The sequence below is a fragment of the Populus nigra genome, chromosome 17 (assembly GCF_951802175.1).
Source record: "Populus nigra chromosome 17, ddPopNigr1.1, whole genome shotgun sequence".
NCBI classification, from domain to species: Eukaryota; Viridiplantae; Streptophyta; class Magnoliopsida; order Malpighiales; family Salicaceae; genus Populus; species Populus nigra.
In genome coordinates this window covers 1,948,212-2,017,343 of record NC_084868.1, presented here as the reverse complement: position 1 = coordinate 2,017,343, position 69,132 = coordinate 1,948,212, and the positions used below count along the sequence as shown (strand labels likewise).

General features: G+C 36.0%; 6 protein-coding genes, 1 long non-coding RNA gene and 1 pseudogene across 8 annotated transcripts in view; 6 read left to right on the top strand and 2 right to left on the bottom strand.

Annotated features, from left to right (window-relative positions):
• Positions 1-549: 549 nt before the first annotated feature.
• LOC133677195 (pyruvate decarboxylase 2) lies at positions 550-3,521 on the top strand. The gene is made up of 6 exons (XM_062099067.1): positions 550-1,344; positions 1,549-1,712; positions 1,825-2,475; positions 2,564-2,681; positions 2,893-3,081; positions 3,179-3,521. Exons 1-6 carry the CDS (start codon positions 820-822, stop codon positions 3,347-3,349), a joined length of 1,818 nt encoding a protein of 605 aa, XP_061955051.1. The 5' UTR covers positions 550-819; the 3' UTR covers positions 3,350-3,521.
• Positions 3,522-9,064: 5,543 nt separating this feature from the next.
• Positions 9,065-13,329, bottom strand: LOC133676536 (transcription factor bHLH140). The gene is made up of 6 exons (XM_062098213.1): positions 13,098-13,329; positions 12,871-12,995; positions 11,784-12,742; positions 10,566-11,241; positions 10,314-10,484; positions 9,065-9,725 (listed from the first exon to the last, which is right to left on the bottom strand). The coding sequence occupies exons 1-6, from the start codon at positions 13,141-13,143 to the stop codon at positions 9,402-9,404; spliced, it is 2,301 nt and encodes a 766-aa protein (XP_061954197.1). The 5' UTR covers positions 13,144-13,329; the 3' UTR covers positions 9,065-9,401.
• A 643-nt stretch (positions 13,330-13,972) lies between these two features.
• Positions 13,973-15,744, bottom strand: LOC133677103 (uncharacterized). Its single transcript, XR_009835692.1, has 3 exons — positions 15,590-15,744; positions 14,763-15,496; positions 13,973-14,613 (listed from the first exon to the last, which is right to left on the bottom strand). It is a non-coding gene; the product is annotated as an uncharacterized LOC133677103 (long non-coding RNA).
• A 785-nt stretch (positions 15,745-16,529) lies between these two features.
• On the top strand, positions 16,530-21,410 carry LOC133677042 (receptor like protein 22-like). Of its 2 annotated transcripts, XM_062098882.1 has the most exons (3): positions 16,530-16,858; positions 17,802-20,955; positions 21,065-21,410. In XM_062098882.1, the coding sequence occupies exons 1-2, from the start codon at positions 16,815-16,817 to the stop codon at positions 20,926-20,928; spliced, it is 3,171 nt and encodes a 1,056-aa protein (XP_061954866.1). In that variant the 5' UTR covers positions 16,530-16,814; the 3' UTR covers positions 20,929-20,955; positions 21,065-21,410. The 2 variants fall into 2 exon arrangements, with proteins under 2 accessions (XP_061954866.1, XP_061954865.1); XM_062098881.1 differs by lacking the exon at positions 16,530-16,858 and having other exon boundaries at positions 17,307-20,955.
• A 5,068-nt stretch (positions 21,411-26,478) lies between these two features.
• LOC133677509 (receptor-like protein 9DC3) lies at positions 26,479-38,399 on the top strand (annotated as a pseudogene).
• A 2,668-nt stretch (positions 38,400-41,067) lies between these two features.
• LOC133677024 (receptor like protein 22-like) lies at positions 41,068-44,431 on the top strand. The gene has a single exon (XM_062098846.1). The coding sequence runs from the start codon at positions 41,099-41,101 to the stop codon at positions 44,297-44,299; it is 3,201 nt and encodes a 1,066-aa protein (XP_061954830.1). The 5' UTR covers positions 41,068-41,098; the 3' UTR covers positions 44,300-44,431.
• A 16,778-nt stretch (positions 44,432-61,209) lies between these two features.
• Positions 61,210-65,114, top strand: LOC133676583 (receptor-like protein 7). Its single transcript, XM_062098273.1, has one exon. It carries the CDS (start codon positions 61,615-61,617, stop codon positions 65,017-65,019), a length of 3,405 nt encoding a protein of 1,134 aa, XP_061954257.1. The 5' UTR covers positions 61,210-61,614; the 3' UTR covers positions 65,020-65,114.
• Positions 65,115-66,843: 1,729 nt separating this feature from the next.
• The window catches only part of LOC133676670 (hexose carrier protein HEX6), a 2,310-nt gene continuing 21 nt past the window's right edge, over positions 66,844-69,132 (top strand). Inside the window, exons 1-3 of the mRNA XM_062098386.1 lie at positions 66,844-67,130; positions 67,573-67,895; positions 67,964-69,132. The exon at positions 67,964-69,132 is cut by the window's right edge and continues 21 nt beyond it. Of these exons, the coding sequence (XP_061954370.1) occupies positions 66,998-67,130; positions 67,573-67,895; positions 67,964-69,037 (1,530 nt within the window). The 5' untranslated portion in view covers positions 66,844-66,997 and the 3' untranslated portion in view covers positions 69,038-69,132. The remainder of the gene's footprint in view (positions 67,131-67,572; positions 67,896-67,963) is intronic.

Genomic DNA, 69,132 nt, shown 5'->3' with positions numbered 1-69,132 from the left:
AAATAAAATTAAAAAAATCATCTAATAGGTAGTCTAGTGGTAAGAGTTTAGGATCAAGAGGTTTGTTTTCTCTGTAATCTAAAGTTCGAGCCTTATAGTTACTGATATGAAAGTTACCGAAGGCTTATATTATCTTTAACTTAAGAGTTTGTGATGAGATTAATTAATATACATACAAGCTATTCTGAATATATATAATTTAACTATCGTTGACTTAAGGGTAAATTTGTTTTTTTATTGGCCATGTGTAAACATTAACATTAACGAATACACTGATAGGTTTGTATTTTTTTTTCTAGAAATTTCACAATACTCGCACTGAAAAGAGAAACAGGAGGAAAAAATACAAAAAAAAGGAGAGAATTTTTGTATTTTTCATGGGACTTAATATAATCTCTCAACATAAATATGAGTAGTTAATTATTTTTCCCATAAAATAATAGTAATTAATTATTTTTCTTGATCCTACTGTAGCCACAAACATAAACCACCTTTGAATTCACCCCTGAAATATCTCCCCAGAACCGCCCCTAGTAACCCTTCTCCCCTCTCCCAATATTCTCCTATAAAATCCTCCCCCCTCCCATCTCCTCTCCCATAATCAAACAAAAATAAAAAACCTCCCCTCAATTTCATACTAAATTAACCTCTTCAAAACCCTTTCCAGAACAAAAGCCATCCTTTGGATTTTTCAAATATTATTATTATTTTTTAATTTCATCTTCTTCTCTCTACACCTGGCTATTTATTTCTCTTCCATTTTCTCTTTTATTTCCACTAAATATATATATATATATATAAAGGACTCTTTCTTTCAACATGGACACCAAGATAGGATCTCTTGACACCTGCCGACCAACCAGCAACGACATGATCAACCCGGCCAACGGCGCCGTAGCGGCTATCCAAAGCTCGGTCTCACCCACCATAATCAACGCATCCGAGTCGACGCTGGGTCGTCACCTCGCCCGCCGACTCGTCCAAATCGGTGTCAATGACGTTTTCTCCGTCCCCGGTGACTTCAACCTCACCCTTCTCGACCACTTGATCGCTGAGCCCGAGCTCAACCTTGTTGGTTGCTGTAACGAGCTCAACGCGGGCTACGCTGCGGATGGATACGCCCGGTCGCGTGGCGTTGGCGCTTGTGTTGTCACGTTCACTGTTGGGGGACTCAGTGTGCTGAATGCTATTGCTGGTGCTTACAGTGAGAATTTGCCTGTCATATGCATTGTTGGTGGGCCCAACTCCAATGATTATGGAACTAACAGGATTCTGCACCACACCATTGGCTTGCCTGACTTTAGCCAGGAGCTTGCATGTTTCTCGACTGTTACTTGTTTTCAGGTGAAGATATTTTAAATAACGTTAAAAACTTTCAGAATATAGAAACGTTGTGGATCATGATCTTTAGAGTAGATTCACCTGTGGACCCTACAATTCCAGCGTTTATATATATATATATATATTATTTTTTTTCTTATCATATTGTTTTTGTGGGGATCTGGTGATTATTGATTAATGGTATATGGGGTTTGATTGTTTTCGTAGGCTGTGGTGAATAACTTGGAGGATGCACATGAGCTGATAGACACTGCTATTTCAACTGCTCTGAAAGAAAGCAAGCCTGTTTATATCAGTGTTAGCTGTAACCTGTCAGCAATCCCTCATCCAACTTTTAGCCGTGAGCCGGTTCCTTTCTCGCTCACCCCCAAGTAATTTCTTTGGATTCTTGATTGATCTTTGTTTATAATTAAGTCTTTTTAGTAATAGGGAACATTGGTGAGGATTGAATACTTAGGTGTTGTAATGATTTTTGTTTTACAGATTGAGTAACAAATTGGGTTTAGAGGCTGCAGTGGAAGCGGCTGCCGAGTTTTTGAACAAGGCAGTGAAACCAGTTTTGGTGGGTGGGCCTAAACTAAGATCCGCACATGCAGGCGAGGCATTTGTGGAGTTAGCTGATGCTTCTGGTTATGCGCTTGCTATTATGCCTTCGGCTAAAGGGCTTGTGCCAGAGCATCATCCACATTTCATTGGGACTTATTGGGGTGCAGTGAGCACTGCATTCTGTGCTGAGATTGTGGAGTCTGCAGATGCTTACTTGTTTGCTGGACCAATTTTCAATGATTATAGTTCTGTTGGGTATTCTCTCCTTCTCAAGAAGGAGAAGGCGATTATTGTGCAGCCTGATCGTGTGGTGATTGCAAATGGACCTGCATTTGGGTGTATTCTGATGAAGGATTTTTTAAGTGCCCTTGCTAAGAGGCTCAAGTGCAACACTACTGCTTATGATAACTACCACAGGATTTTTGTTCCCGAGGGACAACCTTTGAGGGGTGCTCCCAAAGAACCTTTGAGGGTTAATGTTCTGTTCGAACATATACAGAAGATGCTGTCTAGTGAAACTGCTGTGATTGCTGAGACTGGGGACTCATGGTTTAACTGCCAGAAGCTGAAATTACCTAGGGGATGCGGGTAAGCAGTTGAGAATTTGATATGTGATGTTATAGTAATTAAATTTGAGTCCATAAATTTAATGGTGTATGTGAATTTGGATTTGTAGGTACGAGTTCCAAATGCAATATGGATCAATTGGTTGGTCAGTTGGTGCAACTCTTGGGTATGCTCAGGCTGTGCCAGAGAAACGTGTGATTTCTTTCATTGGAGATGGTAGCTTTCAGGTAGACAACCATAAATACTACCCAGAACTCTTTTTTTTTAAACTCCTTTGCTAACATTTCAGATTTTGACACATCCAAATCCTCATCCTTTCGTGAAATTATTATTTGTAGCTTGTCAAATTTATTGTTGGTTATGAATTATGTATGTTTTTTTCTTCTCCCGGAGTATGATATTCAATACATTGCTTATTGCTCCTTTAATTTCTTATAGGTGACTGCTCAAGACGTGTCAACAATGCTTCGATGTGGACAGAAGACCATCATCTTCCTCATAAACAATGGTGGATACACCATTGAAGTCGAGATCCATGATGGTCCTTACAATGTGATTAAGAACTGGAACTACACTGGCTTGGTTGATGCCATCCACAATGGTGAAGGCAAGTGCTGGACAGCCAAGGTGAGCTTGTGAACTAAGTTCATTTGCTTCAATGCATAAATGTTTTAGTAGTAAAAAACAAGCATCCGACGCCGTTTTGCTGAATTTGCCCTTTCAGGTATTCTGCGAGGAAGATCTGGTTGAAGCAATTGAGACTGCAACAGGATCAAAGAAGGATAGCTTGTGCTTCATTGAGGTTATTGCTCACAAGGATGATACTAGTAAAGAACTTTTGGAATGGGGTTCTAGGGTCTCCGCTGCCAATAGCCGTCCTCCAAACCCTCAGTAGACTTTTGCCACAATGGCAATATGTGATGATGCTATGCTTCTTAGTTACACGTTGTCGGGTTTTTGGTTTATTGTTTCCTAGTACTGGAGTTTGTGATCTTGATCTGCACTCCGATTTCCTTGTATCCAAAGCTCATTTCCCTTTAATTTCATCTTTCTGATAAGTTTGATTTCGTTATCGTCTTTCTCGTCTCTTTGTGACTGCCTTGACACCTTAAAGAGAGAACAATAGGCATGAAATGACATAACTGAACATGTCCCGCACTTACCTTTAAGAAACTGTAGAGTGTGGCCATATACATTGTCCGCTGCTGCTGCAAAATCCTCCCTAATGCAGGTGATGGTGTTACTTGCTAGGTCCAAAGACCAATCCCTTGATTGTCACCAGTGGCGGGTCTCCCTAGAGACGTGCCAAGGAGCAATCAGCGCAGCAGAGGTGGAGCTATTCGAAAGGGACTCTTCTTTTAAGATGGATTGAAACTTGAAAGGGGCTTCTGAGAGTATATCACATGTATTTATTCTTGACAGGCCATTGAATTTTCTTTCATATTAAAAAGTTAAAGATGACGACAGGTTCTTTTGCAATTTTGTTAGTAAACTTGGTCAATGTTATATCAACTGTACTAGTGAAATATCTAGGGCAAACATGCGTTCTTTTGATAGCCACCTTGGCTGCAAGCAGGGGCGGACATAGGGCAAGCTTTGGGGGAGCTTGACACCCCCGAATTTTCGAATTTTTTTAATTTTAATCTTTGATTTTTCAAAATTTTTTGTAACAGTTATGCATTTAGCCTCTCCAAATATAAAATACTTGATCTCTACTAATTTTATAGTTTTTATGACGAAACCCTAGTTAAAATTTTATAGTTCCACCCTTGGCTGCAAGTGCTGCAAAAATCTAATGCAAGGTGTGGAAGGGACCTAAGAAAGGTTCATTATTCCAATTCTTTTGACTGCTCGGGGAAGACTTGTGAAAGAGATGGCGGTCCTAGGCAAATTGTGAGTATCTGAATTCTGAGGTGAGAGTGCCATTCAATCCGAGGAATGCAAAATATCCCCCCGACAATTTGCCTGGTGACGGTGATAATCTGGTCCCCCTGGGGGGCAGTTGAAAACTACTTGGAAAGTGATAGCTGAAAGCTTGTTCTGTTCGAACTTCAGATTGCCACTGCGATTTAAATTTTGGGTATTCAGAGTATGGATTCATCTGTTTTTTATTAGATAAAAACTTGGGATTTTATCTGCACACATGAAAGCTGGTAGGGGACACCATCTGGCTGGAAAAAGGATAGAAGAAAATGCTCGTGTTTTTTTCCGATCTTCCGAAACCGATGGGTAACTGGAAAGTAATTGATTTTTTTAATGGGTACAAGGATTTTTAGATGTTTAAAAAAATATTTATAAATATGATAGTGATTATGGTTTAAAATATTTTTTATTTAAAAATGTACTAAAATAATATATTTTTATTTTTAAAAATTATTTTTGACATCAACACATTAAATTGTTCTAAAAATATAAAAAAATAATTTTAAACAAAATTTAAAATTTTAAATTTTTTAGAAATACGATTTGAACCGTGTTCCCAATATCCTAAATTAATATTTTTATAGAGAAAATACAATAAACATGAAAAAAAAAACATTATAGCTAATCCTTTGGCAATGGCTGTTTTTCCAACTCCACTTTCACCACGAAGGATGGGGTTTTTTTCTGTTCTACGGCAAAGTAAGTGAACAATTCTTTCAATTTCAGAGCGTCGCCCAATAACCGGATCAATGCGTCCTTCACTTGCGCGGGCAGTAAGATCCACACAGAATTGGGCCAATGCAGTTTGCCTCAAAGATGATTTAATCTTAATATGGGATTAGAAAGCAAATAATCTTGTTTAAGTGCATATATGATCAAAATCTTGGGCACGAATTAAGGTGGAATTGTTACCAGGCAACCCTTTCTTTAGATTGTGTACAACCACAAAATATAGTGCAAACGCATTTTGATATCTAGTTGTGTTGGAATCCTTTCTTTTTCTGATGGCAATAACCAGAAGTAGTTTAGAACATGGAAGCAACGGACTACTACAATTTTGATTGTAATAAATATATAAAAAAATATTAAATTTTAAGAACAAGGTTTTTATTTTTATTTTGATATGTAAATAAGGTTGTTTGTTTTTATTTTAATATGTAATTTGTAAGAGAAAATAGTGTTATGTATGCATGTTGAGAATAAAAAAATTATAAATCATTTAAGTGGATAGCTCAATAAGTATTTATAATTTATGAATTTTGTTCTCTTGCTTGAATAAGAAGACTAAAAGGTCATTTCATCCTAATAACATTAATGAGAGATAAATACTCCTTATTAGGGGTGACTAAAAAATCAGAAAAATCAATTTAACCGAAAAAATCAAATAATAAAAAAAACCGATTAGAATATTTAGAAAAACTTTCGGTTCAGTTCGGTTTCAATTTTATAATGCTTAAACTGAGCAACCCAAATTGATCCGAACCAGTTCAAATTAAAAAAAAATTCTATAAATACCCCTCATAGACATGCCACACAACCCACACAACACCTCCTCAATTCTCACAGCTCCCATAACACTCACAACTCACAAGTACACACCTAATTAATTCTTCATAGCAGTCACAATTAATTCTTTGTTCTTCAACCACCCCCACCCAAACTCCCACACGCCACACCTAACCTTCCAATCTTCATTCTTCAATCTTCAATCATCTCCAGATCTATCATCCCAACAACACCCCTACACCTCAGCAACAATAAGATTTCTTCAATTTACAGGTGACTAGTGGAGGCAACAAGGGTGGGGGCTGGACTTAATTCTGTGATTTGGGTTGTTAGCAGTTGCTGATTTTTTTTTTATGAAAGGAAAATAGGTAAAGAAAGTGGCAATGAGCACTATGCAGTGTTTATTGTGGTGGTGATGTTTTGTGTTTGAGAGTATGATTTTCGTTGATGTAGGTTTCTGGGTTTGTAATAGTGAGGAGTGATTGATTAATATGAGAGAACGTAATGTGTTTTTGTGATTATATAGGAGGCCATTTGCTTGAGAAAAGGCTGGTATGGATTCAACACTGTCGTGGGGGCTGCTGGTTATGAAGATGAGTTTGATTTTGTGGCTTTTGGATGTTAAAAAATAATATAGGTTTTTTTGGTTTTTGACATAGAAAACCAAATCGAACCGAACCGAACCGAAACCGGTCGGTTGGAATCGGGTTTAGTTCGGTTTTGATTTTTTTTTAATTTCAGTTTAGTTGTTTTTATAGGTAAAAACTGAACCGAACAGAAAATGATCACCCCTACTCCTTACACATATATTAATAAGGGATAAATATCTCTTAGACAAACATTAATGAGAAACAAATATCATTGACACATGCACTAAAGAGATATAAATGTGGTAGGTCATGATAAATTCTTGTATACCTAGAGATGTAGATGGAATATAAACTTACTGAGTAAATCACTTATACTATATGCAATAAGCCAAGGAATACCTAACTCCCTAAAGGTATAATGCTTAAAGTCTCTTGGCACTTTGGATCTAGGCTAAAAAGCTTGGGTTCAATAAAAAAATCTTAAAAGATTAGATGTTAGGCTCAAACCACAAGTCTAGACCCAAACAATGCCTGAGATTGGACCCAATCCGTAATGCATGGACCCAAAAGGTGCTAGGGCACATGCTAATGCCCGAGGCTAGACACAGGCTACAACACCTAGACTCAAAGGGGTGTCAGGTTGATTAATCGATTGGCCTAGCGCTAGGTCTAGGCAGGGCACCTAAGCCTAGAGGGTGTTAAATTGGGTGATTTGGTGTTAGGCTCAGGTGCGAGGCTTATATCCAAGTGCCGACATATACATATAAGAAAGGCTATACATGTATAAAAGGCGTAGGCCAAGTGGCCCAGGGCTGGTCCCAGGCTTTGCGCAAAACCATGCTAGGTCACTGACCTGGCACTAGGCTCGTTTCAAGATCTCCTTTAGGATCGACATGTTGTCAGAAAAAATGGGTTCGGGGATAATAAAGAAATTATCTAAAAAATAATGATAAATCATAATCCATCACATTATATCATGTTGTCTAAGAGTCCGTTTGTATCTAAGGCAACGTTTGCGTTTCTTCTAAACGCACTAATAATGGTGTTTGGTTACCGATTGAAAGTAATATATAAATGGTAGGCCCCACCATTTATTTGAGGCAGGACCTCGATTATGAAAAAACAGTTTTTTACTGCTTTTTGCAAGTTCAACCACAGGTTGAACTTTCTTATATGGCCGGCAAAGTGAATGAATTAATTCACTTTGCACTATCCACTTCACAAAAATGAACAGTGCAGAGTAAAGTGTTGCTGACATTGGTAATGGATAATTTTTCCTTTTTTTATTTTAATTTCTAAAATATTTTTATTAACCATGTTATTTAAGAAAAAAAAACTCTAATTTTCTCTAGTTCTCGGAGATTGAGGCAGTGATCATGGATAAATTATATACTGCATTATTGGGTTACGATTGTTTGTAAAAGGTTTTTCATTTTTTTTTAAAATTCTATGAAATATAAAATAAAAAAACATGTTTATTAATTGGGAATGAAAATTATTTTTTCAATTCTTAAATTTTTTTTACAAATTCAAGAGCACTAAAATAGTTTTTTTTTTTAAGAATTCTTTGCTATAAAAATAAAATTCGTGTTTGAAAGTCCTGTATTTTCCATTTTATTTTATTTATTTAATAAATATTTTTTTTAGTTATTTTATAATTTCAATTTAAAAAATATTCTTAACTAAACACATTAAATTAATTTTTGTTTAACCTGGATTTTAACCATAATTTTAACCAAATATATATAAATACAAAACCAACCCCAACTAAAAATATTTTTTATAAAATAATTTTTTTAAAACTAAAATTATAAAAGCTATCATAATACCAAACACATTAAAAAAAAAAATTGACGAAACACCATGATGGACGCTAGAGATTCAAAGTTTATGGAGGCAGTGATGGATAATAAATTCATCCACCCTACAGTACAACACAGAATATAGGTTTTCAATTGACGAGATTGTGATCTTGACTCATGCACCTCCATAAATTCTCATTTTTCGTCGAGCAAGATTGTAACCATAGTCCATTGGGGATATATCTTGCAAGTTGCTTTGAAAATTTATAGCATGGGGTTATATTTACTTTTACTTGTGTTTCCTAGTGTAGATTCTTGACATGACCTGGGAAACAGGAGAGCTTAAAACTATCATTTGCGAGCAGGTAAAGAGACGGTCTAGAAAACACAGGTTGAAAAGATGACATACAGCAAAGGTTACTCTTTCTGGTTATTATCATAAAAATTAGGCCGAAGATTCGATACATTGAAAATACTCCAGTCTTCCCTGAAACTCCCTTACCTTGAAGTGGCAAAGTAAAACTATAGGTAGCTAGCTGCTTCTGCTGCTCGCTTAGTGCTAGAATTTCCAAATCATTTCCTTCGAAGAAGTCAAAATTGACATTCTAATCCACAAGCAGAGTTGTGTTCAGGGTCATCTGCTATGCAAAGCGTTCAAGAATACAAAGGATCGTGTCTTGACCACAATCTCAACGAAGCTGTATCATGCTCTGCTAAATTGACAATCCGCTCGAGTAAAACGTTAAAACCTTGTTGGTAAGAGCAAAGGTGGCAAAGGCAAATGCAGCAGACACCAAATATAGATATAGATTGAGGGAAAAAAAAGAGAGAAAAGGTTAGCATCCATCTCTGAGTTTCCCAAATTCCCCAGTTAAAATTAACAATAAGGATTTAAAGCTGATTGTGTTGCTTTAGAGAGTAAAGACTGCCGTCCCAATCATAAACTTCTACGGCACTGTACAGCTCCATGATGGAAAACACAAACTTCGAAGAAAGCTGTATTTGGTCCCCTATAGCAAAAAGAGTTTCATGTCCTCTTGTAAGTCATCTTTTGCGCCAGATATGGGAAGTTGAAGCACACCAAAATTTTTGTTGATGCATGATCTATGGATACCTAGGTATTACTTCAATTATGTTTTGGTGCAAGCACTAAACGGCCATTCTCAAGAAGGGCATGGGGAAAGGGGGCTTGACAAATGCTAATATGTGATTTCAGCCTGGGTATATTAGGGTGTGCACTTCTACATCGGTGGCATCGCAACTCCATTGACAACCGGCAATCTTCATCTTTTATTGTTGCTTTCCCGTGATTCTTGATTTCTTCAATCACATCCACTGAATCTCGAAAAAAGGCAGTATTAAAAGAGTTCCAGTGCTTCTTGTTCTTGAGATGATTGGAATTGAAATCCTGGCTAATCACATGCAAGTGTAGTTGTCTCATTGAAGGGACCTGCAAGGAGAGACAGTTCAAGCACGTTAAAAAAATCCCCCTCCTTTTGTAGTTTACAGTTTCAATATCTAAAGCAGTAATGGAATTGGGTAGAAAATGAGAATTAGAGTTGAAAAAAAACATAAATAAGGTGAAAATATTTCGCAAGAATATGAAAGATATAAAACAGCCCCAGATTCAGAATGATGTTTCATCTCTTAATTGTTGCCACATACAGCTCTGTTATTATGTAGTTTTGTCACACTTTTTTTTATGAATAACATCATCTCTTTTTCCACAATCACATCCTCAGTTCCAACCTCTATTCCTATGTCAAATTATTGTACCTGGCTCCTGTAAATAGAGATAACATCAGCTAACTACCCCATTTGGTCCGAGTTTTATTGCCACTCTGCAACTTATGGCCCTCAATATAAAAATTCTGTCAGACCGTAAGAAAACCCATCAACTTTTCCGAGACAATTTCAGTCTGGCTCTGAGAGTTGCCTTATCTGACTCAATAAAGTCTATGACTGTATAAGCAGAGACCACGGCAGAAAAAGAACAAAGTTAACAAACAACTTCTGAGCTGAAGCATTCATTGCATACCGAGTGGTATCCAAGGCGGAAGACCATTGATGAATCATCATGCAAGAATTTTTCAGCCCATTTCAAACCCACAGCATGCATTGTCATTAACAACTGAAGGTGTTCTTGATGCACATCTGCAAGACAATCAAGACCTTCATGTCGTGCCAGAACTAGGAGATGCTTGCATGCCTGAGAAAATTAATGGCAATTTTACTAAATAATCATTCACCTTAAAAGAATAGAGAAAGGAGCTAACATTAAAAGGCTTACCTTCGGATAAAGGTCATTTAGCACAACAACATCATCTAAAACCTCCAGCAACTTGTCCTTGTGCTTCTCAGGATGCATGGCGATGTGGTAAAGAGCTTGTGCCCATGAGCCCCAACTCTTTGATGTCGGTACTTCTAACTTACTTTTGTCTCCAGTTACCTTTCCATATGTGGAACTAGGAGCAGAAATATCAGCTACAGTTTCATCGTGAGTCCCCTTGCATTTTTTGCTTCTCTCATATACACAGTCATCATCTCTCTTAATCTTTTGATCACTGTTTGTTAAATGATTCCTGGGACCATGAGAGGGATCTTTCAAATCTGAAGGTGACCATTCAAGTTTTTCACTGATTCTCCTTGGTAATTTTGAACGGGATCTCACAATAGACAGAAATCCAGTAAAAAGTGATGTGTAAGCTTCACGCAGAATGCTGCAACCTTTAGTGTAGTCATTATTCAGAGAATTAGGTCTTTGTGGGTTCATATTTGGCCCAAGAACATGGATGACATGGGATACCCCTTCCCTAGTATACAATGGAGAATCTGAAGGGAGAGGAACAACCACAGCATGTCCAGGGAGAAGAGATTTTGCTCGTTCCTTAGTTGCAGTCTCTAGGGAAGGACCTGCTGCAGCGAAAATTGCAGCATTCACACCTCCACCTCCAGGTTTCAATCGCCTGCAGGGGATTATCTTGTTGATATTATTCATGTGCAAATAAATAACATGATCATGCTAATAGTTACACAGACATGCACACACACAGAGAGAAGAACCAGCTACGCGTCATCAGAGCAAATAAAATCTGGAATCTGAGAAAAACATATTTAAATGAAAAGTTAATAAATCAGTGGGGACTGGGGAGATTGGTGCTTAAGCGTCACATACATGCATCTCAGAAGGTGAACAACTTAGAACCAAAAATTAAAAAAGTTTCATTGCAGTATACCCATGGACGAAAAATAAGATGACGTGTTTGGAGATAGAAGTGCCTATTAAAGCCATGTTCCACATATGAATAAGAGTGTAGTCCAAAAATATAACACATGGCTCACAGCAATTCCCAGCTTTAACATTTCAAGGCTCTATTCAACACCCCATTTGAATCTCTATTTCAACCTTTTATTGTAGCTTTTGAAGCCTCTACAATCTATTATTTCTTAAACATTCAACATCCAAGAACCACATAACAGCACAGCATAACTAGATGACAAAGCTTACCAGTTGGCAGCATTAGCTATCGCATTGCAGCGTAAACCTCCTTGCGAATAAAGTCGAGTTATATCTCCCACAAACGTGAAGAACTTTTTTGAGTCAATGTTCCTTTTTGCAGCTTTAGCCCTAACCAAAGACAGAATCTTTGATCCATGACTCAGGTCCACAAGAACAAGCCTGGCATTTTCAAGCTTATTCACAAATTCTTCAACTTTCTCAACAATGATATCTGATGCTTTCTCATTGTTGAACTGGAAATCAGCTGTCGAAATAGATGGAAATGCTAGAGTGGTAATGTCACCCACAGATACATCAGCGTCAACAGAGCCTTTGGCCAAGTCTTCACTCTCTTTTACCTCCTTACTAGCAGCACCTAGTAATAAAGACTCTTTAGTTGTTCCTTTGCAGCAGGTATTGTTTGCGTTACTAGCCTGAGGACAGGCAGAATCCTGCACTCTATCTGAACATGATCCTAAACTGGAAGGAGCCTCGACTTTCTTCAAGAACTTCATTATACCAAGTTGGATTTTTGCATCTGGATTCTTCTGGCCAAAACAACCATTTGAAAGGGTATCCAAAGGACCAAGTGCAGTATATGCCTTAATTGTAGCCTTGACATCATTCTCATTATGACAAAACACAATTCGAGCAAACCCTTCATTAAGCTTAGGCAACTCTTTCTTTTGCAACATTCTATTCACAACGGCAGCAGCTTTCCCACCTTGCAAATTTCCCTCATGTCCAGTCCTTTTTACAGATCGCGAAATACAAAGCTGAGCAGGAAGATCAAGCACAACAGCATGAACATCTACTTGTGCGCCACAATCTAACTTCACAAAATCCGAGCGTTGTTCTTTATCCAAATTGCATCTGTCAATAAACACACTTTTGCCTTCTTTCAACGCAGCCGCTGCTCTCTTTAGACACTGCGGCTTAGTTCCAGCTTTACCATTATTAATAGTGTCCTTCAACAAAAACCCGAAACCCCAAATTGACTAATTATCAATTTAACATCCAAAATTAACGAACTTGAAACCAAACCAAACCCATTTAGGCATATTAACAAACAAGTGTGTGATATTAGAAAAGAAACCTGACAAATGCGAGTCCAAGGTCTTAAAGAGGAACCCATTACGTGTTCACAGAAAGTTGACTTGCCACTTCCTGGTGCACCTACTAAAATCACCATCACTGGCTTTCCTTTCTGCTGTTCTTCACCTTTTTAAGCCAAGAAAACGCACAAAAATGTTTGAATTGGGGAACATAACTCAAAGCCCTTGCGAATAAAGTGAACACATGTTTGACGAAACGTTACATTACCTTTGTTGTCGATGTCCATATCCATTTTTTGATGATCAACCGCCATCAGGACGACTTGACCTCCTCTTGTGTTACAGCACCAGAATCGGAGTAGTATTCTTGTTGTTTAGGAAGTAAAAAAAGTGAGCTTGAACGTTTCTGTACGAGCTACAGTGCTTTTTAGAATGTTTGGATTTGGTCTTTAGCTGCCTTAGTTCTGAACAGGGTTAGTGCGATCCGAGCAGGGGTAAGATGCCTGCTTTTGGTTCTTAAAAGCTGTTTTACCCGGCACATGATATGGACTGGTAGCGGATTAATTTTTATTTTGGCAGTTTAATCCTATTGTATTTTTTTATTCAAAATAATGTTTTTAAATGATTGATCTGTTCATTCAGATAGCAAGTAAAACCGTTGAGTTTAATTTCTAGCATGATTCAAAAATAAACTTGACTCATTTAGGTTAAATCTTAGATGAATTTGTCCGGGTTTAATAAAAAACTATATTTTTAATTTAATTTTTAAAGGTATTTTTAGATCTTGAAGTAATTTCATGAAATATTAGAGTATTCGTTGGATTGGAAAGGAAAAATGAGGAAAGTAAAATAAATAAATAAATGAAAGTTAATTTATGTAAAAGTTCGATAAAATTATTAGCACATTGCCTATGGAAAAGCTCTCTTGGTAGCAACATGATAAAGAGTGTTTAACAATCCATGAATTATTGGTTAAAATGTATATAATCGATGAATAAATTATACAGTGTAAATTAGTCATTAAAAAAATTGAAGATTTAAGCAACCTTTTTATTAATTAAAATCAGGTCTTCATTCGATTCTTAACCTGTTAAAAACACACGAGAGACATGTTTAAGAAGAGAAAGAATGGATTAGAATTGATTTGTTTAAGAACTAATTGCATTCAATAATTTATTCAAAGATTGATTACATTTCAATCAATAGTTTAGGGGACCATGTTTATAAACATATTCTCGTATGAAAAAAAAAAAAATTTATATTGAAAGGAAATGGCTAGCCGACCATTTTTATATAATTTTTATAATCAACCTTTGTACCCTTCATCTCTAAACCCACAGATCTTCGTACCATCCACTCCCAGAAGATCTACCTAGCCGAGGAAATAAGCACTTGCTAGACCTCTTAAAGAACCTGGTTAATTGACTGCGCTGAAGAAATGGAAGAAGACACTTTTTTACCAAGGGCAGCTTGTTACTCCTCCTGCCACACATCTTGTAGATGCCAGCATCAAATCCAGGAGGAGGGGGTCAGGTAGAATCTTGGATATAAAATTCAGAAAATGATTGTTATTGATGAAACATCTGGGACTGCAATTCGAAGCCTCATTAGCTATGAGCAATGCAGAACTGGTTGCAGTCCTGCAATCACTTCATATGCCGTACTCCTAGACATCCTCATTAACACTAACGAGGACTTGGTTAATCTGATGCATATCTGTTGCTTCTGTTCTACAATCAGCAACGAAGCATACATGGTCCTCTTTGGCAGGAAAAATACTGAATCTAAGCACAGCAATACAGTTTTTCAGTTACATAAGCACTATCACATTAAAAAAACTACAGCCTACAGTTCGACGCAACAAATGCTAACTGCTTATAATCATACATAATGCAAGTAACAAATGTAAAATCAAGCAATGCTAGCCACTAACCATTTACAAAGCTGAAGATCAGCCTGAGCCTCTGACTAAATAGTGCGAAACATCCCGTTACTTATCAAATCCAGATCAATAATAACCCAATAATCACACCAAAACTTCCACAACCCATCCATTTGCATCGCAGCAAATCAGCTTGCGCACGGCAACAATAACACACAAAATCCCATTACCTAATCATCCCGTGTATGGGTTGTGGAAGCTCTCAACTTGATTACTTATCAACTTGATATCCAAATAATCACACCAAGATTTCATAATCTCTCAGCACAAATCACAATAAAACGCAAAATCAAACCAGGATTGTATAGTCAAACCAAATGACCCAAACCGTGATGTCATAACCATATCGAAACAACGTGGTTCACTACTATCTAACCCGCAAACAAAACCCAACAAAAAAAGAGAAGAAAATAATGATAATCACAAGCAGATAATCTTATCAATCTAAATCCAATTCCATTTAAACAGATAAAATCCCAAAGGAAATTATCAAGGAAAGAAACCAAACCCATCTACATTCAAAGAAAACAAATAAATATATCCATAGATAAAACCCATCATTTGATTAATCAAAACACAAGGGGGAACTACATAATCCACCGTTTGATTTAAAACACACTAGAAGAAAAGAAGAAGAAAGTAATCGGAAATGAGAAAATCTACTTAGATCTCTGCCTCATCTTTCTACGCTTCCTCTTCAATCTCCTCATACGCTTCTTCTTCCACTGAAAAACGAAAAACCCAAAACTCAACGATACCAATTAAAAGCAATCAAGTGCACAATGTTTTAGATTAGGTTGCAGAGATTTTGAGGTTACCTTGGCTCTCATGGTGATGGCGGTGGGGACTGTTAAGCTTTTTGAAGCCCCCAAGAGAAGGAGAAGGAAGACTGATTGCCGTATTGGGCATGGTTTCAAATGTATTTATAGCCAAGCCCTAGTGCGGGCCGAGATGGCTCGGCGTGGTTTCATATTCAAGACCAAGAGGCCCAGTTCTAGTTAATTAAATAAAACCCTAAAAAATAAATCTAAGAGGGAAGTGCAAAATCTAGGCCTCTGAGGGGTAGGAACTTGCATTGATTCGAATAATGGCTTTGATTATGACATTATGTGATGTCTACGTCGTAGAATAAGAAAGACCGATAACAACCATCTAGGTGGTGGCCTAGTGGTAAGAGCTTGGGACTAAGGGGTTTGCTTCCTCTTAGGTCTCAGGTTCAAACCCTATGGCTGCTCATATGATGGCCACTGGAGGCTTACATGGTCGTTAACTTCAGGACCCGTGGGATTAGTCGAGGTGCGCGCAAGCTGGCCCGGACACCCACGATAATCAAAAAAAAAAAAAAAAAAAAAAAAAGAAAGACCGATAACTTTCTACCGTTGACTCCCTAATCACTAATAAATCACGTCAACGCGGTTAAATGTTATTTACAAAGGTTAAGATCGTTAAAATTACGGGCTGGCTTTAAAACTATATAATTTTAGGAATATTTAACTTACAAAATCAAATCAAAAACTTGAAAAATAATAAAATTAGACTTGATTGGTGCAAAAAAACAAATAAACTCACACAATTTTCTGAGTTTAATAGAATTATAAATACTCCTCTTGTTAACTTATTTTTCTTCCAAATTAAAAAAAAAACCCTAGCTGAGGTATGTCTTTTTGTCTATTTTCACCTGCTTCAGTATTAGATGCATATCCTTGTCATCTGTTCTCTTGATGAGACATTCAGCAAGTCTCTTTCATTATTAATTTTACCTCCACTTCCTTAGCTGCAAGTTTGCAACCAAAAACCACGGCAAGACCTTTGAATGTCAAATCAGCTACAGCACTTGTGACGATGATCCCTGGGCTGCCATTGCTGCTCCTCCGCCTACTACTAGGGCCAACCCGCTGGTAGCTGGTAGAGGCCGAGGTAAACCTGCTGCTCCAAAATTAGGCGCACAAAGGATAAACCGGACGTCCTCATCCGGGATGTAATTCAGGGACAGAGAACTCGGAGAAGCAAGGATGAAAAATGTAGTTCTGTAAAAAGATTCTTATGGCGACTGGTTTTGAAATTACAATGGAACAGATCCTGTTGACGTGAGTTATATCTTCTGCTGCTCTAGGCCACAATGTTTGATTTGAAATATCATTCTTTTCTGCATCATATTCTTTCTTTTTTGTCTCCTTTTAATATAACTGTTATCTGCTAGAATAATTTGCAATTTATGTCATGTAGCTGGTAAACAGTTTCTGCCACAGCTTCTTTTTGTTCGTAGCATGTTTATTTTTATATTTTAAAAATATTTTTGAAAAAAATATTATTATTTATTATTTATTTTAAATTTATATTTTTTGTGTTTTCAGATAATCTTAATATACTAATTTTAAAAATAAATTTTAAAAAATAAATAAAAATATTATTTTAATATATTTTCTAGTAAAAAAACAATTTAAAAACAATTATTATCATACTCTTAAACAATTCTTTATCAACATTACAAGGTTTGTATGGTTAGTTAATGAGTTTTTTTTATATATAATTAGTTAAATTTTATTACAAATCAATTTTACTATACGAATTTATATTATAAAAAAATATATTTTTGATAATCTTGACGTAGATGTATAGCACTCTAATACACGGTAAAAAGAAATAGAAAGGCAATTAGGATCCTCCCATTGACTCTCTAGGCTCCAATAGTCAAAGCAAATAGGACCCTCCACCATTACTATCGTTGATGTTAAACTTGCAAGAGGCTTGATGAAATGATTTGGAATTTTAAAAAAACACCGCGTTCCTGGAAACTGCCAGAATTGAAACCATACTCGCCTTAACTCTTCCCCTGTCAAAAAAAGAATGCATTGAAAAGTCTTCAAGTCAAGCGAAAATCACATCCAAACAGATTCATTTACTGCATGTTTTAAAGTACGGTACCACGCAAAAGAGAGCACCTTCATCCATGCAAACAATCCACTTGACAATGAAAATTCCTCTCTTTACTTTCTTTTTCTTCATGCCCCTTCTAACGATGCCCTCCAGCATCAACACAGGTCTGGCTTCTGGCAGATGCCGGAAAGATCAGCAATCCTTGTTGCTCCAATTAAAGAACAGTCTCGAGTTTGATCAATCTGTATCTACAAAACTAGTGAAGTGGAATTCAACCCCAGATTGCTGCGAGTGGCCAGGCATAACTTGTGACGAGGGTAGTGGTCGTGTTATCAGCCTGGACTTGAGCTTCGAATCAATCACTGGTGGACTTGACGATTCAAGCGGGCTTTTCAGTCTTCAATTTCTTCAGAGTCTAAACTTGTCTTTCAACATCTTCAGCACAGCTCTGCCAGTCGGGTTTGCCAACCTCACGGATTTGATTTCTCTGAATTTGTCCAGTGCTGGCTTTACAGGCCAGATTCCAAATGATATCTCAAAGCTGACAAAGTTGGTTAGTCTTGATTTGTCTACCGTTTCCTTCCTTGCAGGTCCTGCACTGAAACTCGAGAAGCCTAATTTTGCAACATTGGTTCAAAATCTCACACACCTAACAGAGCTCCTTCTTGATGGTGTTAATATATCAGCACACGGCAATGACTGGTGCAAGGCCTTATCATCTTCACTGCCTAATCTAAAAGTGCTGAGCATGTCCAACTGCTATCTCTCAGGCCCTCTTGATGCTTCCCTTGCAAAGCTACAGTCTCTTTCAATAATTCGTTTGAGCGGTAATAATTTGTCTGCTCCAGTTCCAGAATTCCTTGCAAATTACTCGAAATTGACTGCCTTGCAGCTTGTCTCTTGCCAGTTGAACGGAATGTTTCCACAAGCTATATTCCAGGTACCAACACTAGAGATCCTTGACTTATCATACAACAAATTCCTTCAGGGTTCTTTTCCGGAGTTCCACCAGAATCTCTCTCTTCGGACCCTCCTGCTCAGTAACACAATTTTTTCGGGAACATTACCACAGTCCATTGGCGAACTCCAGAAATTATCCAGAATAGAGCTAGCGGGTAACAACTTCACGGGACCAATTCCAAATTCAATGGCTAATCTCACCCAGCTGTTTTATCTGGACTTGTCATCCAACATGTTCACAGGCACACTCCCATCATTCCGAAAGTCCAAGAATCTCACCTATGTAGATGTCATTCACAATCAACTAACAGGTGAGATTCCATCCAGTCACTGGGAAGGCCTTCGAAACCTCACCTATGTTGATTTAGGGTACAATGCATTCAACGGGAGCATCCCCTCATCGTTGTTTGCAATCCCGCCGCTGCAGGAGATACAGCTTTCCAACAACAGATTCGGGGGACAGATTCCTGAGTTTCCAAACGTGTCTTCCTCTCTTTTGGTTTTCCTGGATTTGAGCAGCAACAAGTTAGAAGGTCCTATTCCCAGTTCTGTTTTTGGTCTTGCAAAACTCCGTGTCCTTGAACTTTCATCCAATAAGCTCAATGGCACGGTGGAATTACATTGGATTCAGAAACTTCCCAGTCTCACCACACTTGGCCTCTCGTACAACAACTTGACAGTTTATGCAAATGGCGGCAATTCCAACATGTCTTCCCTTCCCCAAATCAAGAAACTAAGATTGGCTTCTTGCGACCTGGGAATGTTTCCAGATCTAAGGAACCAATCAAAACTCTTCCATTTAGATCTTTCAGACAACCAAATTACTGGGCCGGTACCTGGTTGGGTTTCAGAACTTAGTCTTCTTCAATATCTGAATCTTTCACGCAATCTCCTGGTTGATCTAGAAGGACCTTTGTCTCTTCCTGGTCTTAGCATCTTAGACCTGCATCATAACCAGCTCCGAGGGAGCATTCCAGTTCCTTCATCATTTATTACCTATGTGGATTACTCGAGCAATAATTTCTCTTCCTTCATCCCCCCTAACATCGGTAATTACTTCAACTGGACTTTTTTCTTCTCCCTTTCAAATAATCGCCTTATCGGAGCAATACCGCAATCGATATGCAGTTCCGAATGGCTACAAGTTCTTGACTTGTCCAACAACAGTTTGAGTGGAGCAATACCATCCTGTTTAATTGAAAAGATTAAGACTCTTCGCGTTCTAAATTTAAGGAGAAACAACTTCGATGGCTTTATTCCTGATAAATTTCAAAGAGGCTGTGAATTGAAGACTCTGGACCTGAGTGGAAACAACTTGCAAGGGCAGGTTCCAAAAAATCTGGCCAATTGCACTATGTTAGAGGTCTTAGACCTTGGGAACAATCAAATCAATGACAGCTTCCCGTGTCTTCTTAAGAACATATCGAGTTTTCGTGTCCTTGTTCTGCGAAACAACAAGTTCAACGGGCTTATTGGATGTCCACAAATTGAAGGCACTTGGCCAAGGCTTCAGATCGTCGACCTAGCTTTCAACCATTTCATAGGAAAACTACCTGATATTTTCTTGAAAACGCGGGAAGGAATGATGGAAGGTGGAAACAGAACCCTTGAGCTCATAAAATATGATCCCCTGAAGCTGACGGATGGACTGTATTATCAAGATTCAATAACAGTCACATTAAAGGGTCTCCAGTTGGAGCTGGTGAAGATATTAACCGTATTTATTTACATTGACTTGTCGAGCAACAATTTTGAAGGTGAAATACCAGAATCCATAGGACAATTAACTGGACTCCATGTTCTCAACTTGTCTTACAATGATCTCACCGGCCAAATTCCATCATCTGTCGGAAACTTGTCGCAGATGGAGTCCTTGGATCTCTCATTCAACCACCTCTCCGGAGTAATTCCTCAGCAGCTTGCAAGCCTGTCATTCCTTTCAGTCCTGAATCTCTCATATAACAGGCTAGTGGGAAGGATCCCAACAGGCGCTCAAATCCAGACGTTCTCACCCGAGTCCTTTGAAGGTAACCAAGGATTATGTGGTTCGCCTTTGAGTGACAATTGCAGCCATGAGTATCCGCCTATAGTTACCACTCATTCAAATTCTGGTATAGAGATTGACTGGAACATCTTAAGTGCCGAATTAGGGTATATCTTCGGGTTGGGAATTATTATTCTACCTCTTATGTTTTGCAAGAGATGGAGAACATGGTACTACACACATGTTAATCGTGTAGTTTTCAGAATCTTCCCTCAACTGGATAAAAGAAACAAGAATCTTGGCAGAAGAGCTCAAAGAAGTAGAAGAAGGCAGTAACATTGGTGAAGAAGATCAATGCGCGTGGTGAGAGCATTTGCAATTAATGTTTTGTTTTGTTTTCAGTTTGTAGACATTTGCGATAAGAAGTTTAGTTTCAACTTTATTTTTTATTCTCTTTGTCTACCAATTGTAGGTCGTCAATTATTCGTCCAATGGAGCTCGCAGTTATTGGATAAAGGAGCATCCATGGAAGGCCATCGAGCATCAGCTGCCTATCAGATTTGAAGAAATGCGACATTTTCTTTCGTTTGGAGACCATCGAGCATCAGCTGCCTATCAGATGTGAAGAAATGCGACATTTTCTTTCGTTTGCTTCGTTTTTGTGACTGTGTAATAATGTGGACAGTATCTGAGATATCGTGTTGTAGCCTAGGCCTGCTTTAGATACCTGCATGCTGTCAGGGCATCAGATTTCTCTGCATTTTTCAGCTGAAGCCTGGAAGTTCCATTATTTTCTGGGGAGAATCTTGCAGAATTAATCAAGCGTCTTAGTTGTTTCTTTTTATAACAATATGGAATCTGAGGAAACCAATTTTATTGTTGAGCTCCATTGTGATGTCTAAACTTTGAATTTCGAAAGACTTTTTTATGCAAATTTTAAACAGGGCCACTCGGCCAGAGATTCGATAGGATGCCGGTGTGCTGTTTGAAAACAGCCTTAAAACCAGGTGTAAAACCATGGCTCCTGCATTACGAAAATATATTAAATCGGAGTTTTTTTCCTTGTTTAGAAGCAGCTGAGAGAAATACCAAATCTGACGGCCGGGGCCATTCTAATTAGCAAGAGTTCTCGTGAACAGTGCAAGGAATTTTATCAGCCTAAACCTAATTGTCGAGAGCTCGTAAGAAATAAAACTTTGGCTCAGTAGTAGAGATGGAGAACTAAGAAAATAAACATGTATAAAATTTATCGTATGAAAGGAAATTAGCAAAGGGAAAAGGAGTGTCTATGAAGGAGGAAGTAGATGAGACCCTGACATGAGACCATTGATAATCTTTTTTTCTTTTTTTCTTTTTTTTTCATGTAGGAGTTTTAAATTGTCTCATGGATTGTAGTAAAGGCACTGAGGAAATAAAGGCAAGGAAGGATGAATCAAGATTAAGGTGGAAGCTGAAGATAGTAAAACAAAGAAAAAATACGAGAATTTTAATTAGTGAAAAAGGTTGTCAATGTAAATTCAAAGTTTATGAGTTTTATTTTCTCTAAAATAACAATGATAAATTCTGCTACTTGAGAGGTTTACAAAGTCTTAAATAGGATAGAAACTCTACATTAACTAGGAAACAAAAATAAGAATCCGAGATTACAAAGGAAGTATAAAATCAAAAAATAACAAGGAAAATTAAAAAAACTGCCAAAACCGGAGCCCTGAGGTGAGATTTTCAAAATCTAAAGATTTGACGATCGAAAAACAGTTTATGGAAAATCCTATAAAAATATAAACGCAATCCAATGGTCGGATAAAAAGTTATGGTTTTTTTGAGCTGTTATTCTGGTCTGGCACGATCAAACCTCCTCTTGGGCTTAAAAATATCTCATTGGTCCATAAATATATATGTTAGGCCATCCACGCAATCTGTCTGGGGCAGATCTTCATCTAGTTATAGCAGACCCACATTTAAATGCTTAAAATCACATATCATCGCAAGTCTAATTACATCAAATTAGTTGCGCAGAGGACAGAGCATGCAAATCAAGATTGAGAATAACTAGACTATAAGAATTCTTTATTTTTTGTTGTGCTTTAAATTTATATTATCAAATTTTTATTGCATGTTGGTGTTTTGACCAAAAAATGGACACCCATAAACCTTTAAGTGATGGTATGATAAAACTTTATAAAATAAAATTTTATTGGCAATTTTTTTTATAGATTTTTTATTGGTGAATGATTAATCAAATAGGTAGAGGTTTTTGTATCATTCGTATTATGACTTTGTTCTTCTTTTGATTCTGATGGGTCATGGTCTCTTAAAACCTCCCCCATTTAAAAGCCAACACACAAAAGTCACAACCCAAAATGAAGTTATGTCTTTCTCGGCGTCCAACTTCATGTTGAGCCATGGCATGCCCACGCCTAACTCTAAGTTGGGTAGGGGCACATTCATGAGCAGCTCTAAGTTGGGCCGTGACGCATCCGCGCTCAGCCCACGTTGGGCTAGGACCCATCCGTGCTTGACTCCACGATGGGCTATGATGCGCCCGTCCCTGACCATTCTTGGGTGCAGTCGCAAGCTGACCCAATTCCTCTTGGGTTCAGCATGTGAGTTGAATCCAACTCCTTTTTAGATTCAGCGTATAGCTAAAAAGGTAACTTTACACTGAGCCTCCTATACCTCGGGCCCGAGATAGTAATTATGATACCTATCACATCTCATTAAATACAAACAAGCGGTCCATGCTTATATTAATTAGATGTGATGGCACGAGCAGTAGAATAATATTATTTTACTATTACGAGATTACATCTCTACCCCTCCTACGTTGTATGAAGCAGGTCAAGCTAGGTAATATAAAAGGAAGTGGGAGTATACAGGAAAAAAGGTTCGAAACCTTATACTCTAAGACATAAACACAATCCTTCTTCTTCTTCTCCAACTTCTATATTTTCTTCTCCTTATTCCTTTCTATCTTCATAAAAGCTCATTAATACCTTCATTAATGTCTTTTGCCACATAAAAATACCTCGTATTGACTTAATCTTCGGAGGGTCCCCCATTAACACCCTTAGGGGTCTCTAAAGGATTTTATGCAGGTATTTATTCAAGAAGATATTTACACCCCCTAAAGAAATCCATTAAAAAAGAAGCTATTGCAGTCTGGGAGTGAAGGTCATAGAACACACTGTGAATGATGTACAAGGATCTCTAGGAATAATTCATTCCAGAATATTCCTTGTGATTTTTGTATCCTCATTAGTTGGCGTCATCTGTGGAAACCTTACAAAAAGCTAATTACTTCTCTAGTAAGAAACTAAGCTTTAGCGTACGGTTCCATCTATTACACCAATATGGCAGATCCATACACACTAGGGCATATCATGGATGCCAACATTGTTGCTGGTACATCCGCCCAACCTCAGATTGAGAAGATGACTGAGCAGATACGTTTGCTCTCTGAAGAGGTTATCATATTGAGAGGACAACTCACGGTTCATCCTCAATCAGCTCATGATGTCCCAGCACACAACTTACCACCTCAGCCATAGAGGACCCCTATCACCTGAAGACGCCTCAATTATGCAGAGGGGTATGGGTAGAATGAGGAGGCACTCCCTAAACATCATTCTTGTAGTCCAACTCGAGAATGTTCACATCGTCCTACGATACCAATATGAAGTGAACATTCTCGTAGAGTCGAAACTAGCCACCGTAGGAGAGAAAAAAGTCGTCACTACCACCGTTCCATGCTAGATTCCTCCAGCTCATTTGGTCCACATTGAGAACGATCTGGAGGAAGAGCAGAAGAGGGCCAGCGGTGTCCCCCTTCTGTTTACCAGTATCAAGTGGAAAGCTCCCCGCTGTCCAAGAGAGTTCTGGAAGCTAAGGTGCCTAAAGAGTATTTATTCACAAAGATGAACCTGGATAAATATGATGGACTTACAGACCCTCGGGAACATATCCAGAATGTGAGGGGGAGCCTTAAGCTGGTCATCCATGACAATGATGTGAGGTCGTGGTATAACAACCTGAAGCCAGGGTCTGCCCTGAGCTTCCAGGACTTGTGTGCTAAACTAGTTGCACGTTTCAGCACCAACATTTCCATGAAGAAGAGCTCCACAAAGCTATTCAGAGTTACCCAAGGTGAGAAGGAGTCCACCCGAGCATATTTGAGGAGATTTAATGAAGAAATGCTTCAAGTGGAAGACCTGCTGGAGCCCATAGCCTGTGAGGCTTTGATCAAAGGGGTCAGAAGTGAAGAGTTGTGGAAACAGCTCCACCCGTTACAGGACAGAACTCTCTTGAGGGTGAATCGGATGATTGAGAGCCACATAAGAGTGGATGAAGCCCTAGCTGCTCGTAGAAGCTCCTCTCAGATTCATAGAGAAGAGGTTAGAGTTGAACCCCCCAACAGAAACCGTTTCCCTATCAGACAACAGGATGTTATGAAGAAAGGGCTCTCCAGGGAACATCCTAGTAGGCCCGAAAGGGTTGACACTCTCGTAAACACCAGTTACACAGAGATGGTAAGAAAATGAAATAACATTAAAAACCTTTCAACCCAACTCTTTGTCGATGTTAGTTTAAAATTAAACTGTGTAGAAATTGCCCTAACGTGATCTAGTCGACTTGGTCGGTCCAAAAGTAACCTTGCTAACCAGTAAAAAAAAAATAAGGATGAGATTGAGAAAAAAATAAGATGAAATTAACAAGAAAAACCTCTAGATTCAATTTCTTGCCTAACCCGGATTTAAAATTAAATCGCGTAAAAGATTGTCTTGATATGATCTCGTCGACTTAAATGGTTTAAAAGTAACTCAAAAGGCTGTTAAAAAAGCCTGAGGATAAAATTGAGGGAAAATGGACAAAATTGAGAAAAAAAAGGGGGGGAATGAAAAGAAAAGAGAAAGGAATGAATTGAAAAAAATAAAAAAAGGAAGATTTTTGTTTATGGAACTTTTATATATGAGTCTAAAAAACACATTTTTTTTAGATTTGAAATTCAAGACCAAAAGGCCCCATCCAAGCTCATTTGTATTTTTTTTTCAATAGTAGACATAAGGATAAATTTACTATCTTTAAGTTCATAAAGGTTTTGTTTTTGTGTGTGTGTTACCGGATATCAAAACTAATGCGTTATGAGTTTTGATTTTGAGATCTATGAAAGTGAAATTTACTAAAATGTGTCCGTGATTGGAATAGAATCTCATTGATTTAGAATTTTAAAAAAAATCTTCAGTGTAACAAGTTTGACTTTAATAACTTCAATTTACTTTACTATTACTATTATTATGTAGAGTAAGAGAGCTACTTTTATTATATAGTCCAAGGCTTACCATATTTTTCCGGGGGGGGGGGTTTAAAAACATCTTGAGATACACAATAAAAGTAACAATTCCTTCCTTATTATATTGCAAAGCATTGGTACTTGAATTTAATAAAAAGAAAACTATTGAATATAAAAATCTTAGACCAAACTTATACTTGTAACCAGGTTTTAGGTTTTGACCGGGTCACCGGATCGCTCGGGTCAATTTTTTTTTTTTAATCAAAACGACGTCATTTTAATAAATAAAAAAAAGTGAATAGGTTGCAACCGAGTTTTTGAACGGGTCTTGGCGGGTCATCCAGGTCACACCAGGTTTTTCCTTCCCCTGTTTTTTTTCAATCCAGCCCGGTTCCAGCCCCGGGTCGGCCAGGTTCCGGGTCGACCCACCGAGTCGGGTTTCAGAACTATGGCAATAAGTGTTTGAGAATTTATTAATTTTTTTTAAAATATTTTTTATTTAGAAATATATTAAAATAATTTATACATTTAAAATTTATAAATTTTTTTTACTGAAAATTCCTCTTTATTTTGTTTTTTTTTTCATGCCCCTTCTGATGATGCCCTCCAGCATCACCACAGGTCTGGTTTCTGGCGGACGCCAGAGCGATCAACAATCTTTGTTGCTCTAATTAAAGAAAACTCTCGTATTCAATGAATCTATGTCCACCAAACTGGTGACATGGAATCCCAGCTCGGATTGCTGCGAGTGGAGAGGTATAAGCTGCAATATTGGTGGGCTTGATTGTGTTATAGGCAAGGTTATTAAAAACGTGTTTTGACTTATAAAATCGTACGATTTTATGAGTCAAAATACAAAAACGTGTTAAATTGGATTAAAAACTTGAAAATCAGTAAAATCGGTTAAATCCGGTCAAACTCGTATAAAATCAGTCTGACTCGTTAAAATCGCTCAAACCAGACCGATTTCACGATTTTACATTAAAATTAAAACAACTGCACTCCCCTTTCCCCATGAGTCCCCACTCCACCGCCTGACACCCCACCCTTCCCCTTTTCCCCTTCCCAAATCGCCAGTCCCTTTCCCCAAATCGCCAGTCAGATTAAGAAATCAGCTGCCATGTAATCCTCTGCAACTTGCCACATACATTCTTGTATCTTAACTCTTAAGGCAATCTATGATTTGCCTTGCAGTCCTTTATTTCCTTTAAGGTACGATTATTATGTTTTTCTCTTTGCTCGTTTTAGAATGAGGAAAGTGTTTAGCCTTCTTTCATTGCTAGCTGACTTTGATGTCTTGATTTTTACTGGCTATGTTTGAAATAGACAAAACTTGTCAGCCATTTTTCTTATTGCAAAGTAATGCTTTTGTTCTCTTCTTTTGATGTTTTTGGAAGGATTTCAAAACGGCTTGTGTTTGTTTGATTTTAGAGTTGGAAATCGATTGTACAAAGAATTAGTTTAGTAAACTTCGATACTCTCAATCGACCTTTTTTTTCTTTTTTGAGTTTTAGTTGTGCTATTTGACTGCATTTAATATTTATATTTGATGGTTGTAGCTTGTGTTGCCTTTTATCTTATATGTGATGATGATGATCATTATCATCATATTGTGTTTTACTGAGGTTTTAAATGGTTCTTCAGGTGTTGGGTTTGGTCCTGGTATTCCTGGTTTACAGTTTGGCATTGGATTGGGTGCTGGATGTGAGATTGGTTATGGTGTGGGGAGGGGTGTAGCTCATGATGAGAAGCAGAGATACTCTAATGCTGGCAAGCATTTTCGTGGTCTTGTAAATCTTCCAACTTGGTAAGTATATAATCACGTTTCTCTCTGTTTAGCTTTTTCAACTGCACTGAACTTGTTTAGATGGATCGTGTTTTATCTTGATGTGTTAAGCAGAACATTCACTAACCTGCTGCAGCGGTATAAGTAGAAAGCACTTTGAGAACTTGCCAATTTCTTTTGCTTTAGTTTTTTTTATAGCCTTTTCTACTCTAGCAGGGGAGCCTTGTTCAGACAACCAATTAAGCTTGCATTTACTGAAATTAATCATCAAGAATGGATAGCAGGTTATTTTTGTTGATTTTTTGTTGCGATTGATTATTTGAAGCATGAATTTTTATTTTTTTAATGTATTTTAAAATTCTTTATGATTTTACGATTTTAAAATTTGTTTTTACGATTCAAGTTTATTTTGTATTTTCCGTACTGTGTCAAAAAAATATTTTTAACAACCTTGGTTATAGGCCTCGACTTGAGCAATGAATCAATCCCTAGTGGACTTGACGCTTCAAGCGGGCTTTTCAGTTTTCAATTTCTTCAGAGTCTATACTTGTCTTTCAACAGCTTCAGCACTGCTAGCCGGTAAGGTCCAAATTTAATAACTATATTTCATACATAATAAAAAAATAAAAAAATAAGTAATCCTAGAGAATTATATAAAAAAAATTGAGAATAAAAATGAAGAAATAAATATTTTATTTTCATTTAATATTCATGGGCTTTTTTTATTTTTTATATTAGGTTCATATATAATAATTTACAAAATAATTGTTAATATTATCATGAAAAGCTATAATTTTATTTAAAAACCATGAGAAAATTAGATAATATTTCAAATATCATTTAATTATTTTATTTATAGTCACTTTATTCAAAATTAGTAAAAAAAAACAAATAAAAGGCAATATAAAAAAAAAAAGATGAGGTGCCTAAGCGTGGGAGGATGGACCAGAGTGCTTGGCCTAAAAAAAAAAAACCCCAAGGCATGCATAGTCCTGCAAAGTTAGGCGCGCACAACTTTTTATTTCTTGTAAAGGGATAAACGACATATTAACCACCTTAAAAGAAATTGTAAATAAGAAAGACAATGTTTCCTCTGATTGTTCAAATTCCAGGCACCTTTAATGGCTTAAAAGTAAAGGTTTAAGTTTTATGATTTTAAAAAGTTAATTTTCAATTTGTTATTGCCTATAAACACTTAAAAAACATTTTAAGAACTTCATTAAATTTATTTTAACATCATAGCAAACATTGTTTTTCTTATTTTAAAAGTCCAGGGAATGCATGGGCCTATAAGGTCAGGCGTGGCGTGCACAACTTTTTTTTTTCTTGTAAAGAGATGGACGACATGTTAACTACTTTACAAAAAATTAAATGAGAAAGACAATGTTTCCTCTGATGGTTCAAATTCTAGGCAACTTTGATGACTTAAAAGTAAAGTTCTAAGTTTTAGAACTCAAAAACTCAATTCCCAATTTGTTATTGCCTGTAAAAACATCATTAAACTTATTTTAACTCCATAACATTCTTTAATCTGTATAAAAACTCAAAATTAAACTATATAAAAAAAAATTCAAGATCTAATCTATTTTTTTTTAAGATAAAAATTTAAACCACCTCGATGAAACTTCTCTTTGTTAGAAGAACCCATTGACACCACAATTTGTCTTTTTCTGGGTCAAAATATGCATGACCAATCATTTTTTGTATAATCTTATTTTCTAACAATTTTCTCTCATCTCTCTCAACAATAAAGAATTGAAACATGAAAAAAAAATTAAAATTTAATAATGAAACTTGAGATTTTAAAACTTCATATACCAAATGTAAATTAAAAATTTAGAGAGTAAATTAAAGTTTTCTACGCCTTTTGAATAATGAGTTTTGTTTTTTTGTTTTTATCCTGATTCTTTCAATTGTATTTTTTTACTATAACCTCAAGTTTACTTTTGTAAAAATAATCTTTTATTGAGCATTAGAATTTTATCATACATTTCATAGACGTGAAAGAATGCAAAGAGAAGGAAATCTCAAATAATAAAACATTGCCAACATGCCATACGAGGTTGAAATTACCAAAAAAATAATGTTTGATGACCAAATAAAGATAATTAACCATTCATAGTGAATCGTATCTATGGTCATAATATCCTGCATAAAAATAGCATATTCCTGGAATTCTAATATACTAATTATTTTACATGTGTAGCAGGTCGTATAATTTTGTTTTCAACAAAAAAAAATATACACAAGGTTTTCTAAAGCGTTGTTTGACATTAAAAAGTCTTAATTGTAAATTAAAAAGTCTATACAAATATTTAATTAAAAAAATTGAAAATCATCTATATTAATAAATGTAAAAAAGAAATCATTAATGATAATTAAAGACTAAATTGAAAAGGTTCAAAGATAAATGCATATCAAAATATTTGATCTCACAACACAAATCATTTATCCAGTTATGTTTAATGATTTTGTTTATTGAAATTAATTTTTAATTTAATCAAATAATAATAGAAACAGACACAAATGAAATTGATTGAATAAAATCAAAGTAAAAAAATATTTTATAAGGTTGTACATATTAGAAAAAAATATTATCAGTTTATGTGAAAATCAAGTAAAAATACATATGATATTTAACTAAAAAATAAATTAAAATGTTAAGAGATAGATATGAATATAGATATTTGATATTGAAACACGAGACATGAACTTGATTGTATTTAATAAAATAATTTTTTAGAATCAATGTTTTGTATAATAAAACAATAATAATAATAAAAAACATATAGAAAAGTGACTCAAAAACATTAAAGAGAAATGTTTTTTTAAGAAGAGCTCCACATAAAAAATGTCTCCTCAAATCAGAAAAAGTTTTTGAAAGCGTATTCATAAACCAAGTAAAAAGTTCAATAAAATTATTAGCACATTGCCTATGGAAAAGTTCTCTTGATAACAACATGATAAAGAGTGATTAACAATCCATGAATTATTGGTTAAAATGTATATAATCGATGAATAAATTATATAGTGTAAACTAGTCATTAAAGAAGCTGAAGATTTAAGCAACCTTTTTATTAATTAAAATCAGGTCTTCATTCGATTCTTAACCGGTTAAAAAAACACGAGAGACATGTTTAAGAAGAGAAAGAATGGATTATAATTGATTTGTTTAAGAACTAATTGCATTCAATAATTTATTCAAGGATTAATTACATTTCAATCAATAGTTCAGGGGACCATGTTTATAAACATATTCTCGTATGAAAAAAAAAATATAATTTTTATATTGAAAGGAAATGGCTACATCATTATTTTTTTAAGAACTAATTACATAATTTTTTTTATTGATCTCTTGAATTCTAACGTTGAAATCAATATTCAGAAAAATAAATAAATTGTTTAAATGTATCAGAATTATATGAAAAGAAGTGTGCTCTTAAGATTTTTTATTTGTTAAGACCTCTTAGAAAATTGACTCGTTAGATTGCCTCAATTAAGATTTGATGAACATTATCAAAATATAATTTACTCGATCAATCATGGAAGTTGATTAATATATTAATATTTAATCATATTCACTTTTAAATAAGAAAGGGATCAACAATGATAAAACTCACATAAAAAATTACTTCCTAAAAAATGAGTTAATCTTATTTTTATTAAATGCCTAATATTTATACTGTACATAAAATGCAAACAAACAAAATATTAAATATTAAATTATTTTAAAATTCATGATTGAATCTTTGTTGGTTGTCGTAGTATATCCTTCTTGATTATAATCTCAGATAGCCTCTTGGAATAAAAGATTTACAAAACTCTATATGGTACCAATACTCTACCAGTATGAAGATTAAAAAAAAAAATCAATAACCAAAAGAATTAATGTTTTATTTATTAAATGCCTAAGACATTGAGACCTTGTTTATTTGTTTGAAAATAGTTTGTGGTTGGCTATATTATTAAAAATAAATTGAAAAATAATATATTATTTTTAAAAAATTTATTAAGAAAATAAAAATTAAATTTAACAGATAAAAAATTAAAGGATAATGAAACTAATTTTTTTATAAATTATTTTAAATAAAATAAATAAAAATAAAAAAAATAAAAAAAACTTTTTATAATCAAAAGAATTAATAAATTTTTTAATTAAATGCCTGCGACATCAAATTCTACTTAAGTCACATATAAGTAATGCTGTTTTATTTTATTAAATAAAAGGACTCATAAATAATATAATGCTAATAATTAATACGACTCTCATACTAAGAAGTCAGTGAGGTACAAAATAAAACTTTTTTCCATATTCATAATATTTATTAATGTTACAAATATATTTTATTTGAATAAGGACTCGTTTAAACATAAAAAAATAAATAAAATGTGCTGCTGTGATCACTTTCACTAACAACATTACTTTTTACCTTTTATTTCTATAATTTTAGATGCAGTGTATGCATTACACAATAAATTATTAATGATGTCCGTACAACCTCTTTTTTTTTTTAACTTCAACATTTAATATAACTTCTCACGGGTTTGATTTCACTGAATTTGTCCAACGCTGGCTTTACAGGCCAGATTCCAAATGATTTCTCAAAGCTGACAAAGTTGGTCAGTCTTGATTTGTCTGCCATTTACATCCCTGGAGGTCCTGCACTGAAACTCGAGAAGCCTAATTTTGCAACATTGGTTCAAAATCTCACACACCTAACAGAGCTCCTTCTTGATGGTGTTAATATATCAGCACACGGCAATGACTGGTGCAAGGCCTTATCATCTTCACTGCCTAATCTAAAAGTGCTGAGCATGTCCGACTGCTATCTTTCAGGTCCTCTTGATGCTTCCCTTGCAAAGCTTCAGTCTCTTTCAATAATTCGTTTGAGCGGTAATAATTTGTCTGCTCCAGTTCCAGAATTCCTCGCAAATTACTCCAAATTGACTGCCTTGCAGCTTAGCTCTTGCCAGTTGAACGGAATATTTCCACAAGCTATATTCGAGGTACCAACACTAGAGATCCTTGACTTGTCATACAACGAATTCCTTCAGGGTTCTTTTCCGGAGTTCCATCAGAATCTCTCTCTTCAGACCCTCCTGCTTAGCAACACAAATTTTTCGGGAACATTACCACAGTCCATTGGCGAACTCCAGAAATTATCCAGAATAGAGCTAGCGGCAGCGGGTAACAATTTCACTGGACCAATTCCAAATTCAATGGCTAATCTCACCCAGCTGTTTTATCTGGACTTGTCATCTAACATGTTCACAGGCACACTCCCATCATTCCGAAAGTCCAAGAATCTCACCTATGTAGTGTAGGGGAATTCCGGCACCCCATGCGCAGACCGGTGATGTATTGATAGTTGCTCATAGAAGGTTTAAGCACACTGACACAATATTTAACGTGGTTCGGCAAAACCGCCTACATCCACGGGAGAGTCAATATTATTAGAGATAGATAGAGAAAGGGTTACAACACACATGGAGGAGGAGGCTCACTTCACTCAAACTCAGCTCCCATTGCTCTCACACACTGCTATACAAGGCAGCAGGGCTGCTGCCCTTGGCAGCTACTCCCTCTTTCTCTCCTCACGTATCTCTCTCTTGTTCTCTTCAATCCTCTCTACTTTGCTCTCTCTCTCAATGCCCTTTTATAGGCAACAATTGTGTCTTCTCAACAATGGCTGCACATGGGTTGATACATTTGTCAATGGTGGGTGCAATTACCATTGACAAATGGTAACCCTACTCCTTAGGGTAGGTTGCCCAATAATGGCAAATCCTAACAATCACCCCCTTTGACATTTATATAGGCAATTGTCCTCTTGCTTCTTCAGCACAGGCTTGCATCTTGCAGCTCTTCCAAGCTTACCATTCTGAGAGCATCTGTGGCCGAGTTTACAGGTACTCGCCAAACCTTTCAATCACCAGAGTCGCCAAAGCACACCTTTTCTCACACAAAAGGATCACTACAACTATATGGTCTGCCACATCACATCTGAAGAGTGTTAACGCTTGTCTCTGGGATACACTGCATTCCCCTTCGAGCGTATCAACCATGCTCGGTCCGGAATTATTCATCAAGCCTTACACCAAGGCTTACAACACCCCCTCAAACGGAAATTTCTTTTTCCAAGTGCGACAGTCATTATCTGAGTATCTCAGTATGATCACGAGCTCACCACTTTTCCAAGAGTCTACTCATCCAGGAGTTGCGCCTGCCCTCTGTTCCACCCTAGGAACCACGCCTTACTTCTCTGTGAGTCTCTCGCTCTTAGTCGTAAGAGTCTAGGTAGCTCTCTACCTTTAACCATGGGGGCAACCCATTAAAGGTTGATCCATATCTGTCTTCATACTCTGAGTATTACAATGCCATTACCGAGCTCACCACCTTGACAAAAGTCAACTCGTTCCCGGAACCTGCGCATGCCCTCTGCTCTTTCATAGCAGCCGCGTCTTAATGCTCCACAAGTCACACACTTATTGTCCAAGACAAATGTCTTCTAGCTCATTGATCTTTAGCATGGGGGCAATATCCATGAAAGTCAATTCTGCATTTGTCTCCATACTCATCATAGCCACTTCATTAGCTATACACCTGTCCACTCATGTCTAGCCATCACATTGGCTCTGGGGCGTTCTGAACTGGGCTTACATCGTGGCCCACACACCTTCTCCTTAGGTGTCTCCGCTCGTCGTCATGCGGCGGTTTGAACTGGGGCTCCTCTCATGGCCCTCACACCTTCTCTAAGGTGTCTTCGCCTGTTGTCACGAGGCGGTCTGAACTGGGGCTTCTATCACGGCCCTCACACACCTTTCATCTAAAGTGTCTTCACCTTTCATAGGTGGTCGCATCCTTCTTCAGCTGAGATGCTTCAAAGTAGCTCCAAAAAATTCTCTACCACCATGTGCACTATGGGAGAGATAACTGCCACTAATCATATAGAAAGAGAAACTTGCGGTATACTCCTCGCAATCCTCCACCTCGATTTCTATGTTTGGAGCTTCTGTGCTTTTCTGCTTGACAGCTCTACCTACACCAACTCTCTTTGGTGTCTTCGCCTTTCATCATAGGCTGTTGCCTTATATCACGGGCGTTTGCACCCCCTCAATTAGGTGCCTTTGCAACAACTCTCTTTCCATCCTTGCATGCATTGGAAAGGTCTTCGCCTGTTGTCGTCATTAAGAGCATAAGAGACTTCCTGTTGTACAAACTTTAACAGTCTCTGCTCTGAGCTTCATCTGGGAACACTTCTTCTCCTTGCACCTGTTGTCTCATTATAGTACCTCGTTGGATCCTACGGGTACTCCTGCACAATCTCCGTGTGCCCTCGTGCAATTTCTGTTCTCCAGATTTTCCCCTATTCCTTGCTTATGTTTGACAGCAGCTCATCCTGTCACAACACCTATCCAAGTCAAAATAGGGTGCCAATCTTTATCCCTTGCTGTATTTCTCTTCCATTATCAGGGTCTTCATCAATTCTCCCCTCGAGAAATCACAGTCACCGAATCTAACTTCTTTGGAGAAATCACAACTTCATCAGATCCTTGAACATACGGAACCCAACTGTTCCCTTGTGCCGTCGTCTTGCTAGTCTTCAACCGTTTCATTACAAACTGCTATATATACGAAAATAGTACCATATGGATAATCCTTCCACTAAGCAAGTTCCCAGGAAAGATTGGAGGGGTCACACTGGTCCCGTTTAAAACCCAACCTCCTAGACAGAACTTCTTAGGCCATATCTATCCATCGTACTGTCTTTCCGTATATACAACCATTTGCTAGCTATGTTGCGGCTTTCCTTTACAAGTGATCTGGAATATACTAGTGTAATACATCAGTTCTCAACATCTGGCGAGACTACCAGTGCTTAGATTCGTCATGATTGGTCTTCGTCAATTTCCACTCTTCACCTCAAATTATCCACATGATCGGGTGTCTAGAGTGTCCCAATTTTGCCTTTCCTCAAGGCAATTAAAATTCTCTCCACTTAGCAGTTTAGCACATGTAATTGGGTAAACATGTGCACCTTCTTCTTCTTCTCTTCAACGACCACCATGATGACCTTCAGATGCCTCCTGATCGGGCAATCTCTCTTTAATAATTCACCACCACCACTTTCGGTCTCAAATCTCAATGATCGGACCGTACCATTGCATCCGGAACGATCAAATTAGCTGGAAACAAGTTTGAAATCGTCCAAATCGCATTTCAGACGGCTAAGATTTGATCAAAACAATTCTGGCCTGATCAACGGCTCAGATTCAATCTCAGATCCGGTTGCATGTAGAATCTGCTACACTGGATCCTGTCCCTCGGCTCGCGGCTCGACTCGGCTTCAATTCAGCTCAGCTCAGCTCGGCTCGCGGCTGGTGACGTGGCAGGTGGGTCCCACTTTGCTGACGTGGCTGCTGACTGGTTGCTGACATGACATGCTGACTGTGCATGATGATGTCATAATTACATCATGATGACGTCATCCTTATCCGGGTCTAGCACGTGGGTCGGGTCGCCTGGTATTCGGGTCGGGTCGGCTCATCCGGGTGAAGAAGACGCGTGTGACGCGTGTGACGCGTGGCGCGCGTCTGTGCGCGTGGGCAGTGTCCTCGCCGGCGCATGACGGCACGTGCGGCGGATTCCGACATCCGATTTCGACGCGGTTTTCAACAGTGGCTTCGTCTCTTCCTCCTCTACACAGTGGTATGGTCAAAACACAGTTTTGACAACTTTTATTTTTGAGCAAAAATCAAACACCCCTTTAAACCATGTGCTCTGATACCAATTGATGGGGAATTCCGGCACCCCATGCGCGGCCCGGTGATGTACTGATAGTTGCTCATAGGAGGTTTAAGCACACTGACACAATATTTAACGTGGTTCGGCAAAACCGCCTACATCCACGGGAGAGTCAATAGTATTAGAGATAGATAGAGAAAGGGTTACAACACACATGGAGAAGGAGGCTCACTTCACTCAAACTCAGCTCCCATTGCTCTCACACACTGCTGTACAAGGCAGCAGGGCTGCTGCCCTTGGCAGCTACTCCCTCTTTCTCTCCTCACGTATCTCTCTCTTGTTCTCTTCAATCCTCTCTACTTTGCTCTCTCTCTCAATGTCCTTTTATAGGCAACAATTGTGTCTTCTCAACAATGGCTGCACATGGGTTGATACATTTGTCAATGGTGGGTGCAACTACCATTGACAAATGGTAACCCTACTCCTTAGGGCCGGTACCTCGTTGGATTTCAGCACTTAGTCTTCTTCAATATCTGAATCTTTCACGCAATCTTCTGGTTGATCTAGAAAGACCTTTATCTCTTCCTGGTCTTAGTATCTTAGACCTGCATCATAACCAGCTCCAAGGGAGCATTCCAGTTCCTCCATCATTTATTACCTACGTGGATTACTCAAGCAATAATTTTTCTTCCTTCATCCCCCTTAACATCGGTAATTACTTAAACTTTACCCTTTTCTTCTCCCTTTCAAATAATCGCCTTACCGGAGCAATACCGCAATCAATATGCAATACCGAATGGCTACAAGTTCTTGACTTGTCTAAGAACAGTTTGAGTGGACCAATACCATCCTGTTTAATTGAGAGGATTACGACTCTTCATGTTCTAAATTTAAGGAGAAACAACTTCGATGGCTTTATTCCTGATAAATTTCAAAGAAGCTGTGAATTGAAGACTCTAGATCTGAGTGGAAACAACTTGCAAGGGCAGGTTCCAAAATCTCTGGCCAATTGCACTATGTTAGAGGTCTTAGACCTTGGGAACAATCAAATCATTGACAGCTTCCCGTGTCTTCATGAGAACATATCGAGTTTTCGTGTCCTTGTTCTGCGAAACAACACGTTCTCCGGGCTTATTGGATGTCCACACATCAAAGGCACTTGGCCAAGGCTTCAGATTGTCGACGTAGCTTACAACAATTTCAGAGGAAATCTACCTGATATTTTATTGAAAACGTGGGAAGGAATGATGGAAGGTGGAAACAGAAACCTTGAGCACTTAAAATATGATCCCCTGAAGCTGACGGATGGACTGTATTATCAAGATTCAATAACGGTCACATTAAAGGGTCTCCAGTTGGAGCTGGTGAAGATATTAACTGTCTTTACCTCTGCTGACTTTTCAAGCAACAACTTTGAAGGGCCAATACCACATATCATAGGACAATTCAATGCCCTCTATGCTCTCAACTTGTCACATAATGTACTCACAGGCCAAATTCCATCATCTTTAGGCAACCTGCCACAGCTCGAGTCCTTAGACCTCTCATCTAACCAATTGTCTGGACAATTCCCACAACGGCTAGCAAGCCTGTCATTCCTTTCGGTTCTGAATCTCTCATATAACAGGCTAGTGGGACAGATCCCAACAGGCGCTCAAATGCAGACGTTCTCACCCGATTACTTTGAAGGTAACCCTGGATTATGCGGGCCTCCCTTAATTTTAGCATGCTCCAATCCATTAATTTCAGCATGCTACAATACCAATAGATCAAATTCTGGTATAGAGATTGACTGGAACTTCTTAAGTGTTGAATTCGTATATATCTTCGGGCTGGGAATTGTTATTCTACCTCTTATGTTCTGCAAGAGATGGAGAACATGGTACTACACACATGTTAATCGTGTAATTTTCAGAATCTTCCCTCAACTAGATAAAAGAAGTAAGAATCTTGGCAGAAGAGCTCAAAGAAACAGAAGAAGGCAGTAACATTGGTGAAGAAGATCAATGCGCGTGGTGATAGCATTTGCAATTGATATTTCCTATGGCTTCTATTTTATATCCTGCTATATGTTTTGTTCTGTTTTCAGTTTGTCGACATTTGCAATAAGAAGTGTAGTTACAACTTTATTTTTTATTCTCTTTGTCCACCAATTGTATGTCATCAATCATTCGTCCAAGGGACCTCGCAGTTATTGGATAAATGCGACAGTTTCTTTTGTTTGCTTCGTTTCTGTGACTCTGTAATAAAATGTTGTAGCCTAGGCCTGCTTTAGATATCTGCACGCTGTCAGGGCATCAGATTTCTCTGCATTCCTCAGCTGATGAGTGTCAGCTTTAGCAGCTGTATTTCAATTATTGGTTAGCTTTCGATATTTCTGGGTATAATTGGATTGCTTTACTTTGGTGAGAGTGAGTTTCACAGTTTTGCAAGCTAAATGTTGATTGTGGTGCTACGTACAGGTATTCGTTGAGTGACTTTACTTGAGTAAGATGATGGAAATAGTTTAATTGGTAACACTTTTAAACCCATAACGTATCTGAACGTTTTGAATTTCGACCGAGATACGATAGGTTGCTGGTTTGCTGTTGAAAAACAGCCTTAAAACCATAGCCCCTGCATTACGAAAATATATTAAATCAGAGTTCTTTTGCCTTGTTTAGAAGAAGCAGCTGATAGAAATACAAAATCCTACGGTTATGAACATTGTAATTTGCTAGTTTTTAATATTTTGCATAGTGGTCTACATGCAAATGTTTTTTCAGTATTAAATAAATTGATTTCCTCCCACAAAAACAACAATAAAAATACTCTTTATTTCAAAAATACAATTTTATTTTAATTTACATATGGCAAAACTTCTCAAAAATAAATTATACTTGCATACTTTATCATATAAAAAAATCACAAAAAATAATCTATTTATTTTACATGTATTTTAGATTTAATAACTATTTTTTTTTTGAAAAGTAGGATCATGTTCGGATAGGAGGTACATGAATTTATTTAAAAGGTTGTTATAGAGTTGAAGAAGGAAAAAAAAAGGCTAGTTGACTGGTGCTTCAGTGAAGAGAGTGCAAGAAGACCCATCATAACTAAGTCTCCCTTTTTCTCAAGTTTTATGATCAATGAATATAACACAAAATATTTAGATGATTGAGAATTATTTGATATTGTTACTAAAAACAATTTAGTGGGTCAACTTTGAAACTTCCTGACTTGATTCTTTACCTAGTATGTTTTTAAAATTAAATCGAGTGGAAGTGCTTCAATATAACCCAATCAATTTTGTTAGTTCGAAGAGAACCTGATTGAATAGTAAAAAAAATTATGAGGATGAAATTGAGAAAAAAAAATTGACATTAAAAAACCTCCCAACCCAACATTTTGCCGATGTTAATTTAAAATTAAATTGTGTGGAAGTTGCTCCAACGTGATCCAATCGACTTGGTCGATCCAAAGGTGACCTTGCTTACTAGTAAAAAAAATTGAGGATGAGATTTAGAAAAAATAGGATGAAATTAACAGAAAAAACCTTTAAATTTAATTTTTTATCTAGCCCGAATTTAAAATTAAATTATATAAAATATTATTTTAATATGATCTAATTAACTTGAGTAGTTTAAAAGCAACTTGAAAGATTGTTAAAAAAACTCTAAGGATAAAATTGAAACTGAAAAAAAAAAGGTGGGGAATCAAAAAAAAAGAAGAATGAATAGAGAGAAAAAAAAAAAGCAAAAGAGAAGCTTTTTGTTTATGGACCTTCACTTTATATATATGAGTCTAAGAAACTCATTTTTTTAAGATTTCAAATTCAAGATCAAAAAGCCCAATCCAAGCTCATTTGTATTTTTTTCAATAGTAGACATAAGGATAAATTTACTATCTTTAAGTTCATAAAGGTTTTTTATTTTTATTTTTTTTTACCGGATATCAAAACTAATGCGTTATGAGTTTTGATTTTGAGATCTATGAAAGTGAAATTTACTAAAACGTGTCCGTGATTGGAATGGAATCTCATTGATTTAGAATTAAAAAAATAAAAAATCTTCAGTGTAACAAGTTTGACTTTAATAACTTCAATTTACTTTACTATTATTATGTAAAGTAAGAGAGCTACTTTTATTATATAGTCCAAGGCTTGCCATATTTTTCTGGGAAAAAAAATAAAAAGAAAATTATTGAATATAAAACTCTTAGACCAGACTTATATGCGTAAATTTATTGAGAAAAAAAGAACATGTTATTTAGTGAACATTTTAATTAAAAGCCGGGACATAAAAAATATATTTAATTAGTGTTTTTTTTTGTTTTCATTAGCATCCCTGAACTACAGTTAGTTTTTGAACCAATAAAAATATTTTTTATTTGGAATTAAATATATTAAAATAATATATTTTTTATTTTTTAAAATTTATTTTTTACATTAATACATCTAATAATAAGGAAGCATTAAAATCTAACTGAAGTGCAAAATCAACTGGTCTGAGGGCTAGAAACTTGCATTGATTCGAATAGTGGTTTTGATTATATGATGTCTCCAGTAGCTCAAGTCAATGCGTTTAAATGTCATCTACAATAAAAAGTCTTTATTAACATCGATGATAATTATGTAGGTACATAACTATCATCGATGTTAAAGACTTGATGAGCTGCAATTGATTTGTGTCAAACAATCCACTCGACAATGAAAATTCCTCTCTGTACTTTGTTTTTCTTCATGCCCCTTCTAACGATGCTCTCCTGCATCAACATAGGTCTGGTTTCTGGCAGATGCCACAGCGATCAGCAATCTTTGTTGCTCCAATTAAAGAACACTCTCGTATTCAATGAATCTATGTCCACCAAACTGGTGACATGGAATCCCAGTACGGATTGCTGCGAGTGGATAGGTATAAGCTGCGATATAGGTGGGCTTGATCGTGTTATCGGCCTCGACTTGAGCAATGAATCAATCACTGGTGGACTTGACGATTCAAGCGGGCTTTTCAGTCTTCAATTTCTTCAGAGTCTAAGCTTGTCTTTCAACCGCTTCAGCACAGCTCTGCCAGTCGGGTTTGCCAACCTCACGGATTTGATTTCACTGAATTTGTCCAACGCTGGCTTTACAGGCCAGATTCCAATTGAAATCTCAAAGCTGACAAGGTTGGTCAGTCTTGATTTGTCTGACTTTTCCTTCCTTGGAGGTCCTGCACTGAAACTCGAGAAGCCTAATTTTGCAACATTGGTTCAAAATCTCACACACCTAACAGAGCTCCTTCTTGATGGTGTTAATATATCAGCACACGGAAATGACTGGTGCAAGGCCTTATCATCTTCACTGCCTAATCTAAAAGTGCTGAGCATGTCCGACTGCTATCTTTCAGGTCCTCTTGATGCTTCCCTTGCAAAGCTTCAGTCTCTTTCAATAATTCGTTTGAGCGGTAATAATTTGTCTGCTCCAGTTCCAGAATTCCTCGCAAATTACTCCAAATTGACTGCCTTGCAGCTCAGCTCTTGCCAGTTGAACGGAATATTTCCACAAGCTATATTCCAAGTACCAACACTAGAGATCCTTGACTTGTCATACAACGAATTCCTTCAGGGTTCTTTTCCGGAGTTCCATCAGAATCTCTCTCTTCAGACCCTCCTGCTTAGCAACACAAATTTTTCGGGAACATTACCCCAGTCCATTGGTGAACTCCAGAAATTATCCAGAATAGAGCTAGCGGCAGCGGGTAACAATTTCACTGGACGAATTCCAAATTCAATGGCTAATCTCACCCAGCTGTTTTATCTGGACTTGTCATCCAACAAGTTCACAGGCACACTCCCATCGTTCCGAAAGTCCAAGAATCTCACCTATGTAGATGTCTCTCGCAATCAACTAGAAGGTGAGATTCCATCCAGTCACTGGGAAGGCCTTCGAAGCCTCACCTATGTTGATTTAGGGTACAATGCATTCAGCGGGAGCATCCCCTCATCGTTGTTTGCAATCCCGTCACTGCAGAAGATACAGCTTTCCAACAACCGATTTGGGGGACATATTCCTGAGTTTCCAAACGTGTCTTCCTCTCTTTTGGATACCCTGGATTTGAGCAGCAACAAATTAGAAGGTCCTATTCCCAGTTCTGTTTTTAGTCTTGCAAAACTCAATGTCCTTGAACTTTCATCCAATAAGCTCAATGGCACGGTGGAATTACACTGGATTCAGAAACTTCCCAGTCTCACTACACTTGCCCTGTCATACAACAACTTGACAGTGAACGCAAGTGGTGGCAATTCCAACATGTCTTCCTTTCCCCAAATCAATAAACTTAGATTGGCTTCTTGCGACCTTGGAATGTTTCCAGATCTAAGGAACCAATCAAAACTCTTCCATTTAGACCTTTCAGACAACCAAATTACTGGGCCAGTACCTGGTTGGGTTTCAGCACTTGGTCATCTTCAATATCTGAATCTTTCACGCAATCTTCTGGTTAATCTAGAAAGACCTTTGTCTCTTCCTGGTCTTAGCATCTTAGACCTGCACCTTAACCAGCTCCAAGGGAGCATTCCAGTTCCTCCATCATTTATTACCTATGTGGATTACTCAAGCAATAATTTTTCTTCCTCCATCCCCCCCAACATCGGTAATTACTTCAACTTTACCCTTTTCTTCTCCCTTTCAAATAATCACCTTACCGGAGCAATACCACAATCAATATGCAATTCCGATTGGCTACAAGTTCTTGACTTGTCTAACAACAGTTTGAGTAGAGCAATACCATCCTGTTTAATTGAGAAGATTAAGACTCTTCGTGTTCTAAATTTAAGGAGAAACAACTTCGATGGAATTATTCCTGATAAATTTCCAAGAAGCTGTGAATTGAAGACTCTGGATCTGAGTGGAAACAACTTGCAAGGGCAGGTTCCAAAATCTCTGGCAAATTGCACAATGTTAGAGGTCTTAGACCTTGGGAACAATCAAATCAATGACAGCTTCCCGTGTCTTCTTAAGAACATATCGAGTTTTCGTGTCCTTGTTCTGCGAAACAACACGTTCTCCGGGCTTATTGAATGTCCACAAATCGAAGGCACTTGGTCAAGGCTTCAGATCGTCGACCTAGCTTTCAACCATTTCAGAGGAAATCTACCAAATATTTGCTTGAAAACGTGGGAAGGAATGATGGAAGTTGGAAACAGAAGCCTTGAGCACATAAGATATGATCCCCTGAAGCTGACGAATGGACTGTATTATCAAGATTCAATAACAGTCACACTCAAGGGTCTCGAGCTGGAGCTGGTGAAGATATTAACTGTCTTTACCTCTGCTGACTTTTCAAGCAACAACTTTGAAGGGCCAATACCAGATGCCATAGGACAGTTCAATGCCCTCTATGTTCTCAACTTGTCACATAATGTACTCACAGGCCAAATTCCATCATCTTTAGGCAACCTGTCACAGCTCGAGTCCTTAGACCTCTCATCTAACCAATTGTCTGGACAAATCCCACAACAGCTAACAAGCCTGACATTCCTTTCAGTCCTGAATCTCTCATATAACAGGCTAGTGGGACGGATCCCAACAGGCAATCAATTCCAGACGTTCTCATCCGATTCCTTTGAAGGTAACCAAGGATTATGCGGGCCTCCATTAATTTTAGCATGCTCCAATCCATCAATTTCAGCAAGCTACAATACCAATGGGTCAAATTCTGGTATAGAGATTGACTGGAACTTCGTAAGTGCTGAATTGGGATTTATCTTCGGGCTGGGCATTATTGTTCTACCTCTTATGTTTTGCAAGAGATGGAGAACATGGTACTACACACATGTTAATCGTGTAATTTTCAGAATCTTCCCTCAACTAGAAAAAAGAAGCAAGAATCTTGGCAGAAGAGCTCAAAGAAATAGAAGAAGGCAGTAAAATTGGTGAAGAAAATCAATGAGCATTTTCGATTAATATTTCCTATGGCTTCTTTTGTATATCCTGCTATATGTTTTGTTTTGTTTTCAGTTTTATAGACATTTGCAATAAGAAGTTCAGTTTCAGCTTTAATTTTTATTTTCTGAGGTATTGTGTTGTGTTGCGAAAAACCACACACCAATCTAACTAAATATACAGTTTACAAGCACTTGAGGGCCTAGCTGCTGTGGTCAACCGTGTGACTTGTTCCGCCCCCATCCCGGGTTCGACCCTCTATGTGCACGCCTGTCACCCCCGCAGTGCCTAACCTGCCCCTGGGCTTACAGGATGTCCAGTGGGCCGTGGGGAATAGTCGTGGTGCGCGCAAGCTGGCCTGGACACCCCACGTAAATCAAAAAAAAATATATACAGTTTACAATTTACAAGTCTCAATTTTTTTTTCTTTTTGTGCAATCAAAATTAGGATCAACCAATCAATAAAATAATACAATCAATCATACAATTTAACACCAAGGTTTTTACGTGAAAAATCTGATACGATAAAAATTATAGGACTATAATCCATCTAAAATCTCTCACTATCAACAAATAATAGGTTCACAATTGTTTTTCCTTATGGCTGTTGGGGCAAGTCAATCTTTCGCAGCCTAAACTAAAAAAACCGCTATAACTAAGGGCTACAACATACATATATACATATATACATCATGAAGAACAATCTATTATTAGAATATAACAAGATTAAAGAGAGAAAGGTTTGGGAAAATCTCATAACGCTGATAACCCTGTTTTATGCTAAAATGATCAACTTAGACACCACCATTCTTAATCTTATTAGCATCATGGCCAACAATCAACATATCATCCATATATAACAATAGAATAATAAAGTTTTCATTTGAAAATCTTTTCATAAACACACATTGATCAAAAGTGGTCCTATCATAATCATGCTCTACCATGAAAGAATCAAACTTCTTATACCATTGCCTTCGATCTTGTTGTAAACTTGCTGCTATTTGTATTTTGCTTCAAACCCTTTAGGTTGCTCCATGTAAATGTCCTCATCCAAGCCCTTTAGGTTGCTGCAATGCGATAGCTAATGCTGCCAACTGGTAAGCTTTGTCATCAAGATTCAAACTAGCAGCTAAACGAAGCACAGCTTGGATTGAAGACATCTTAACCACTAGTGAAAAGATTTCTTCAAAATCAATACCCTTCTTCTAACCAAAACTTTTCACCACCAATCTTTTCTTGTTCCTAGACACCTATTTGTTCTTGAGTGCTTTTTTGTCTTTAGGAAGCTTCATTAACTTAAAAGTGTGTTTTCATGTAAGGACTTTATCTTTTCATGCATGGTTTTTAACCACTCACTTTTCTTCTCATGTGACATTATTTCATCAAAGCATTCTAGCTCTCCTCCATCAGTAACCACCATATACTCATGAGGAGAATCTTTAGTGGAAGGTTGGCGAGGTCTCCTAGACCTCCTTAACTGTGGCTCATTTGAAGCTTCTTGATTAACTCATTTAGGAATAACATTAACATCATCATTAACTGGCTCATGATCATCAACTAATGGCTTAATAGGCAAACCATCATCATTAACATTTGTCAAGCCTCCCTCATGATTAAAATACACCAAAGGTAACTGTGGAATATGTCTTATATCCGAATTACCAGGAATAAAAATAATAGACTATGTTTTCTCTTTTTGTTTAAAGTCTTCAATGGTTTGATCTTCAAAGAAAACAACATATTTGCTTTTAACAATATTATTATCTTTTGGATCTCATAGTCTATAACTAAATTCATCATTTTCTAAACCCAAGAAAATAATTATTTTTTCTTACATTCAAGTTTAGACCTTTCATCATTAGAAACACATATAAATACCCTGCATCCAAACACTCTCACGTGTGCATAAAAGACACCATTTCCTTTCTATACTCTCTTTAGAACATCAAAATCAAGAGGAATTGATGGAGAAAGGTTGATCATGGCAACTATAGTCTTCATTGCCTCACCCCAAAAGGACTTAGACAACTTTGCACGAGAGAGCATACATTTGATTTTTTTCAACAATGGTTTTGTTCATTCTCTTAGTCATTCCATTTTATTGTGGAGTCTTAGGAACTGTCTTCTCCAACTTAATAACATATTCCCTGCAATACTTTTCAAAATAACCCTTGTATTCACCACCATTGTTAGCTCGAATACATTTAAGCTTTTTATCGGTTTTCCTTTCAACCCTGGCAAGGAAATCCTTGAAGACAAGTACATGATATTTGGATTTCAAACAAGTGGCCTAAATTTTTCTGGAATGATCATGAATAAAACTAACAAAGTACAATGCACCTTCAAGAGACTTATCAGTCATAGAGTAAACATAAGATGAACAAAGTCAAGAATATATGATCTTTTATGTGAATGTGATATTTAGAATACAACTCTAAGTTATTTACCAACTAAAAAATGAGTGCAAATGTTCAAGATCATACCTTTTAAAGGAAGATAGTTCTTCTTGACAAGGATGCCAAAGCCTTTCTCACTTAAGTGCCCAAATTACTTATGCTATAAATCAATGGAGGAATCTTCAATTGCATTTACCTCTCATTTAATCACTTTGGCTTGTGACATGTAGAGACCCATCATTTTCTTTTTAACAAAAAATAAAGAAATTTTGGAAAGCTTCAATTTACCATCTTCAAAGTGACTGTTACAAGGTTAAATTTGTTAGGGTGTAGGCTAACGAAAGTATTGCTGGACAGTAGCTACGGGGTGGCAGCCCGTGTAACAGTAGCGAAAATCGGCAGCATGCGTGTGCGGCAGCACGCAACAGCTAACACAGCAATGAGCTGACGAGAGCTGGAGACTTGGATGATGGATTGTCCAAGGCTCGATGAAATAGTGCTGGAACGCGATGGGACAGTGTCAAATTCGGCAACACTGATGAGATCGACAGCATCGAGGAATTCGACAGCGTCGACAAAATCGACACCAGAGGCTGACGATAGGTATGAGCGATGGACAGTCCATGACTGGACGTAATACACTACTAGCATGAATGGCAGCATGCATAGGCAGTGGTAATGTACATAGGCAGATTCGGTAGCAGTGTGCGTCAACAATTTGGCAGGACATGGGTTGATGTTCGGCAGGAATCCTTACTTGGATGATGGACAGTCCAAGGCATGTAGACACCTACTCTAGGAGTGTGGGAGTTGGTAGAAGGGACAGTTGGCTTGTTGGGTGGCAGGCTATGGAAGAAGCAGCAGTTGCGGGCAGTTATCGATAGTTATCAGCAGTTTTTCAAAAGGCCAAACTGACCAGAACATGGCCCATGTCTTGGGAGGCAGTTATGTTGTATTATTCCATGTAATAGGTTGTACATAGGGTGTAGCATGCAATGTTCTGGTAGGCAGCAAAACACTTGTGCATGGCACACACACTAATGCACTTGTATATCCTTTATTGACGAGACTAATGAAGGTTGGGAATGTTTTCCTGTAATATCTTGTGTGTTTGGTTTTGTACACCTTTGCTTGTGTATTCCGCTTGTCTATGTAACGAGAGATAGTGTGAGAAACCTCTTGATGAGTGAAACACTTAGTTGCTAGGCAAACACGAGTGAGGTGAGGGAAAGGCCGAGTCTAACGAGGCTAGACTGCCGCGTGAGGTCTATTTTTCTGAAGAAAAATTTACCCCATGACAGTTACTATGATAGCCTTCTTTATTAAAAGTATTTATAGAGATCAAATATAGACACATATCAGACACATGAAATGAAAGGCATTGTATTTTTATTTAATTTCAGAATACATTTTACGTATATAAGTTTATAATCCTATATATTAAAAAAAATTTTAATTTTTGGTGTTTTTAAAACGTAGTTCAAGTTATAAAGGATAATTATAAACTAGTTGTGATACCCAATGACTGATTTTTGTATTTTTAAAAGTATGATAAACACATAATTTATATTTTTATAAAAAATATGAGTGAAAGTTTTTAGAATTTGGTTGTATGCACACAAAAAAAAAAACATATTTTTGCATTTTTGAAATAAGAAAAAAAATTGAATTTTGATTTTTTAAATTTTTTTCGGAGAAAAGCATTTATTTTTAATATTGGATCTGTATCTTTCAGTGTAAGTCTACATCCTAATATTAAATAAAATTACTGGAAAAACATGCAAGGGACTCATAAGTAATTTTAAAATAGTCCTTGAATTTTTTAAGAACTTTTGGAAATTTTTTAGGGCTTGTTTGGCAAAGACACAAAAAAAAACAGAAAATAAACCTTGTTCGAAAATTATTACGGCGTGTTTGTCAAACATACCCTTAACCAAAAAATCAAAGAGTTAAAAATTATCTTAAAGTTGTGTTTAGCAAACACGCTTTCAGAACAAAAAAAATATAAATTTTTCTTTAGTAAAAACTTGACTAACCAAACATGCCCTTATCTCAGGAATAGGCTCACCCAGCCATATGGGCTGGCTTCCAGACCCAAAGCCTAAGCCCATGAACACAACCCAAAATAGAACCAAAACAAACAAAGATTAAACAAGAGTTTGTGTTTGAATATGATAAAGAACATGAAAAACACCATAAAAAGAACATAGAAATGTAGGTTTGATTTCAGACCAGATATAACAAATCCAGAGGTATAAGGAGTTGGAAATCATATAAGGATCAATAATTTAGCATATATTCACTTTGATTATCATTGAATCATCATGATTTGGTTAGAGAAATTTTCAATTCAAAACTAAAATCCTAAAATTAAAACCTTGAAATACATGTTATTGATGCAGAAGAAACCTGGATTACTTGTTAAAAGGGTCATACGAAGTGGCTAGTGCAAAGAAATGAACCAAAACCGGTTCAAATCATGGAGCCAAAATGATGTTCTTCCGAAAAACCTTGTTAGAAAAATGCAGAACTACCCAGAAAATCCAGAATGACATATATGCAACCAAACCCAGAAACAAGCATTAAAAACCCAGAAAACAAACTAAACTTAGCAACCAAAGCTTATGCATGCTCAAAACAACTTGCCTTTACCATTAAAACAACAAGAAACAGAGAATCAAAGGCAAAACAATAAGCAAAGTCTATGCCTTATAGCAAACCAAAAACATATTTCAACACTATTCCAATGCCTATTTTTCACATTCTTAACCATGAACAACATACATTTAGCTTAAGCAATCCCAACCAACCACTAACAATGGTTTAAGAACATTAGAAACAAACAACAACCAACTCTTAACATATATTGCCACAATGACTTCATTGACTATCATGAACATCAAAATATATCTTAAACTAACATTTATCACCTTAAAAACCATCCTAAGAATTCGAATAAATCTTGAAAAATATTTAAACACACTTATACATACTAAAACATGGCATGGTTAAACATATAAAAAAAAACAAACATTTATTGAATTTAAACTAAAAAATAGCTTTAAGAGAATGCATAATGAGCACTCAGTGCAAAAGATAATAATAAAAATAGAATGGAAAGGGAAAGGGTGTGTTCATTGAGCTACACCCCCTTATCAAAGTTGAATGCTTACCTTATCTAATGATTACTGCCTTCTTAGTATCTTTCCTTGATTCGTGATGGTGAATGGTAGTGTAGGTGTGTGTCTGAGAATGGGTAGAGAGCTAGTAATAATGGTGAGGATAGGTGGTTGAAAGGCTAATCTCTGGTTTTTGTTCCCCCTTACCATGGCTTTTTACATGAGTGTTTAAAGGGCAATAAAGATCATTAGGGGTCATGAGTTGGACCATTCTAACCATTGATATTGAAAAATCAATCCAAGCTATTCATCGAGGCTAAATAGCATGCTTCGCAGTGTTTCAGAACTAATAAAAAGAGTGCATTGACATATATAACTAGTTGGGGGTGTAAGTTTTGACCTCTTGTAGCAGCATCTTCAGGGTTGCAAAAGAGGTTTTGTTTTGTCTAGGTAGGAGTACAATATGCAGGGTGTAAGGAGGTATGTTCCTTATCTTGTTTGGGGAAGGGATGATGGAGATTTTAGGCTTGGAAGATGATAACAAACTAGCCTCTTTCCAGGGCTTTTTAAGGGAAAAGATCAACAGTGGCCAGCCGACAAGTTGTCTGACACTCTTTTATTTCTATTTTTTTATCAAGCACTAATAAAAACAATATCGTTTTGAACCAAAATAAATCATTTTGGTCAAAACACACTATTTTATTTAAATGAAATGATGTTGTTTTCATAACCCTAGGTTAATTAGGGTTTTTAAACTAGAATTTGACTAAAATTCAATTTAGCCCCTAATCTCTTTATTTCTTTTAATTTCACCCATAATTTCACTTCAACTTTCAATTTCGAGCAATTTCACCCCGGCCAAACTCAATTATCAACCCTGAAGTCCAACGCCTTTTTCATTTTGATTCTTGGTTTCTGATTTATACAAATTAACCCTCAATTGACCATTTAACTTTCAATCTTCTTCAATTTGGCCCTTAATTACACTGATTTTAGTCCCAGAATTTATGCGTCTTTTGCACTTTAGTCCTTGGTTTTGAATTTCTTCAAACGAGTCCTTAATTGCCTATCAAACTTTAATATTTATACAATTAAACATTTGATTTGACCAAATAACTTTTCAAAATTGCAATTTAACCCTAAACTTTAATTTTTTCTAATTAAAGCCCAAATTGAACTAAAAAAATCAATTTTCTTACAATTAAGCCTTAAATAAATTTCATTAAACCTTGAAAAAATTCAATTAAGTTCTTAAACATCTAATTTTAAATTATCCTTCCCAAATTAATTTTTCTCTTATCAATAGGCCTTTCATCAGCCAAAATTATACTGTCAATTCTCTAATATATATATATATATATATATATATATATATATATATATATATATATATATATATATATATATATATATATATAATTTTTGTATTATACTTTTTTATTTTTTATATGTGGGGCCTAAAAAATGAGTAATAACACTTACCATGAGAAAATCTACTTTGACTTCTCCCCTGGCTTTCAATAATAGGTGCATGAGACTCAAAAGTGCATGTCCCTTTCCTTCTCTTCTCTTCATTGAGAATATTATCCTTTACTTTTTTCAAAGTGATCTTTCCATTTGGAGTAAAGTTGTTATGTGATACCATCAAAGTCTCTTAACTATCTAGCGATGAACTCAATAGGATTAATGTCTGCATCTCATCAACTAACTCAAGATTCATCAATAACAGTTGATTCAAAAACCCTTGAAATTCATTTATATGCACTAAAGCATCTTCACCATCTTTGTATTTCAAATTCACAAGGTCTCTAATTACAAAAACCTTGTTTTGTGCACTCTCTTTAGCAAAGGTTTCTTCCAACATCTTCCAAATCATAAAACAGTTATGTTCTTGAAAAATATGATTAATGAACTTAAAAGATACCCATTTTCTAACATTAATGGTCGCCTTTCTGTTAAGCCCATTCCATTTTGCCTCATCCATGTCATCATGCCTTATTCCTTTACACTCAAGGCAAAGCCAAATTATTGCAATATAGGTGATCCTCTATCATTGTTTTCCATAAAAAATAATTAGAGGAAGTGAGATTGATCATACCCGTATCTTTCTTTTTCATTTTAACTGCATAATAAATTTAATTTGCACAATCAGTGCTTTGATACCACTTTGTTAGGAAAACTAGATACCAATCTAACCAAATACACAATTCACAAGTCTCAATTCTTTTCCCTTTTTATGGAGTCAAAATTAGGATCAATCAATCAATAAAATAATACAATCAATCACACAATTCAATATCAAGACTTTTATGTGGAAAACCCGATGTGGGAAAAATCATGAGACTGTAATCTACCTAAAAACTTTCACTATCAACAAATGATGGGTTCACGAGTGTTTTTCCTTAAATATATATGATCAAGAACAAGAGATAAAAGTTCGAGAAAATCTCACAACACTGACAACCTCGTTTTCTACCAAAATAATCAAATTAAACACCATCAATATTCAATCCAACCATTCAAAATAAAAAGCAACATGTCTGAAATCTGATGTTAAGATCTTAGCTCGATCCAACAATGAACATATTGGAAATAGAAAAATGAAGGCCAAAGCTGTCTCTTTTGGTTTCTTTCTCTTGTGTTCTCTTTTTTTCTCTTATAAGGCATTCTGCCATAACAATACCATTTGCTATTTATATTAGAGGAAGTTGACATTATACATTCAAGAGCCTTCCTCTTTTCTTCAATTAAAATGTGTGGTGGTCCCATTGTCACACAATACGGGACCACGCACATGATGTAGCATAGGCCTGGTTTATATTATAGTTATCAAACTTGAACCGACCTAATGGGTCAACTTGGGATCTGGGGCCTTGGCCGAGTTTTTTTTATTGAAAACTCGGGCCTACAATTGGCTTAGAGAAAACCGATTGACCCATCGCGTCAACCTGAAACCTGGGTGACCTAGCAAAACCTAGTAGAGATATTTTTTTAAAAATGTGTTTTTTCTCCTAGCCAAAGACCTTTTTTTTTATATTTTTCAGTTGGTTACTAACTTATTTCAATGCTTACTATAGAATAATAGAAGAATGTTTTAGTTTTTCAATGTAGGATCTGAAACCCTTTAGTTTGTTTATATATATATATATATATATATATATATATATATATATATATATATATATATATATATATAAAAGAAAAAAGTTATGTTTTTTTATTGTGGGATAAAAAAAAATATTTTTAGTTTAAATATTTCAACTTAAAAGAATAAGATAATATCTTTTCAATGTTAGATAAAAAATATTTTAAAATAATTTTTTAAACTTTATTATTTACAACATGTATAGCTTATATCCACATGAATTACTTTTTAATTTTTTCATATGAAATATTAAAATCTCAAATATTTTTTTTTAATTTTTTGAGTTTATTCAAGTCAACCCGTATAACTCGAAACCTGACTTTTTACCTGAGTCAATCTTCATTTCGGGTTTGATTATGGTTTAGATATCTGCATGCTGTCAGGGCATCAGATTTCTCTGCATTCCTCAGCTGATGAGTGTCAAATTTAGCAGCTGTATTTCAATTATTGGCTAGCTTTCGATATTTTTTGGTCTAATTGGATTGCTTTTCTTGGTCAAAATATGCATGACCAACCATTTTTAATCCTTTTATTTTCTAATGATTTCTTCCTTCTCTCTCAATAATAAAGAACTGAAACATGAAAAAAAAAATAGCATTGAAACTTAAAATTTTAAAACTTTACTGATCAAATGTGTAAATTAAAACTTTAGAGAGTAAACTAAAGTTTTCTACTCCTTTTAAACAATGAGTTTTGGTTTTTTTTTTTATCCTGATTCTTTTAATTGTTTTTTTTTTACTGTAACCTCAAGTTTACTTTTGTAAAACTAATCTTTTATTGAGCGTCAGAATTTTATCAGACAATTCATAAACGTGAAAGAATGCAAAGAGAAGAAAATCCCAAATAATAAAACATTGCTAGCATGCCATACACAGTGTAATGTATCCACGGTTACAATATCCTACATAAAAATAGCATATTCCTGTAACTGTGATATATTAACTATTTGACATGCACAGCAGGTGGAATAATTTTATTTTCAACGAAAAAATATATGCCGGGTTTTCTAAAGCGTTGTTTGGCATTAAAAAGTCTTAATTATAAATTGATAAGGTAAATATTAATTAAATAAATTAAGAATTATTTATAATAATTAAAGACTAAATTGAAAAATTCAAGAGATAAATGCATATCAAAATATTTGATCTTACAACATAAATCATTTATCTAGTTGTGTTTAATAGAATTGATTTTTTATTTAATTAAATGATAATAAAAACATATACACATGAAATTGATTGAATAAAATCAAAGTAAAAAAAAATATTATGTAAGATTGTACATATTAAAAAAAAGTACTATCGTTTTATGTGAAAACCAAGGCTCCATTTGTTTGCTGGAAAGTAGTTTCCTTTTGAAAAGTGAATTATTTTTTGATGTTTAGTAGTGTAATGAAAAATAAGTTGAAAAATATTTTCCAGTATTTGGTTATGTCATGGAAAATGAGCTGGTAAATAACTTATTAATGTTTTATTTTTTCAAGTTTATTAAAATAACGAGAAACAAATCTTACACATTAAAAAGTTGAATGAGAATGAAATTGAAAAAAAAATATATAATTTCATAAATTATCTCAAATAAAATAAATAATAATCAAAATAATAGAGATTAAATTTAAAAAATTGAAAAATTGAAAAATGAAGAAATTAAAATAATAATAATTACCATTTCATAAATTATTTCAAATAAAATAAGTAACAATCAAAAGAATGAGGACCAAATTTGATAGATAAGAAATTTCAATTAAAAAATGATAAGGAAAAAGCAAATAATAATTATAAAAATGAGGACCAAAGTTAATATAAAAATTAAATTCTAAGGGATGAAATTGAAAAACAAATATTCAAAACAAAATATATAAATAGCAATCAAAAGTTTGAGGATCAAATTTGATATAATCAACAAATAATATGATATTTTTAAATTTTTCACAACTTCCGGAAAGTGTTTTCCATCCAAAATAAAAGGAAAATACTTTTTTGGAAACCAAACCAAATTTTTCTTTGACTGAAAAGTGTTTTTCGTTTACCAACTTTCTTAATGACAAACAAATACAAGAAAGTTTGAAAAGTGATTTTCCAAAAATCACTTTTCAAGAAACAAATGCAAGTAAAAAACATGTGATATTTAACTAAAGAATAAATTAGAAAGTTGAGAGATGAATATGAATGTAGATATCTGATATTAAAACTCAACATGGACTTGATTAAATTTAATAATAATAATTTCTTAGACCCAAAGTTTTATATAATCAAACAATAATAAAAAAAGAACACATGGAAAAGTGATTCAAAACACTTAAAGAGAAATGTTTTTTAAGAGGGGCTCCGCGTAAAGAATGTGTCTAAAGGTTAGAAAAAGTTTTTTAAAGCTAAACCAAGTAAAAATAAATAATATTTATTTAAAATCATCATAAAAATCTATTAAAAAAATAGCCTATAAAAAATTCAATAAAAAACCAAAACTAAGAGATTGAATTGGGTTCGGAAAAAAAAAGATGCCAAAAAAAATACCTTAATGGCCTTAATTATCGTGGAAAAGAGCGTGTCTATTGTTAACCTAGTTTCAGGCGACCTGAAGGTCACTGGAAAATTGAGCCAATGATCTTTTTCCTAAAAAACTTGATTTTAACTTGTATCTGACCCAAAACACTTATATGCTGTGATAAATTTATTTATACACTCAAATTACTCAAATATTGACACAAAAATTTAAAATCAACCCAAATTTTTTAAAAAAAATCTAAGCTCATATCTATCATTTCAAGCAATTTAAAGAACAAAAAACACCTAAGTGAGATTCCCCTCATCGAATGGAAGTTCTTGATATCAAAATTGACTTTTTTCATGGTCTAAATCGATATCAATTGGTTTTTTTTTCTTTTTATCACCACAATCCAGCGACTCCCTCTCTCTTCTCTCTCAAAAATTAAAATCTCAAAAACCAAAACCAAAGGGACTGAAAAGAAAAACTAAAAAGTATAAGGATTAAAATCAACTTTTCATGACAACTTTAAAGGTGCCACCAAGTTTTGCCATCCTTTTCACTTTGGTCCCTTATTTTTCAATTTTGCCCTTGCTCAACAAATAAGAGTTAATTGACCACAAGAAGACTGGATTGAGGAGGAAAAAAAAATTTGATTACGGAAATAAATAAATAAAATCACTATGAAAGTCCAGAAATATGACTGTGTATGTAGCATGTGAGAAACAATATTTTCCCAACAAAACAAAGTGGGATGTGGATCGAATGATTTTGTGGATATGGTAGGGGTTATGGTGTAGCTGGGCCTGCATTCTTTTACATTTCTACTGGCTGTTAGGACATCAAATTTCTCCAAATTCCGTGACCCATAATTGCGTGACTGGGCAGCAACTATTTCAATTATTACCTCGTTCCCAATTTCTTTCTTGGCCCTATTGAATTGCTTTATCTCTATGAGAGCCACATAAAGGAATGAGGGATACATTACAGAGGGCTTGTCTGGCCACCATGCCGGCCGGCCAGTTACCGGTAAGTTTAATATAGAAGAAGGAGCTGAAGCCGACAGCATTTGCTTAAAAAATCTTTAGGGACTCAAAAGCGACATGGCTCCTGCATACCAAAGATCGGTTTAATTGGAGCTGTTGCCTAGTTTAGAAGTGGCTGATAGACAGCCCACTGCAGGTGTTATTCAATTACGAGGAATTTTGAGACAGCCCACTGGTTGCAATCATCCAGCAAGGAATACTTCGATCTACCCTCTACGTTCCTCTGAATGTTATTCTTCTTGTATATTTGTTATATATGCCAGGAATTTTGTGCTGGGTATGCTTTGTTTATTATTTTCAGGTAGGAGGTAGGTATGAAAAGGAAGAAGAGGCTTCTTGACTGATGAAGATAGTGCAAAAAGACGGGGACCAATACCATAACTAAGCCTCCCTTTTCCTCAAAGTGTTGCGGTCAAAGATGTTGGCATTTTCAGTGATCAGGAGGACAGAATTTCTACAGATATAAAGTGTACCATGGACTTGAGGGCAAAGGACAGCATTTAGTGTGTGGACTTCCCACCAACCTTGTAGGCTCACAAGTTTTCCCCAAGTATGGATCCTTCATGCCTTGCTGCTTCAATGTTCCATGATAACAGTTGAAAATACGATCTAGTTTTTTTTTTTTTCTAAAAAAACCAAATTACCTAAGTGATAAATGTCATCCCTCCTAGCATTGCATCCTGCAGTCGATCTACCTTCTGTGTTTCTTCACTAATTTATGTATGATCTGTGAGTGAAGACGAGTTATAGCAAGCCAATGCATGTTTCATTCTATGTGCAGATAAAATTATTCCCTTAATGCTCACAGCTAGAAACTAATTATAGTGAGCACTGACAGCCCCATGGTGATATTCACTGACAGTACCCCTCTAGAAGAAGGAATTTTTTTTCCATGGATATCACTTTCATTGATACATTCAACAGGTTAATTGTAGCAGAAAAATTGAACTTCAAGGGCGCTTTTCTGGTTTTCTTTATTTCCATTCTCCATTTCCCACTTCAGTAGAATTCCAATCCATCGATCACTTTCATGTGAGCATGCCGTACTTCCTATGGAGTAGACGAGCTATATTTGCTGGACTGATTGAAGAAATTATTCATAAAATTGATACATACAAAAAGAAATATTAAGAAAATATTTTTATTGGTAAATTGCCAACAGATTTGACCAACAAAAATATTTTTTCGGTATTTACCTAAGAAATTACAGTAAAAAAAATTAAAATAAAGCAAAAAAAACAATGACGTGTCATTTTTACCAACGAAATTACCGACGTAATTTATTCTGTCGGTAAATTTGTTGGTAAACTATGAATATTGTTCATCATATTAATTATAAAAGGAATCACCAACGGAAAATTTCATCGGTATTTTTTAAAGAGCTTTGAATCTGTTCACTTTCCAATTACACTGTTAATTACTGTTCTTTATAGACAAAATCACCAACGGATTGAAAAGTCGTCGGTGTTATTTGGCGGTTTTCTGAAAAATTTCGATTGAATTAAAATTTTAATTAAATATTACAGACGGAATCACCGATGGATTGAAAAGTCGTTGGTAATATTTGACAATTTCTGAAAAAAAATTTTATTAAATTAAATATTACAGACGGTATCACCGACAAAATAATTAAAAATATTAATATTTAATTATTCATCAGTAAAACCGTCAGTAAAATGCCTCAATAAAAAGCCTAGAATCCATAATTTCATAACAGACGAGCTCTTTTCTTCTTCTTCTTCTTCTTCTTCCCCATATGTAAAAAACATCAATATCCATTTTTTTCTCTTCTCTTTTCTCCTCAACTTATTCTCCTCTCCTCCATGCTCAAGTATGTATTCTTCTCCTTTCTTCTTTTTTCTTCTTAGTTTTTTTTAATTAATATAATTTACAATTTTTTTTCTCTTCTTAACTTCACTTGCAACCATATTAAGGTAAGATTTTTGTTCTTCTTCTTTTTTTGTTTCTTTCTCACTATATTTTTTTTTTGTTTTTAATTGTTTTTGTTCTTAATAATTGTATGAATATTGTTGTAGGATTTTTTTTCATATGATTTTCTTCTTCTTTTTTCCTAGCGTTTTGAATATTATAGAGTGTTGATTTATATTAATTTAATTATTTTATGGTTTTGTAAAGTATTTTTAAATAATTACAGATAGAATTACATACGGTATTTTTTCGAGGGAAATACCGACGGAATGAAGAGGATAAATTTTTTTTGCACGCATTTTCTGTCAGTAAATTCATCTGTAAATTTTTTTTATTACCATTAGACTTACCAACGGAAAAAAAAAATACCGGCGAAAGATTCACCTACGAAGCATTTCCGTCAATAATTTCATTGGTAAATTAATTACCAATAGAATAATAGTGCAAATACCAACAAAAACTTCCGTCGATATATCTAAAGATTATGGTAGCAGTTGATCTCATCACAAGAAAACAAATTTAAGAATACCCTAATTGATGCCCAAAACACACTTAATAAGCTGCTTTAATTTCCATGCTTGAAATTGCCAGGCTAGACGACGTTTGTCCAGTCTCCGCTCCTTCATAATATCCAAGTGCATTGCTGCTTGCTATTGGCAAGCTAAAGGGTCAAGGAAACTGCCAATGGCAACACTAGCAGAAAAGGTCCTGAAATTAATCAAACCATCGAGGGGTTCCAAATACCAATTTACGACGGAAACGAAGGGGAGATTGGCTTGAGATGGGGCCATCGGAGGAAGAATTATGAGTCCACTTGTGTGTTAAAATAATCGAGCATGAAGTCGCTCCCATGTCTTACACGATTTCTGTTTGCAAAAGACAATCTACAATTATATATTGACTTGGTAATTGGTTCAATAATCTTATATTAATTTCTTATGATTACTCGTTGAATACGTACCAAGGAAGAAGTTAAGAATTTGAAGCTGGAAAGCCGTATTGAGATGCAAAAATTATTTACACATGAAAACATATATAAAATAGCTCTAGATTCTGGGCTAAAATGTGGGGTTTTTTTAACTAAAAGGGTCCATTTTATAGACAAAAATAACTAATAAATTATTTCGAGCTTTGGAGTGTTGTGCCTCCTGCCTAACATCGAAGTGTTTGATCACTACCAGAAAGAAATTTAGCAATTCGAATTCAGAACTTTTAATTAGTCAGAAGTCTCGGAATAGGTAAATTCTTATATGATTGAATGTTGACTCTTCTCTTCTATGGAATTCTGAAAAATTGGTACTACTAAGTCATTCCTTAACGGATATAATTACATAGTATACAAGAATTTATACCCGGTTTATTTTTGTGTTTTAAAAATATTTTTAAATTTTTTTTATTTATTTTAATTAATATTTTTTTGATGTTTTCAAATTATTTTGATGTACTGATGTCAAAAATAATTTTAAAAAAATAAAAAAATATTATTTTAATATATTTTCGAGTGAAAAATATTTTAAAAAACAACTATAACTACACTACATTTCCAAACATATTCGATATAATAATAATAATAATAGATTACCTTTCATTTGCCATTGATTAAAGTAAAATTGACGGTATCATGTTATAATGACTTGAAGTGTAAGCATGGAATTGAAATAGTTTTTGCGTATGGAAAAAACAGGTTTAAAAAATATATTTATAGTTGTGGTTTTTAAAGAAATATATATTTGATTAAAATTATTGTGAGATAAATTTTTTTATGTAAAATAAATAACAAATAAGTCTTTATAAAGAAAAAAAACAAAAACTCCTATCAAAGTCACCTAAAAAGTCTAACCCAAGAGGATGAAATTGTATGTACAGACAAAAAATGACCTCATCACTCAGCCTCCAGTTAGGTTTAAGATGCCCTTTTTGTCGACGGTTTCACACGCTATTTTATTAACTAGTACCCGACGAGGCCCCAATTAATGCAATATGATGTTACATAATCCAAAATTCATATTCTTTTATACAAACAACTGTACTGTGTCAGGTAATTAAAATATAAAATAACAAAATGCTTTGTTAAATATTATGGGAAATTGAAATGGTGATCTAAACAGTGTTTTTTTTAATTTTAAAATATATTATTGTTTATAAATAGATTTTTTATGTATTTATATGGTTTTAATATGCCATGTTAAAAATCATTTTTTTAAAAAAAATCATTGTCATATTTTCATAAACCTCTCGTAATTATGTGATAAAGAAATCTTCCTGCATCCGCTGGGCCTCCTAAAATAAATCATATTCAGTGGCAGCTTGGTCTTTATGGCTTTCACTTCACGTGATTAGGTTTAGGTTTTTGTCTCTCTCTCTCTCTCTCTCTCTCCGAAAGAGTGGTGAAGCACCAAACTACTTTTGATTCTCAAGCAACGTTCGAAATTCAAACACCATTTCCTTCGTTCAAGGTGAAGAAGAATCAGCTTATCAATTAGTAACTGCTTCTTTACCTAAAAGTCAATTTGGTTAGGCTGCCTGCATTATTTACTTTAGTCTTTGTTTACGATTTATTTTTTAAAATATTTTTTAGTTAAAAATATATAAAACAATATTTTTTTATTTTTTTATATTTATATATCAAGATATAAAAACACACTCTAAGAGAATACGACACGTTGCCATGGGCCTCAGCCTCCGTATCATCATCCATCATATTCTAATTAATTAGCCGAAGGTAATTAAAAAAAGAAAAAAAAGAAGAAGGGGGAGGGGAAGGGGGGAGGGCGTTGATTTCTCTATACATTGCAAGAGAGGTTCAAAACCAGAAGCTAAACAAACAAATAAAATAAAGCCGACAACAAAACGCGTCTGATATAGTACGACTACATTTCTCAACTACAACCTTCATTTTGCCTGCAAACATAAAGAGTTTATTTTGACAAACATTTTGCTGCTGACTCTTTCCATATCTCTCCCAATCCTTTCTCTTTAGCTGCTGCTTCTTCTTCTGCCTCCCATTCTTCACTTTTGGTGGGACACCGTCCCGAGCAAAACCTGAGTCTATTTAAGGTGGCAAAGAACTGAACCTAAAAGGGTCATGTTCATGTCTGTTTCATTCCCTATACCAAAACCAGATTAATAACAAGCTTTTCCATCTTCGGTTGTATGGGTGTCTCGTAATTGCTTGCAAATGAAAATTCCTCTCTTTACATGGCTTTTCTTTATACCCTTTTTGACAATATTCTTTGGTGTCAATGTGTTTTTGGTTTCTGGCCAGTGCCGGAAAGATCAGCAATCCTTGTTACTCCAATTAAAGAACACTCTCGTGTTTAATCAATCTTTATCTGCAAAACTAGTCAAGTGGAGTTCAACCACAGATTGCAGCGAGTGGCCAGGCATAACTTGTGATGAGGGTAGTGGTCGTGTTATCAGCCTGGACTTGAGCTTCGAATCAATCACTGGTGGACTAGACGATTCAAGCGGGCTTTTCAGTCTTCAATTTCTTCAGAGTCTAAACTTGTCTTTCAACAGCTTCAGCACAGCTCTGCCAGTCGGGTTTGCCAACCTCACGGATTTGATTTCACTGAATTTGTCCAATGCTGGCTTTACAGGCCAGATTCCAAATGATTTCTCAAAGCTGACAAAGTTGGTTAGTCTTGATTTGTCTGCCATTTCCTTCCTTGGAGGTCCTCCACTGAAACTCGAGAAGCCTAATTTTGCAACATTGATTCAAAATCTCACACACCTAACAGAGCTCCTTTTTGATGGTGTTAATATATCAGCACACGGCAATGACTGGTGCAAGGCCTTATCATCTTCACTGCCTAATCTAAAAGTGCTGAGCATGTCCGACTGCTATCTTTCGGGTCCTCTTGATTCTTCCCTTGCAAAGCTTCAGTCTCTTAAAATAATTCGTTTGAGCAGTAATAATTTGTCTGCTCCAGTTCCAGAATTCCTTGCAAATTACTCGAAATTGACTGCCTTGCAGCTTAGCTCTTGCCAGTTGAACGGAGTATTTCCACAAGCTATATTCCAGGTACCAACACTAGAGATCCTTGACTTATCATACAACAAATTCCTTCAGGGTTCTTTTCCGGAGTTCCATCAGAATCTCTCTCTTCAGACCCTCCTTCTCAGTAACACAAATTTTTCGGGAACATTACCACAGTCCATTGGTGAACTCCAGAAATTGTCCAGAATAGAGCTGGTGGGTAACAACTTCACTGGACCAATTCCAAATTCAATAGCTAATCTCACCCAGCTGTTTTATCTGGACTTGTCATCCAACATGTTCACAGGCACACTCCCATCATTCGGCATGTCCAAGAATCTCACCTATGTAGATGTCTCTCATAATCAACTAACAGGTGAGATTCCATCCAGTCACTGGGAAGGCCTTCAAAGCCTCACCTGTGTTGATTTAGGGTACAATGCATTCAACGGGAGCATCCCCTCATCGTTGTTTGCAATCCCGTCGCTGCAGAAGATACAGCTTTCCAACAACCGATTTGGGGGACAGATTCCTGAGTTTCCAAACGTGTCTTCCTTTCTTTTGGATACCCTGGATTTGAGCAGCAACAAGTTAGAAGGTCCTTTTCCCAGTTCCGTTTTTGGTCTTGCAAAACTCAATGTCCTTGAACTTTCATCCAATATGCTCAATGACACGTTGCAATTACATTGGATTCAGAAACTTCCCAGTCTCACCACACTTGGCCTCTCATACAACAACTTGACCGTGAAATCAAGTGGTGGCAATTCCAACATGTCTTCCCTTCCCCAAATCAAGAAACTAAGATTAGCTTCTTGCGACCTGGGAATGTTTCCAGATCTAAGGAACCAGTCAAAACTCTTCCATTTAGACCTTTCAGACAACCAAATTACAGGGCCGGTACCTGGTTGGATTTCAAAACTTATTCTTCTTCAATATCTGAATCTTTCACGCAATCTTCTGGTTGATCTAGAAAGACCTTTGTCTCTTCCTGGTCTTGGCATCTTAGACCTGCATCATAACCAGCTCCAAGGGAGCATTCCAGTTCCTCCATCATATATTACCTATGTGGATTACTCAAGCAATAATTTTTCTTCCTTCATCCCCCCTAACATTGGTAATTACTTCAACTTTACCCTTTTCTTCTCCCTTTCAAATAATCACCTTACCGGAGAAATACCGCAATCGATATGCAATACCGAATGGCTACAAGTTCTTGACTTGTCTAACAACAGTTTGAACGGAGTAATACCATCCTGTTTAATTGATAAGATTAAGACTCTTCGTGTTCTAAATTTAAGGAGAAACAACTTCGGTGACATTATTCCCGATAAATTTCCAAGAAGCTGTGAATTGAAGACTCTGGATCTGAGTGGAAACAACTTGCAAGGGCAGGTTCCAAAATCTCTGGCAAATTGCACTATGTTAGAGGTCTTAGACCTTGGAAACAATCAAATCAATGACAGCTTCCCGTGTCTTCTTAAGAGCATATCGAGTTTTCGTGTCCTTGTTCTGCGAAACAACATGTTCTCCGGGCTTATTGGATGTCCACAAATCGAAGGCACTTGGCCAAGGCTTCAGATCGTCGACCTAGCTTTCAATCATTTCAGAGGAAATCTACCAAACATTTGCTTGAAAACGTGGGAAGGAATGATGGAAGGTGGAAACAGAAACCTTGAGCACATAAGATATGATCCCCTGAAGCTGACGAATGGACTGTATTATCAAGATTCAATAACAGTCACACTCAAGGGTCTCGAGCTGGAGCTGGTGAAGATATTAACTGTCTTTACCTCTGCTGACTTTTCAAGCAACAACTTTGAAGGGCCAATACCAGATGCCATAGGACAGTTCAATGCCCTCTATGTTCTCAACTTGTCACATAATGTACTCACAGGCCAAATTCCATCATCTTTAGGCAACCTGTCACAGCTCGAGTCCTTAGATCTCTCATCTAACCAATTGTCTGGACAAATCCCAGCACAGCTAACAAGCCTGACATTCCTTTCAGTCCTGAATCTCTCATATAACAGGCTAGTGGGACGGATCCCAACAATCGCTCAATTCGCGACATTCTCATCCGATTCCTTTGTAGGTAACCAAGGATTATGCGGGCCTCCATTAAGTCTACCATGCTCCAATACCACAGGATCAAATTCTACACCAGGAAGCAACCAAAGAAAAGAATTTGATTGGCAGTTCATTGTCCCTGGCCTGGGGTTCGGGCTAGGATCAGGAATTGTGGTGGCACCTCTCTTGTTCTCCAAGAAAATAAACAAATGGTACGACGACCGTATAGATAAAATCCTTTTGGTGCTTCTTCCAATGTTGGGATTCAGATACTACGCGAGAGGTGATTGGAGGATCGAGCCTGATGAAACTTCTGAAGAAGAAGATAACACAGATGCTGCTGCTGCTGCTGATGATGATGATGATGATGAAGTGGAAGTGGACAATGAAGATTACTTTGGAGGAAGGTACTGTGTGTTCTGCACAAAACTTGACATCACAATTAAAAAGGTCATTCACGACCCAAAATGTGTTTGTTATCAGTCACCACCGATATCTTCTTCCTCTTCTTCCTTCTCATCTTTTTCGCCATCTTGAGAGACAAGGACAGTGCAGGTTTTGTTTCTTGTTTTATTGTTTTGTAACTTGTATATAATACAGAAAGCATGCGAGTGTAAAGCTGATTGACGCAATTTCGTTGTATGGGGTTAAACTCATTGAGGAATTTTATCGAACAGGTTAGAAACTGACTAAATAGCATAACAAGACGAGCAAAACTACAAAATTTCATGTACCTGAAATGCTGAACAGTAGCAAGAACTGACTTTGCATCGAACCCAGTCACCAAGAGTCTGCAACTAGTTTGTTTTCCATTTCCATGTCCCTCTGTCTCAAATATAACCAATAACAAAATGGCTATCTTCTTTAAGAGGTGCCATTGTTCTTCCCCATATTGGGAAGTAAAAAATCATAAAAATTCTCTATTTTAATTTTAATCTTAGCATTCAGTGTTGCGTTTTTTTAAAAATTTGTTTATTATGACTTATAATTTTGTTTTTGCATGTTTGTGTTTAGAGGCGACTACCAAAACATGTTCTTAAATTGAAAAACAGGTGAAGATTTTGCTCGGTTAGTTAAATTTCATTTTCTTTTTATCTTAAACTAAGCATTCACTGTTGTAAAAAGAAAAAAAAATGTTTCTGCTTATGATTACACGTGGAAAACATGAAAATGCACTGGGTAGTTGCATTTTTATTTCCTCGGGTATTTTTTATATTCTTTTACGAATGTAATTTAGTTTTTGAGTTTTCTAGCTGACAACTTAGGTAGGGTTTAATTATTGTGGTGACGAAAAAAAATATAAAAACTCTAAAAATAAAATTAGACAGAACAGGAAATTAAAAAAAAAAATTATAGTGGTATATAGGATAAAATAATTGTTTTTATTTTCTGTTTAATTAATGATGAATAAGACATAAAAAATATAAAAAAAATTAATTTATCATTAATATCTTTTAAAAAATAATGAGATATTTTTTTTATTTTAGTTTATATTAAGTATTTTAAATTAAAAACAGTATAATAATTTTATTTATAAAACTTGAAACAATTGGGTTAATTCAAGACTTGATCGATTCAGAGTTTGGACTCATTTGAATTTAAAAAATATAAAGAAAAAATTGACCTTGCTTAACTAGATAAAAAAACCTTCGTCAACATGTGACATGTAGTAAAAATCAATCAAAATTTCATCGATTTATTTTTAAAAAAAAAATTAAAATAATATTATTTTAATTGTATTAAAATTAAAAAAACTTGACCATCCCGACCGTAACTAAATAGAAGATCCGTCAGCACGTCCAGATTGTAGAGATTTTATGTACAGGCTTCCATATGAACAAATAGCCACCTGCAATCCTGCATATTACAATTGATGAGTAGCCCTTTTTCACAAGTGCAGGGACGGGGTTCACATGACTACGAACTCTCCGTTGAGACACCATATATAAATTAATGTTGTTTTTCTATTATCCATCCATTATTCAAAGTTTGTTGTTTTTCAATAATTTGCCCCACACAGGATTGGCAACCCAGCAATTTGATTCTCTATCGGTTGGTTGAAATGTTCTTGGGGGAACTTAACACTTGAAACCTAACCTAAGATAGGTGACAATCCATTGAACCAGCAAAATTTTAGTAATCAAGTTGATTCAATCATGCGCGATTCAAACCTGACCAGTCAGAGCAAGAAAAAAGGGGGGAAAATTCTAATATTTGACGTTTAAACCGAGTTAATCTAATTAACCTGCTAATTTAGAGTCTTATGAGTCTAACAACGAAAAGATTCCATATTATATAATTCCAATATCATGTCCCACAGGCTCCTCTAAAGTTCAAAGTGTATATGATATTATAATTTCTTTGAAGAGTACTGCTTGGCTGGTTATGATGTCGAAGTCTACGAGTCAACGAAAGACAGCACTATATCATTATCCATCTGAGATATCTCCTCCTTCCTAATTGCCTCCTCTCTCAAACACATATTTGTGTGTGAACTTGAAAAAAGTTCAGTCTCATGGCAGTGGAATTAAGCATAAGAAGTGATCAAGGAGGGCTATGCAATGGCAAGATGACATGGTTTGTTGTTTTGTCTTGTATGATGGCTGCCATGGGAGGAGTCATTTTCGGCTATGATATTGGAATTACAGGTGTGTAATTCTCTGCTATTTCAATCCTGAACATGATCTTTCTTCATTGTCAACCTGTAAATTTTGTCTTGTGGTCGTTTTTAGGCACTATAGAACTCAAGTTACCGTATTTTTCATGTTTTCTGGATTGTAATTTACTAGTTTTTTATGCAGATCTTAATATAATGAAGTAATCTTACACTTAGAGATAGCATTTAAATTACTGAGTTTACTAACCAAAAAGGAAGAAGAAATTTATCTTCTCTTTGAAGCTTGCCACCATTCATTTCACACTAAAAGTTAATGTTAGACAATGTGCAAAAGACTTGGCAACAGCTACGGTATAACTTGCCTGATCGAACTCGTTTGATCATACAATCCGTTCGCGGAATCATTGATGTTAAGATAAAAACTAAAAAAAAAAAAACAAAGAGATTAACTAGTGCTAGTTTACATTATGAAGGTGGTGTTACCTCAATGGAACCATTTCTGGAGAAATTTTTCCCAAAAGTGTACAGAAAGATGAAGGAAGACACAGAAATTAGCAACTACTGCAAATTTGATAGCCAATTGTTGACCTCCTTCACATCCTCAATGTATGTTGCTGGTTTTATTGCTTCATTCTTTGCCTCATCGATAACGAAGGCATTTGGACGCAAGCCATCAATTCTTTTAGGAGGCGCTGCCTTCCTTGCTGGTGCTGCCCTTGGTGGTGCAGCATTTAACGTTTATATGCTAATATTTGGTCGGGTCTTGCTTGGAGTTGGTGTTGGTTTTGCTAACCAGGTGAACTACATGATTACTTTCAATTGATTCTTTTAGTCACCTTGTTTCATATCCGACATGTTCTGCAGGCAGTCCCACTCTATCTCTCAGAAATGGCACCACCAAGATACAGAGGAGCAATTAACAATGGGTTCCAGTTTAGTATTGGCATCGGGGCACTCTCTGCTAACCTCATAAACTATGGCACCGAAAAGATCAAAGGCGGTTGGGGCTGGCGAATCTCCCTAGCTTTGGCAGCAGTCCCGGCTACAATCCTTACACTAGGTGCAGTTTTCCTGCCAGAAACACCAAACAGCCTCATTCAGCTCACTGATGACACTGAAAGAGCTAAGCTAATGCTACAACGGGTCCGAGGAACTGAAGATGTTCAAGCAGAACTTGATGATCTCATCAAAGCTAGCTCAATCTCAAAAACCGTTGAGCACCCATTTAAGAATATCATAAAAAGGAAGTATAGGCCTCAACTAGTAATGGCAATAGCCATACCATTTTTTCAGCAAGTTACAGGAATCAATGTGATTGCATTTTATGCTCCTATACTTTTCAGGACAATAGGACTAGGCGAAAGCGCATCCCTCATGTCTTCAGTTGTGACTGGGATTGTGGGTACTGGATCAACATTTATATCAATGCTTGTAGTCGACAAACTTGGCAGAAGAGCATTGTTTATATTTGGTGGTGTGCAGATGTTAGTGTCACAAATAATGGTGGGAGGAATAATGGCAGCTCAGCTAGGTGATCATGGTGGTATAGGCGAAGGATATGCTTATGTTGTGTTGATTTTGATTTGTATTTACGTAGCTGGGTTTGGCTGGTCATGGGGTCCATTAGGATGGTTAGTTCCTAGTGAGATTTTTCCGCTGGAAATTCGATCAGCAGGGCAAAGTATTGTGGTTGCTGTAAGCTTTCTCTTCACTTTCATTGTTGCACAAACATTTCTAGCCATGCTTTGCCACTTCAAGTCTGGAATTTTCTTTTTCTTTGGGGGCTGGGTTGTAGTGATGACTGCCTTTGTATACTATTTGCTGCCGGAGACCAAGAATATACCAATCGAGAAAATGGATAGGGTGTGGAGGGAGCACGGGTTTTGGAACAAAATTGTGGGGGAAATGGATGAACAGACTAAAATTGAAGCTGCATGAAGTATATGCAGTTAGGTTTTAACTTTGTTGTTGTAAAATTAATTCTTGTTCTTAGTTTCATTTTAATATCTTGGTTGGGATCAAGAAAGGCTATG

What these genes read in the sequence shown, in the direction of transcription:
- LOC133677195 (XM_062099067.1), top strand. Translation starts at nt 820, where the DNA reads ATGGACACCAAGATAGGATCTCTTGACACCTGCCGACCAACCAGCAAC. An exon ending in AAATTACCTAGGGGATGCGG is followed by an intron (nt 2,476 to 2,563) that starts GTAAGCAGTTGA and finishes TTGGATTTGTAG; the next exon opens with GTACGAGTTCCAAATGCAAT. An exon ending in GCAAGTGCTGGACAGCCAAG is followed by an intron (nt 3,082 to 3,178) that starts GTGAGCTTGTGA and finishes TTGCCCTTTCAG; the next exon opens with GTATTCTGCGAGGAAGATCT.
- LOC133676536 (XM_062098213.1), bottom strand. Translation starts at nt 13,143, where the DNA reads ATGGCGGTTGATCATCAAAAAATGGATATGGACATCGACAACAAAG. An exon ending in TATGGACATCGACAACAAAG is followed by an intron (nt 12,996 to 13,097) that starts GTAATGTAACGT and finishes TGGCTTAAAAAG; the next exon opens with GTGAAGAACAGCAGAAAGGA. An exon ending in ATAGCTAATGCTGCCAACTG is followed by an intron (nt 11,242 to 11,783) that starts GTAAGCTTTGTC and finishes AATCCCCTGCAG; the next exon opens with GCGATTGAAACCTGGAGGTG.
- LOC133677042 (XM_062098881.1), top strand. Translation starts at nt 17,722, where the DNA reads ATGCAAACAATCCACTTGACAATGAAAATTCCTCTCTTTACTTTCTTT.
- LOC133677024 (XM_062098846.1), top strand. Translation starts at nt 41,099, where the DNA reads ATGAAAATTCCTCTCTGTACTTTGTTTTTCTTCATGCCCCTTCTAACG.
- LOC133676583 (XM_062098273.1), top strand. Translation starts at nt 61,615, where the DNA reads ATGAAAATTCCTCTCTTTACATGGCTTTTCTTTATACCCTTTTTGACA.